The sequence below is a fragment of the Notamacropus eugenii genome, chromosome 3 (genome assembly GCF_028372415.1).
Source record: "Notamacropus eugenii isolate mMacEug1 chromosome 3, mMacEug1.pri_v2, whole genome shotgun sequence".
In the NCBI taxonomy this organism is placed as follows: Eukaryota; Metazoa; Chordata; class Mammalia; order Diprotodontia; family Macropodidae; genus Notamacropus; species Notamacropus eugenii.
Window position 1 is genome coordinate 246,035,991 of NC_092874.1, and position 60,495 is coordinate 246,096,485.

At 37.1% G+C, this 60,495-nt stretch overlaps 2 protein-coding genes across 7 annotated transcripts in view; both read left to right on the forward strand.

The window, feature by feature from the left end:
* Positions 1–8,357, forward strand: part of SLC35E3 (solute carrier family 35 member E3) — a 13,448-nt gene extending 5,091 nt beyond the window's left edge. The window contains exons 4-5 of the mRNA XM_072655328.1: positions 2,147–2,229; positions 6,068–8,357. Of these exons, the coding sequence (XP_072511429.1) occupies positions 2,147–2,229; positions 6,068–6,254 (270 nt within the window). The 3' untranslated portion in view covers positions 6,255–8,357. The remainder of the gene's footprint in view (positions 1–2,146; positions 2,230–6,067) is intronic.
* Positions 8,358–27,795: 19,438 nt separating this feature from the next.
* On the forward strand, positions 27,796–57,625 carry MDM2 (MDM2 proto-oncogene). 6 transcript variants are annotated; one of them, XM_072655331.1, is made up of 12 exons: positions 27,796–27,934; positions 28,308–28,441; positions 28,571–28,655; positions 30,612–30,686; positions 33,979–34,112; positions 35,222–35,271; positions 38,934–39,001; positions 39,122–39,215; positions 40,939–41,099; positions 51,429–51,572; positions 52,022–52,099; positions 56,469–57,625. In XM_072655331.1, the coding sequence occupies exons 3-12, from the start codon at positions 28,575–28,577 to the stop codon at positions 57,033–57,035; spliced, it is 1,452 nt and encodes a 483-aa protein (XP_072511432.1). In that variant the 5' UTR covers positions 27,796–27,934; positions 28,308–28,441; positions 28,571–28,574; the 3' UTR covers positions 57,036–57,625. The 6 variants fall into 6 exon arrangements, with proteins under 6 accessions (XP_072511432.1, XP_072511434.1, XP_072511430.1 ...); XM_072655333.1 differs by having other exon boundaries at positions 27,801–27,934; positions 28,394–28,441; XM_072655329.1 differs by lacking the exon at positions 27,796–27,934 and adding an exon at positions 28,037–28,142.
* Positions 57,626–60,495: the final 2,870 nt, after the last annotated feature.

Here is a 60,495-nt window from a genome sequence, read left to right on the forward strand (position 1 = left end):
CACAGATAAAAAGAAAGACCGTCCTTACCCTTGAGGAAGGGAAGCACAACCCATAAAAGGGATTGGAGGGAAAATCCAGGGTATGAAGGATGGCCAGTATAGGCCCTTCCTCAAAATGGAGGTTCCAGGAGGGAAAAGGGAGCCCCTGGGTAGAAGGAGAAGGCAGCTGAAGCTCTTCCTTTTTAATGTCAGAGGAGTTGTGGTGGTGTAGCTTTTTATTTTGTCCTAAGTCAAGTCTAATGAATCATGCTTGGGGGCCTGAGGCTTCAGCAAGGCAGGATACATTTTTGATTTTGATTCTTAGAACATGAGTAGCTTTCGTGGACTCCACTAGGTAGGATATCATACTCACCTTACATTTTCTCATTATTCCAATGTGACTGTGAAGATGATGATCAGATTAACTGAATGAAACTATATGAAGCAGAAGTGATCAGCGTATGGGGCTATGTCCCTTGGAACTTCATTTTTCAGTGATTCAAACCACAGCTAATATTATCATTCTGTTCCTGTCACCCCCTAGCTGAAGAGTCTGCCCTTCTGAGGTTACCCTCCATCTACTCTGTTTGCGTCTTGTGTGGACTGAGTTATTTCCATGTTTCTCTCATTAGGTTGTAAATGCCTTGAGGATAGGGACTATTTTTGAGTTCAAGTCCCATCTCAGACACTTAATAGCTGGCTCACTTTTCACACATCACTTCACCGCCCTAAACCTAACCCTATATATAAGGTTATATAATTAACATTTATAATATTAATAATAATGTATAACATGGGAAAAATTTAGGGTTAGGGTTAATTATTCATTATAATATTAATATATAATAGAATTAAGGCCAGTTTTCTGTAAAATAGGGTGATAGTAACACTATAATTAATAAAATTAAATAATTAATAGTTTTATTTTATACCCCTAGTACTTAAACACAATTTTTAGCACATAGGAAGTGTGTAATAAATGCTTCTTTACTGACTAATCTCAAAATCTGAAATAATTACACTAAACTTGTATGGCAGGAAATTGGACTGAATTTTTTCTTTTTGGTGGAGGAAGCCTGGTTAATTTATCTTTCAAGCTGTTTCTCCTGTTTCTAGGAGCTTCCACCTCTGCCCATTTTTCATTGTCTGCCGTACACCCTTTCTGCTTTCTCATCTTGTGCTTTTGCTCACACAGATATCTCTGCCTGGAATGCCCTTTCCCTTCTCTTTGCTGATCTAAATTTTATCCATTCTTCAAAAGCCAGATCCAAGCCCACCTCATTCAAAAAGCTTTCCCTGTCTGCCTAAGCCTGAAGTGAGCTCTCCCCACTCAGAACTCCTAGAGCATGTACTGTTTCTACTGTTCGCTTAGCTATTGTATGCTACTGTGTGACAACTCTTTTGTCATTTTCTGTAACAGTTATTGAAATCTCATTTTGCTTTTTAAGTTTTATGTCTTTCCAACTAGCTTGTAACTTTCTTGAGGGCAGGAAATAGGTTGTATTATTTTTGATGCCCATATCACCTTGTGTTGTTTAGTTGGTACTCAATATTTGTCGATTTAATTTAAAGAGAAAAATGAGATCTTGTGATAAGGATTTTCATTTAATTTAACACTTTGAACTTTGTAAGTAGAGTTGGATTTCCATATATAAGATTATTTTTCACAGAAATATTTCCACTCTATTGCTTCATGAAGGCAAGGAGGGGAATCATGGATTCTCAGATGCTAGACCAGTAGAGCTGAAGTCCTTCCAAGCTGGAAAGGCTTTGACCACAGGCTCAGTAAATAGACTATGAGTATGTTGTCGAAGGATTGCCTGGCTAAGTCAAGGGCAGGCAAGGGGGTGGGATTATGGAAATCATCGCTAGAAAGTTGGCCACAGCATCTTTTTAAAATGTTTCCTAAGTGTGTTGGGGATGTGATCTTGCTGTTGGAGGAAGAACCCATGAGAGAAATCACAGATGTTGGAGAGTATTGGAGTATATTATAATAGATATTGTTCATTCTTCCTTTTCATCTCTTAGTGATCACTCGACTGTCCCAACTGAACTCAATTTCCTTTTTGTCTTACAGTTATATTGAAAGTAATCAAAAAGATGTCAAACATGTTTGCACTAGCATTATGATTGTACCATATTAATGACGTTCTCTTTGTTTTCCTAGTTTATGGTGCTGTTATCTGGTATAATAGCCTTTATGGTAAACTTATCCATATACTGGATCATTGGAAATACTTCACCAGTTACGTATCCTTTTCAGTGACGATAGTAACAATCTTCAAAATTTGTATGGTGTGTTAGGATTTTTAAAGCATGTTTCACATTTATTATTTTATCTTCTCCTCATTAGAATCTTGTAAACTAGGGAGAGTAGAAGTATTACTCTCTCTACAAGTGGAGAAACAGAGGCATTGAGAGGTTAAGTGGTATAAGGTCACATAACAAGTTGTTGATGGGATTCCTGATTCATAGTAACAATAATAAATATTATTGTAATTATAATAAATCTAAAATACATAATAAAGTATAATTATTATTATCGTAATAGCCAGCATCTTTTATAGACCTTTAAGGCATTTGATTCTCACAACAGCCTTATGAGGTTGGGACTATTATGATCCCCATCTTACAGAGGCAGATAAAAATTAAGTGGCTAGCCTAGAGTCCCACAGCTAGTAAGGATGTGAGGTAGAATTTGAACTCTGGTCTTCCTGAGTTCTAGACTATCTCTTTATCTACTCCATGACATAGCTGCTTCATAGAGGTTTTATACAGGTCTGTGGATATTTTTATGTTTTCATTTGAAGAGTCAGTATACAGAAAAATGAGCCAATAAGTGTCGGTTATATTGTGAATGATAACAAAAAAGTGCTACTTGATAGATGTTTCATATTTTTCTAACTAGTTCAATCCTTCCCCCACCACCCTAGTCTACCATTTTTTTCAATATGAAGCACAATAATGAATTTAATTATAATTCTGAATTCTCCTTAATAAAAAAGTGAAGTGTGATTGATCCAAACAGGTAGCCACCCCTTCCTTAGCCTCTGACCATTTCTCTTTCTCTTTGGAATGAGTTTTTGTGCTTGTGTTTTTATATGAGTGTGACTGTTTTCTCTTTAAACCAAATGATTAAATCATGGGATGTTGGGGAAGTATCTGGGAAGCTACCCAGTTTCTCCATCTTGCTCTGTGTTCATCTCCTTACTGTACCTCACACCGTTCTAGAGGAGATGGCCTAATGGCTCACAGTGATTCACAGTGCAAACTTAAGCCAGGTTACTGACCATTCCCTACGTTGGGGAAGGAGTTTGGTCATTTGTTGTCAAAAGTTTTTTCTCATACTTTTTTTCTTTTTGCTTATCTTAGATACATTTATTTTGTTTATGCAGCAGCTTTGCAATTTTGTGTCATCAGTTATTTATTTTTCCTTTTTTGTGAGTTTTTTTATTTTACACTTAAATACAAAATAAGAAAAAGAAAACATTGCCATGTACATGGGAGAGCATAAGAGAGGATTCAGTATAAAACAATAAATTTCCATTTCAAGAAAATTTATATAATACATTGTTTTCAAAGCTTCCAGCTTTTCTTTGCTTCCTTGTTGGTTTTCTTTTGTTTTCTGCTATATACTTTCTACTTTATTTTTCTTCCCCCCCACCCTAAAGAAGGCTATTAAGCATAGATATATACATATACATAGCATCTATAAACACACACATACATACACATGTATACTCATCCACATATATTCCCATACAAATTAAATAAGAGTGAATCCTGAAGTGTTAAATTTTCAGTGCTCTCTGCATGTGCTATTGTCATTTGATCCTCACCATCCTGGGAAGTAGGTGCTATTATTATTTCCATTTAGCAGTTAAAGAAATAGACCTTGAGGTTTAGTGACTTGCCCAGGGTCACACAGCCACTAAATGTCTGAGGTAGAATTCAAATTCAAGTTTCCCTGACTCCAAGCCCAGTGCTCTTTCCATTCTATGGCCTCTTTAATTAAGAGTGTAACTAGTTAATGGGTTGTATAGCACCTGATCACTGGCTTATCTGTTGGTGAGCAACAAAGAGTCTGAATAAGTCCAGTACTGCCGCCTAATTGGTTAATCTAATATGGAAAAAGTAGGCAGAGCACCATAGCCCATCATTGGTGAGCTCTTGGTTACAGCCCATAAATGTGAATTATGATTTTTCTGGTCCTGACTGACTCTACAAAAGGGAGCAGTAAATATGTCTGCATGGGTCACATCCCCTTCAGGAGGATGGAAGCAAGTTCAACCCATCCAAGACAATTCATCTTTTCCCTCTTATCTGCCCCTCTTCTGTCAAGGACAGCACCATTTTTCCAGTTATCCAAGTTGGTCACCTAAGAGTCATCCTCAGCTCCTTGTTCATATCCAGTCAGTTGTCAATGGGTTCTTTTTCCAAAATAGAATGCCCTTCTCTACCCTCGCATGGCTATTGCCCTCTTCAAAGCCCTCATTGCCTCTTATGTGACCTGGTGCAGTGGTCTCCTACTTTATCTTGGTGCTTCCAGTCCCCCCCCTCCCACCTCTGTCCTCCACACAGCTGCCAGATTCCTGTTCCTGAAGCACAAGTCTAAACACAGCACTTCTTTGTTCGGGAAACTCCATTGTTTCCCTCTTGCCATAAGGATGAAGTACTCCGAATGCCGCTGTTTGACTTTTGAAGCCTTTGAAAGTCTGGCCTCAACCTGCTTTTCTACCAAGGCTTAGCACACATTACTCTCCTTCACGCATTCCATGTTCTGTCCCAGAGGTGGTTTCTTTGTTTTTGCCATTTTATCTTTCTTCAAATAACGGAATTTTATATTCTGACCTTTCTATCTCCTCACACATTTGGGGGGGGGGGGGGGGAAGAAAAAATCCTTATAACTAATTCCTGGATTAGCCATGTCCAGAAAAATGTCTCAGTCTGCATCCTGTGTCATCATCTCTTGGTCGAGGGTGGGTAGCATGTTTTATCATGGGTCCTCTGGAATCACAGTCGCTCATTGCATTGATCAGAATTCTTAATTCTTTCAGTCATTTGTCTTTATGATGTTATTGAATGAATCATTCTCCTGGTTCTACTCACTTCACTCTGCATAAATCTGTACAAGTCTTTCTAGGATTCCCTGAAACTCTAACGTTCATGATTTCTTACAACACCGTGGTATTCCATTATGTTCAGATACAGAGCAGCCGCACCCCCGTTGGTGGGCACCCCCTTAGTTTCTAGTTCCTTGGCACCACAAAAAGAGCTGCTATAAATATTCTTATATGTATGGGTCCTTTTCCTATTTCTTTGATAGACCAGAAATTCTTAAAATTTTTATGTCATGGGACTCCTTTGGCAGTATGGTTAACTCTATGGACCCTTTCTTAGAATGTTTTTTAAATAAAATATATAAGGTTACAAAGGAAACAAATGGTATTGAAATACATAATTTTTTTTTCCCATTCAAATTCACAGACCGCCTGAAATATGTCCAAGACCCTAGTTAGCAACCCCTGTTCTAGTCAATCTGCTTTATTTGCTGTTCTCCATTCAGGACATTCCATCTTGAATCTCTTTGCCTTTGCAGAAACTATCTGTTCCCTGTGTCTGGAATTCATTTCTCACTTCCACTTGTTAGAATCTCTAATTTCCTTTAAAGCTTAGATCAAATGCCAGCTATTATAAAAAGGCTGCCCCTTTTCTTTACTTGCTAGTACATACCCTCTCTTGTCCCCTATTCCCGTTGCCCCCCCCAATTGTCTCCAATTAGTATACTTCGTAGTTCTTTCTCTGGAGATGTGTTCTTTGCCCAGGGTAGAAAGATGCCTAGAAGGCACTGCTTTTGTCTTTATATATAATGCTTATATATGATGAATAAATGACTTCACCTTTAACCTAATACAGATTGGTGACAGTTTTGCCTAGGAGTCCCAATGGCTCTATAAACATTTGAAAGTGATGGGCTGTGTAAATTTCAGTAATTGGTATAATATCAATTGGAGTACTTTTTTTTTATATAAATGGATTCATTTAAGTGTGTCAGAAAGTTTCATGTTATCCTTAACCAAAACTACAGGTATAACATGTTTGGACACTTCAAATTCTGTATTACCTTATTTGGAGGATATGTTTTATTTAAGGACCCGCTGTCAATTAACCAGGGACTTGGCATTTTATGCACGTTATTTGGCATTCTAGCTTATACTCATTTTAAACTTAGTGAGCAGGAAGGCACCAGGAGCAAATTGGTACAGCGTCCTTAAGGGATTTTTCATAGAGAAAATATAATTGATTCAGGCAGTTGAAAAGTGTTGCCAAATGTGCACTGATTTTTTTTTATGATAAGCAAAAAATTAATTTCAAAATCCACCACAGTAAAATCTACTACCAGGGTATAAAAATAAAGCATATTTTTACATGTTAAAACTGATTTTGAATTTTTAAATGATTGTTTTCTCAAAACACTGAATTTTAGAAGTCATTTTTTTGACCATAAAAGAGAATGGCTTCATCCAAATAAGTACATCAAAATTGAAGTTATTATAGTAATGCTAAAGGAATTTTTGCCAGTATTTATCACAGATATGGCTTATTTTGGGTTTTCTGGGTTTTTTGTATTCATACACTAAGAAACATTGATGGCACAGGACTATTTTCCAGAATGTAAGTTTTCATTTAATATAGCATATATATTATCACTGGTGATTTCTCATCAAGTGGGATATATATTATCACTGGGCAAAATCTTAGAATTTGAAATTCTGCTGAATTTGGTTTAACTTCAGGATTGTTTCACTTGGAGAAATCAGATTGAGAGTGAAATCGATTAGGTGTCAAAGACAAACTTCAGTTCCAAATTAATTATTTTTATGGGGAAAAGTTAGTGCAGAGGGAGGTGAGTTTGTTAAGAAAGTGAAGCTTTCTTATGTTGAGTCTCGCTCTGGACCTTTTAAATTGTACACTTGGTCCAGTGAAATAAACGTACTTTTTAGACTCACAGAAAAGTGCCACCCAGGCTCTAAATGGAAATGGGCCAAGTGTGTAATGGGAAGAACTATAATGTTGATAATGACTATAATGCTGTCAGGCAGAGTTTATAGTGTTCTCCCATGGCAAGTGAAATACCAAGCATTTCAGAGCTGTAGCATTTGAAGCCACAGATAGGGATTGCTTGGGCTCCAAGACTGCCCCCATCTCCCTTTGGCATCAAAGATCATTGTGAACTATGCCCGGGCTAACAAAGGCGACAGAAAGAATCTGCAGTAGTGAGTTGAGACAGAAACTGTTCAAAACCTCAGGAATATCTAGGGAGAAATGAGGAGGGAAGATGGGAAAGAGTAATGTGACCCGAAGAATAATTTGCATTGTAATTATTTTCTGTTGACAATTTGTGATGGATTTTTTTTTTGAAACTTCAACACAGAATTGCGTATTCTAGAGGAAAAAATGGCCAGTAGAACAGTTGTTATATAATAAGGGAGAAAAATATTGTGCCTTGTACTTAGGAGGATAGCTAATTATCTATAGTGCTTGAAGTCAGAGCTTATATAGAGTGTTTTAAGCTATTAAAACTTAAAACAGCACTAAGACTTTTATATAAGGTAGATTAATGATAATAACTGTCTCATGATAAAGGCAAGTGGATATTGTTTTCTTCTGTAAGAATTATTTCCATATGCAGTTATTTGTTGTTTTTTTTTACTTTTTTTCCAATTACATGTAAAAACAATTAAAAAAAATTTTTTTTAAATTTTGAGTTCCAAATTCTCTCCCTCCCCTCCTCCTCTCTAAGATGCCAAGCAGTTTGATAAGAGGTTCTACATGTTAAGCAGCATTATTGTGATAGGCATTGTGGCTTTGTGGATGAAGGGCCTTGCCTTGGAAGCAGAAAATAGCTGATTGGATAACCTGCTGCTATCACATACCAGCTGGTGGACTCTGGGCAAGTCACAGCCTCATGGTGCCCAAGAACACTTGGATTCTGGAGCTACTTCAGAAGAAGAAAATTGCATACCTGGAGTTCTCTGCACTGATGAATTTTTTTTTTAATTATTTGTATATTTTGAGCAGCAGCAGCTTTGTAGAACCAAGGGCTAACTGAAGTTATAGTCTGTGCCATGTACTTAGGACCAATTTGAACTGTGTGACTTCTCTTCAAATCTATTTTGATAGCATTTCAGCTGCAAATCTGTTATGGTGTTTATTTTTGTATTTGTATTTTTAAAATTCTTTGACTCTCCCCAATTTATAAAACGATTTAATTGTATTAAGTATTATAAAGCAATTTATACAGATCTATGTTCTGCATAAGTTTGATTTTTAACATATACCATGTTAAAAATAAAGATAAGCTACTGGTGTTTTCAGAACAGTGATGATGAACTGTAAATTCTACACTACATGCACTGATTTGTGCTGTGCACAAACTCTCGTAAATAGAAGTGGGGGGCGTTTTAGGGTTAGGAAATATGACTGATGCCAAAGCAATGGCAGGAGGTGGTGGGGGGACATGCTATCCATAAATATACAAATAATGTTAGAAGCATACAATGTAATCTATAAGAACCAGAAGATGAGAATGTTTTCTACATAGAAGATAATCTAAATGGTACGAAGATGGCAAAATGCATTTGAAATCCAAGATGGAAGACAAGCCAGAAAGGCAGTATATTTGAAGACACAATGGACAGAGCTGTAAACTTAGAGACAAGAAAATCTGCTTTAAAATCCTGCTTCAAAAACCAGCTGAGCGTGACACTAAGCAAATCACTTAACTTTTCTGAACCTCAGTTCCCTCACCTGGAAAATAGGGATGATTGCATCTAGCTTACAGGGTTGTTGTGAGGATCAGGTGAGATTATGTAAAAGACTCTGCATACCTTAAAGATTTATACAAATGTGAACTATTTTTTGAATAAAACAAATTGGACTTTTGGTTACTTACAGTGACTAGAACTGTCTTTAGTCACAGGATAAGCAGTTTCTATTTGATAAGTAAAGCTTGAGGCATTTCCTTTAATTTGTAGAAATTAAATGATCCTCAAGACCACTCCAGCTTCTCACAGCTTCTGTAAGTCTAAAAGGAAATGCATGTGTGTATCTCATGATAGTGTGTCTAGGTTCCAAATATGTCTAGTCGACTTCTTGACTTCCTATTTAAGTAGTATTTCAGGGGAAGAGAATATATTCATCTGTCCGAAAAGTGTATTCCTGGTTGTCCTTAAAATTTTTGTTCAGAGTTGCCAAAGTTTGGTACCTTAATGTCAGCAAATGTGTCACTTTTTAAAAGGAAGCACAGTCTTCATGTCCATGTCATGGCTGGCAATCCATCCCTTCCCAAAGTTATGGTGGTTTTTATTGATGGCATTATGTTGAACAATGACAATGTTATTTTAACTGTTTGAATAAAAAGAGAACCCCCTTTTTAAGGAAAAAACTTTGTTTTTGTGATTTTCTTTTTAATTGTAGTCTGATTGCTGGAAATTAGTTGAAGCTGTGAGAGGGCCTGAGTTTTAAAATGGGTGTGGTAAAGAGCACCATTCCTCCTGGTTATAGGTGGTGTAGTGGGTAGAATGTTGGGCCTGGAATCAGGAAGATTCCCCTTTCTGAGTTCAACCCAGCCTCAGATACTTATTAGTTGTGTGACCCTGGGCAAGTGACTTAACCCTGTTTGCCTCAGTTGCCTCATCCGTAAAATGAGCTGGAGAAGGAAAAGGCAAACCACTCCAGTATCTTTGCCAAGAAAACCCCAGAAGGAGTCACAAAGAATTGGACACTACTTAAAAATGACTAAGCAACAATAGATATTAAAACTATATTATCAAAGAGCCTCTAACTTGAGGCACGACAAACCTGGAATCAGGGAGACCTGAGTTCAAACCCAGCCTCAGACATTTTCTAGCTGGGTAACCTTGGGCAAGTCACTTAACCTTGATTTGCCTCAAATTTCCTCATCTGTAAAATAGAGATAATGCTAGCGCCTAGCTCATAGGGCTGTCAAAAGGATCAAATGAGATAGCATCTGTAAATCGCTTAGCACGGTGCCTGGCACATATTGGGTTCTTAATCAATGTTTGTTTCCTTCTCTCTGCTACCCACACTATTTCCTAAACTTTCATTTGGCTGTGGGAAAGTGAGAGTTCAAAGGGAATCCTAGCAAGAATAAAAATATGCCATACGAGACTCTTTTGAGCTATTGTATCTGTATTTTGTGTTTTAGTTTTGTGTCATTTATAAAAAAGCAAAAAACTTGAGGTTTTTTGGTCCTTGATAGAGTACTTGATTTGGAATCGTAAAGACATCAGTTTGAATCTTTCCCATAAAGCTTGTTATTTGGGTAATCCTAGGCAAGTCACAATCTCAGCCTGATTTTCCTCATCCTCATCTCACTACCATACAGGGTTGTGAGAATCATATTAGACGATGTATGAAAAGTTCTTTACAGATCTTAAATCCCCATATAAATATGATATGCTCTTATTACTCCACCTCTATCTTTTACTTTCTCTTGCCCCAAACCAGATCCCCACCTCATTTCCTGTCCACCACTTCTAAGATGGGTTGTCCCGTGCTCCCTCCCTTTTTCTAGCCCCCCCATCCATGTTGTCTTGTTCACATTAGAATATAAACTTCTTGAGGTCAGGAACCCTCTCTTTTACTTGCATCTGTATCCCCAGGGAAGTGTTTAGAATCTAGTAAGCACGTAATAAATGCCACTATTAACCATTGTTAAAGATTTAAGTAAAGTTAACTGTAATTATTACCATAAAAATGTTCCTGCAGCTTTACTCCTGAAGCCAAAATAGTGATTCTAAAACATGACATTTACTAGGTGATGATCTATGCACCAAATGATTATAGGTTTTCATATTTTGATTTAATTAATAGGTAGTAATAGCTAATCTAGTGCTGTATATAGATGATCTCATTTGTGATCCTTATGACGGCCTGAGGTGAGGATGAGGAAGCAGAAATGGAGTGACCTTAGGGACATAAAAATCTTGCATAGGATCACACAGGCAGGACTTAAAGTTTAGGCCTTCTCATGTGCCAGTCCTGAGTTTCAGACCTCTGTCTGTCTACTTGTTAATAATCAAAGGCTCTAAAAACTCTTGACCTCTTCTCTGTAAGAAGGTCCATCTGTGTGAGGAGGGAGCCTGGTGTAGAGTCAAAATGGCGGTCTGGCCTAGCCCTGGTGCTTGTTGCCTGTGTGCCATTCTTCTACTTCTGTTTCTCTGGCATAAAATGAGGTGGTTGGACTTGTCCTCTGAGGTTCTTTCCAGATTGAGCTCAGTGATCCTAGTTGTAAAAGTAAATGAAGTTGTGTTTGCCCTTTGCACTTGAAAAACCAGGCCATGTGCTAACTAAACCGTACTATAAAATGTATTCTTATATTTCCTTTTGTTATAACTGGAGCTAACTGGTTTAGAGTGTGTTGGAGGTGAAAGGAGACTTGGGGAGCATTTAGTTTCTACCAAGAAAATATAAATGAAACCATAATGAATGAATTTGATTTTTTTATTGTTCTTCTCTGAAGTAGATATTGGTCAGTGTTGGTCATCTAAAGGGGAGACCATGAGAGGCCTTCTGCAGAAGATGAGCTTTAAGCTGAGTCTTTGAGAGAGTCAAGGAAACTGAGGCAGAGAGATGAGGGTGCAGGGCATTCCAGGCATGAGTAACAGCCTAGAAATGGAAGGTTGTGTTTGTGGATAGGTGTTACTTAGTCATTTTTCAGTTGTGTCCAGCTCTTTGTGACCCCATCTTGACAAAGATACTGGAGTAGTTTTCCATTTCCTTCTCCAGCTCAATTTACAGAGGTGGAAATTGAGGCAAACAGGGTTAAGTGACTTGTCCAGGGTCACAGGGTGAGTGTCTGAGGCCAGATTTGAACTCAGGAAAATGAGTCTTTGTCACTCCAAGCCCAGTACTCAATCCACTGTGCCACCTAACTGCCCATTGAGGGTAGACAGAGTGCCATCTTGTGGCCAAACTTCATCACACATCTTTAGCTGGTTAAGTAACTGGCTGACCACCAGGCACTGACCACTGTTGTCTTCTGTATTAGTAGAAAGCATAGAATTAATTCAGCCTGATAGTTTAGAACGCAAGAGACTCTCTGATGGCATGGTCTTCTTCAGGCAATGCCATCAGAGAAATGATGATGTGACTTTCACAGAATTTAGCAGATCAGTGTGTGTGTGTGTGTGTGTGTGTGTGTGTGTGCATGTGTGTGCGTGTGCGTGTGTGTATTGTGGTTTGGTTTGTTAGATGATTTCTCCCTCTCATTTTAATTCTTCAACACAGCATGACTATGTGAGAATGTATTTAATAGGAATGTATGTGTAGAACCTATACAAAATTGTATGCTGTCTCAGGGAGGGAGGGGGCAGGGAGGAAAAAATAATAATCTAAGTTGTATAGTAGTGATTGTAGAACACTGAAAATAAATAAAATTAATTAATTAAAAAATAAAGAAGCATTTCCTCATATTGAATAACAAAAAAAAAGATTTTGAGTTTTAAATTTTCTTCCCCTCCTCTCTTCCCAAGACAACATGCAACTGATATAGGCTTTACATATATATATTCATATTAAACATATTTTTCACATTAGTCATGTTGTAAAGAAGAATTGGAACTGATGGGAGGAACCATGTGAAGGAAGAAACAAAACAACGAAAAAAGAGAGCGAATAGTCTGCTTCCATCTGCAGTCAGACTCCATGGCTCTTTCTCTGGATGTGGACAGCATTTTCCATCATAAGCCTTTTGGACTTGTCTGAGATCCTTGCATTGCTGAGAAGAGCTAAGTCTATCACAGTTTGTCATCACACAGTGTTGCTGTTACAGTATACAATGTCCTCCTTGTTCTGCTCACCTCACTCAGCATCCATTTATATGTCTTTCCAGGTTTTTCTGAAATCCACCTGTTCATTATTTCTTGTAGCACAATAGTATTCCATTACATTCATGTACTACAATTTGTTCAGTTGTAGTTCCCCAGTTGATGGGCATCCCCTCACTTTCCAGTTCTTGGCCACCACAAAAAGAGCTGCTATCAATATTTTTGTACATGTGGGTCCTTTTCTCATTTATATGATCTCTTTGGGATACAGACCTAGAAGTGGTATTGCTGGATCAGCCCTTTGGGCATTGCTCCAAATTATTCTCCAGAATGGTTGGATCAGTTTATAACTCCATCAAAATTCATTAGTGTTCCAATTTTCCCACATTTATCTTTTTCCTGTTTTGTCATGTTAGCCAATTTGATAGGTGTGATATGATACCTCAGAATTGTTTTAATTTGCCTTTCTCTAATTAGTGATTTAGAGCATTTTTTCATGTGACTATAGATAGCTTTGATTTCTTCCTCTGAAAACTGCATGCAACCCTTTTCTCCTGTAGAGGTTGAATCTCCTCCAGTTTTCTTTATGAGTCCTCAGCTCTTAGTGATTAGCATTGATGAGGGCTTGAAAGGGGGTGTGAGACCCCTACAAAGACTGGGGAACCAGGGTCAGGTCATCTGGAGAAGAATTCACAGACTCAATCATTGTTGAAGTCAAGGTAAAGATTTATACACTTTTCAGCGGGCAAGAGTTCTTAGGGAACCTGCAACCTCAAAGGGGTACAGGGAAAGTTTATATGGGATATTCTATAGTATCACTTGTGCCAAATATGCCAACTAGGTGTTTTAGGGTGGGATTAGGGAATGGTCAGTTCTTAAAGGAACATGCACTTTTGGTATCTATTGTGCAGGTATTTTACCCAAAATTCATCGGGAAATAGCCCAAGGAGGGGCTACATGGAGGTGTGGTTTTAGTCCTAAAATGTCACTAAGTCAACCAACAGTCAGGGCTGACCAGAAAAAACTAGGTTTCTCTCATCAGTGTCTTGTTAGACAAGATTAATGTAAGGGAGTATAGGTAAGTCCAACTCTAGGATACGTATGATTGATCAGTGAGCGGTAAATGTCGTTATGACCCAGTACACAGCCAGTTCACTGCACAACCGGTTCAAACCAATGGGTTCTATAGGTACAGCTGGCCACTGTAGCAGGAAGGGAGATAACAGTTGTTGCTAGGGTAGGCTGTGTCCTTGGGCTGGGGAGAAACTGCCTGGGATAGTGTTGTGAGGCTAGAGAGAAATGTGATTTTTAAAGAGAAATAGGATTTTAGGATTGGGCCCAAGTACATGCAACCAAGCACCCCATCAGTGTAACTGCAATACTTAGGTAAGGTAGCATGTCTGAGTATGGCGAGTTCATCTGACATGGAGGCTCCTCTTTGGAGCATGTCTTGATTGCCTAGTCTGGAGCCCCTTGGGTCTCCTACCACTTGAGTGGGGCTAGCCTCCTTCGATTGGCTACTTGACTTTTAAAGCTGATCAAACTGAGCCAATCACTCTGCTGCTCTCCTTTCTGCTATGTGCAGCAGTGAAGATTCCCCTTCACCCACACTAAGGATGCCATGAACTGAACCTGTGAGAGGGAAAGGACTTTCCTTCCCCTGCTCCATCTTCCCCTGTCTCTGAGAAGTGGGTCTTGGAGTATTTGTGTCTGTTCTGTGTTGTTGCTTTCCTCAGCTGTAGGGGCTGGAGGTGAACTCCACTAATTGGCAGTTCAAACCATGGTGCCAAGATGACAGGCAGGATGGTACAGCTAGCCAGCCCAGCATGGCAGCCCTGAGAAGCCAGGGTGTCTGTGATTCAAGCCTGGGGAGGGTTTTGGACTTGGACCTGAGCTAAACTATGGTGCTAATTTCCTTCCCCTCTCCAGAGACTGAAGTGGTACAGGAGGGGAGTGGGATTATGTCTCCCACATGACTGGGATGAGGGACTAAGTTTTTATATTGATGACTAAAGCCAAGAGAGAGTGACCTGTGTTACACTTACTTGACCTTGAGCCTGACTGACAGGGACTGGCTAGAGCAGGGATTCACAGAACTTTGTGGACCTCAGGCTGGATTTAGCTTAACAAATCCAAATGATATCCCCTCATACATAGCTTGACGCTTATTGAGACCATACCGTGGCCACAGACATTATATTAAGTGCAGTGAAGAAGACCGAAAATAAATGATTCTTTATGGAACTTAGATGCTGGAGGCATGAGGTGGCGGAGATTGTCCCAACACATACACATATGAAAAGACTTCTGAATGATTACACAACATAAACAAAGGCAAATTAATACTATACAAGCTATGTATAGAAATGGGAGAGAAACTAAGAGGAAGAGAGGGACCCAACTAAATCTCTTCTAGGGAGGCAGGATGCTGTAGTAGAATGGGCTCTGGACTTGGAATCAGAAAAGACTTGGATTTGAATTCTACCTCTGAGATTTACTTGCAGTGTGACCATGGATAAGTCACTGAACTCCACTGAGGCTGAGTTTCTTCCTTTGTAAAATGAGGACAAAAATACTTATTATTCCTACTTGTTGTAAGAGCACATGAGTGAGTTCATATTGGATCCAGAGCAGGTAGGTACACCCTAAGAATCCTAGGAAGTCAAAAATGTATTCATGTAATTTGTATAAGTCACTATAGCCATATGTTGTTTATAATAGGATGATCCAACATATATACCAAAGGGTGTTTATCAGATGCCTGGTAGCCACAAGTGTTTGTTGCAAGTTGCTCCCTAAATATGTGTCTTTGCCTTGGAGTGATGGCATCAATATACTGGCATATTGCCACAATTAATCTTGGTCATTGATCACATATTGATTATGTCAGCTGATGTAGAACCTGATGTAAAAACAAGTCATTTTGAGCCCAGTTTGCTACCCCCTGAATGAGATGGGCAGGCCTGGCATTGTGTACTGAGAACTGAACCACTGCAAGGGACTCAGGAAAACCCCATAAAAAGAAACATGAGAGGAAGCTGTCCTGTGGGCTTCCACGGGTCTCCCAGTATCACTTCTCCTCGGGCCTGGAGGGGAGAGACCATTCCCTCACAGACTAGACCAGGTGATTTCCAGGCCATAGTCATTGCTCCCCACAGGCTGCACCTTACTGTCAAAATAAATGATCTTGTTTCTAACACTCAAAATTTCAATCTTCCATTGTCATCTCCATTCTGGGGTAAAGTTGCATTTTGGGTGGTGTAAATTGTGTTTGGTGAGTGACTCTTATGAAAGTATTAGGAAATAAGGTGATTTCCTTTGCGTATTATGGAGAGATGCATACATACACATATCCAAATAAGTAAATAAGTGATTAAATGAAATAATTAAATGTTAAATAACTTGTAAATGGGTATATTCGCTACTTAGAAGTAAAGTGAATAAACCATATGAAACCCAATGATGGGGTATGGTTGAACTTTCAACCTAGCCCCTGAACTTTCCCACATGGCCAAGTCTCTGGAGTTTAACTGGCCTCTCATTGTGGCCCCTCCTTCAGTTCTGTGGTGCCTCTGTTACCTTAACCTTTTGTCCACTTCCATCCAAATCTTCCCACACACCTTTTCCCTATAAAAAGGGTTAGTCTCATCTACCAAAGCAGATTCTTAAAATGTCACCCACTTTAACCAGTGTTTTAATAAAACTTGTCTCTGACTGAAGGAAGGCTTGAGTTGAATACTTTTAAGGTGGGACTCATGTCTTTTGCCCTTGGATTTCGGGGTTCCCAGCATTCCTAGACTGCAACAGTCTTGTGTTTCCTTGGGTCCAAGTCATTTTTTTAAAGTCAGGTCTCATTAAAAAAAAATATATATACATATATATATGTAAAATTAATTCTACACTTTATTTTCAAAATTGTCCTGTTTGTGCTTCTTCTGAACTTGCTTCTGTTCTCTTCTGTGAATTAAAAGAAGTTTTCAAGGCCATCTTCATGTTGGCATCATTATTGTTAACTCAGCACCTCTCCCCAACTAACCCAGAAAAGAAAGGGGAGAAAAATTCCTTGTAACAAATAAATAGAATCAAGCACAATAAATCCTCACAGTGGGTATGTCTCTATACCTTGTATCCATCACCTCTGTCAGGTGATGGGTGACATTGGGGAGATATCATTGGTCTTTGTTTTGATCAGAGTTGCTAAGTTTTCAAAGTTGTTTTTCTTTACAATGTTATACTTGTCTAAATTATTCTCCTGGTTCTGTTTGCTTCACTTTCTACTCTCTAAATCCTCTGAAGTCATCTTCTTTGTGTCTGATGGTGCAATCATATTACATTACGTTTGTATACCAAAATTTGTTTTGCCATTTTCTAATTGTTTAGATCTGATCTAAGACATCCCCTTATAGTCTAGTTTTTCATTTTCTTTTTTTCCTTACTTTCAATACTTCTTTAAGAACAATAAATGGTTTTGTTTATAGCTATCCTCTCCCCAGAATTACCCTTCCTCTTAAAGGTGCCCTCATCCTCAATTGTTTCCATGTTGAATTTAATGTATTTCCTACAATAAATTGTGGATACTCAGTTTTCCTCTGTCTTTTTGATACAAGTGAGTTTCATCTAATTCCCACTCCCCCACTCTTTCCTTTATATACTTTTTTTTTTTGCAACCTTTAGACAGCTCTTTAACAAATGAGTTTATAAACTAACAGAATCTGAATTACAAGAGAAGTCCTTTTTCTATGCTGGTGTTACCGAGTTTCATAACATAAGCATGCAATTAATTTTACATTAATAGCACTAGGAAATATATGTCTGTATTTTTATCTATACACATATGTACATACGCGTGCACACACATATACACAGCTTTCCCAGTTTAGTTTTACAACTGTTATTGTTATTGTCATCAGGGGGCAGCTAGGATAGAGCACCAGGGCCTGGACTCAGGAAGCTCTGAGTTCCAATCTGGTCTTGGACACTTACTAGCTGTGTGACCCTGGGCATTTGCCTCAGTTTCCTCATTCATAAGATGAGAAGGAAATGGCAAATCACTCCAATACCTTTGCCAAGAAGTTTCCAAATGGAATCATGAAGAGTTGGACTCAGCTGAAAAACGCCTGAACAACAAAGATGGTAGTAAAAACTAAAACCGAAGGGAGCGTGGAAAATCACAACAGCCAACATTGACATAGTATTTGGTATATGGGCAAGACCAGATGTTAAGTACTCTACAAACAAGAGCTTCTTACCACATGCTTGTGTACTCATCTCTCGCCCTTCCCCTTCTTCCTTTCTTTGCTAACCCATTCCTCTTTTTACCTTCCCTTCTCTTTCTCTGTGTTACGCCCTCAGAATGTTACCAATCCACACCCTAGATCTCTGTTTTTATTATTCAACTTTCTCAATACCCTTTGAAGTAATTAAGGTTTTGGGCAATACTCCTTTTTCTCCTGTTAGGATATTAGCATTATATCACGATGCTTGGCTTACTGGGTGCTTAATAAATGTTTGTTGATTGATTGGTTGCTTCTTTCCAATTACTCGCATAAATTTAACATCATTTTGCTCATAGGTGGAGCTACTGAGAAAACACAACTCTGAAAGCTGATTCTCTGAGAAATGCTTAAAATGAGAATTTAAATCAGTGAAATCCTTTCATAGCTGGATAATAAATCAGATTTGTTCTTGCAGATAAAAACCTTAAACTGCAGTTTATTAACAATGTTTAATATGGAAACGTATTATGGAAAGATTTGTTGTTGGATTTTTAGGTTACATTAAATTTGAAATTTTTCAATCTAATATTTTAGAAGGAACTGATATCTTCATTATCAATATAGCTATCGGTAACCAAGAAAAACTATAGGGAACTAATTAGGAATGCATGTTAAAATGTTGAAAATAAAAAATAAAACAATTTATTTAAACAAAAAATGTTAAGTTCTAGCATATTGCAACATTCTGGTTTCCCCTTTAATGTCAGCTTATATCTGCCTCCAGAGAAGGAAATGATGAAGTCTGAATATAGATTGAAGCATACTTTTAAAACTATTTATCTTGTTATTATCTGTGTTTTCTTTTGCAACATGGTTAACATGGAAATATATTTTGCATAACTGCACATGTGTAATCTATAGCAAAGTGCTTGCCTTCTCAAGGAGGGGGGCAGGGATGGAGGGATGGAACTTGGAAGTCAAAAATTATAAAAAAATGAATATTAAAAATTGTTTTTATGTATAATTGAAAAAAAATAAAGATATTCTTTAAAAAAAAGTCAGCTTATCTTCCTGCACTCAGGAAAGTCTACAACTTATAATTGTGTTAGTTCTTTCTTTTATAGTACTAATAATGATGGGAGAACCTGGAGCTACTAAAACATTTGAACCAAAACGTTGGACAACATATAATGGTTAGACAACCAAGACTCCTGAGGCAATTCGTGTCCCAACTCTTTCATTCCCTCCTCCTATTTCTAATTTACTCCCCCCTCCTACTTTTCTTTCTCTTTTTCTTCCATTTCTCTCTTTCCATTCCCTTTCTGTGATTCTTTAGGTCATCTTCAATGACTACAGCTAGATCCACTTTTATTGTTACTAAAAATTCTGAACTTAACAAATATTAAATAAAATGAGTATTTTCATATATAAAGCAAATAGGAAAAGATTGTATGTGAAGTTACAAGTTTCTACTATGTGCAACTTGCTTTTCCTTTCAAGGATATTTTAAACTCTGCATTGTTACTTTTAAAGCTGTTGTGCCTGAGTTTCCTTCCGACCTTCCTTCTATCCTCTTCTATGTATTAAAAAAAGGTGATTTAGTGATCTTTTCTTTTTTTCCTTTGGTGACCCTATTGCCCACTTCTCTATCCCTCTCAATTCTCTATATCACCTGCTTCACTAGAAAAAAAAAAAGAAACAAATCTCCACCTTGGCCAAGTCCAAAAATATATGACTTATTATGTAAACTGAGTCCATAACCTCTGTCTGGTGGTAGAGGCTTCATCATCATTCAGATGTCTTCTTAAAATAACAATAAATCAAGCCCTAATTTTTAGCACCAATTTCAGAGGTATAGATTTTCACAGGGAAAAATTAACAATCAGCACTAAAGGGCCAAGCATACCCCTGCAGTTATTATATAATTCATTTTCCTAATTCTGCTTATTTCATGCCCCATCAATTCATACAAATCTTCTCAGGTTTCTGTGAAATTGTCATTTCATCATTTTTTATAGGACAATCATATTCCATCATATTGCTATACCACAACTTGTTTAGCAATGAACTAATTGATGGCCACCCCTTAGTTTTTAGTTCTTTGGTATATAAATATTGTTGTATATATGGATCCTTTTCCTCTTCCTTTCATCTCTTTAAAATGTGGACCTAGTAGTGCTATTAATGGTTCTAAGAGTATACAGTTTAATGACTTTTTGAGTAGTTCCAAATTGCTTTCCAAATGAATAGCGCAAGAGTTCATTCAACAGTGCATCAGTATACCTGTCCTCCCATAGCCCCTCTAACAAGTGTCATTTTTTTTTATTTTTTGCTTTTTTTACCAATATGATTGACATGATATGGAATGTCAAAGTAATTTTAATTTGCATTTTTCCTACTTTTAGTTGTTTGGGTAATAGATTTCCTCCTTTTCAAACTACCTGTTTTTAGCCTTTGACCATTCAATTATTGGGGAATGGCTCTTGTTCTCATATTTGAATCAGTTTCTCATATGTCTAAAATATCAGACCTTTTTCAGAGAAACTTGGCATAAGGATCCCCTCTAATTATTTGTTTTCTCTTTTTTTCTTTTTAATATAAGTTTTTATTGATATTTTCTGTTTGTTACATCACCATAATAGCCCACGTATCCCTCCTCCTCTACCTTCCTAAGAGCCATTCCATGTAACAGATAGTATTTTTTAGAGACAAAAAAAGTCAAAACAATGTTTCCTTTCTAATTTTAACTACATATTTTTTATGCAAAAACTTTTAAAATTTTATGTAAGAAAACATTTCCATTTTTACTCAGATAATACTTTTCTATCTTTTGTTTGGTTATCAGTTTTTATCCTATCCATAGTTGTGTAAGGATGGGGATCCATTGATTACCCCTACTCCCACTTAAATGCAATTACCTTTGTTAGGAAAATTTCTTAGAACTAAGTTTGGAAATTACTTGTAAACTTCTTGAATCAATCAATCAAAGGCTTTTTAAAATTAGGTATAACTGGTTCTGTTGGGTGAGGTCACATTCGAAGGAATTTGTATAAACAAGAATCTGTCCCATAATTGAGGAGAAAGTTCAAGGAGCTGACTATGGAGAGGAAAGAACAGGGACATCAGTAGTTGAACTGGAAAGAATTGGCAGCACAGGGACAACTAGCAAAAGGAGAAAAAGAAAGTAGGATTAAGATGTGACAGAAGAGGGAGAGAATGAGGAGAGCCATGCCAATATGATGAAAACAACAATATTACTTAAACTCATTTTCTTATGTAGTATTATACCAGCCAAACTATCAGGGGATGCCTTTATGAAGCTAGAAAAAAATAATAACAAAATTCATTTGGAGGCACAAAAGGTCAAGAATTCCCCAGGAAATAATAAAAAAAAATGGGAAGGTAGTCTAGTAGCACTAGATCTCAAACTACATTACAAAACAATAGTCACTGAAACTATTTGGTACTTGTTAAAAAAAAAAAAATAGAGAGCTTGATTAACCTAGCAGGTTAAGTACACAACATACAGAAGAAAATGAACATAGAAGCATAATGTTCCATAATCTCAAAGACCCCAACTATTAAGATAAACATTCACTGTTCAAAGAAACCAAGAAAACTGGAAAGCAATATGGCAGAAATTTGGCATAGGTCAACATTTCACACCATATACAAGGTAAACTTCAAAGGGGCATATGACCCAAACATCGAAAGTCACATCCCAAACAGATCTGAGGAGCAAGGAAGGACATATCTAATTCTCTTTTAATCTCTCAGGCTAGGTTTAAGAAGCAGCATGATCCAAAAATCTGCTCTTGTTCTCATTCCACACTGTGTTCTCATAGTTAAAATTTCTAGATGTGAGATGGGACAAAAGACATAAATTGGAAGCTTTAAAGAAAAGAATAACAGTGACACCTCATTTATCCAGAGTCATCAGAGAAAAAGGTGTTCCACTTAAATGGAATAAACCTATGACATTCATGGAAAAGTGAAGTCATTCATATTTTTTACCAAAAATTTGAGACACTTGTCACAGATTTATAGAATTTTTACCTGATAAGTCCCTCAGAGATTACCTAGTCCACTTCCTCAGTCCCTAAAAACAAACAAACCCTCAACTAGAGATTTCAGCTTTCTGGTTGTTTGGATTAAGGAAATACAAAAACTGTCTATATTTTAATTTGGAAATTGTTGGTTAAAATATTTTTACTTAAGAGACTTCAAGGATGTAAAGGATTTTAATAGGTAAAAAAAAGAAGGAAGAGGAAGAGACTATAAGAGGTCAAGAAGTCTCTCTTCTACATTTGAGAAAACTGAGGCACTGAAAGGCGAAACGATTTGTCCAAGAACATGTAGATGACAGAGGTGGAAATTATATATATTGGAGAAAGTGAAGAATCTAGACTGACAAAAACAGAGGACAGATGTTAGCAAGAAATAGATGACTAATAAAACCTTCAAAATGTATTTTCTATACTTCTTTGGTCCTTTCTATATCAGTCTTTAAAAAACATCTATGCTGCTTGCCTTTGTTTAATTCTTGAAAATATTAAATAAAATGTTTTTTAAAGTTGTCTCTCTTCATACACTTTCTGGCTCAAAATCTTTATGAACTCATGGGTGTAACAATGCTGAGTTAATTCTGCAAGAATACTGGCTATTTAGCTAATTCATATTTAACCACACATGTTCTATTGACAATCACAATACTTCACTAATACAAATAACTGAAATAATACTATTTTCTTCCATTGCATTTTAACTGTATATGATTAAAACAAAATCTATACTTTCACTGACTTAATTTCAAAAATTTTTTCTATTTTTAATAAACTGAATATTATTTTTCTAATTAACAAGCGTTTATTTTCTTTCTCTTTCACTCATCTCACCAGCACTGAACAATAAAAAAAAGAAAAGAAAAGAAAAGAAAACCCTCCTAACAAATCTTCAAAGTCAAGCAAAACAAATTTCCACAATGGTCAAATCCAAAATGTCTTCATCATTTTTTATTTAATGTCCATTATCACCCTTCTGGCAAGAGGTGGTTAGTAACACACTTCATCTTTTTTTCTCTGGTCTTTTGTCATTGCATTGATCAGAGTTCTCACATGTCACAAAGCTTTTTTTCTCTGTAATGTTGTCAATTGTATAAATTGTTTTGGTTCTCCTCACTTCACTCTGCATCATAGTTTCCTCTGAAACTATCTATTCCATCGTTTTTTATGACACATAGTATTTCATGTATTTATATACTATGTTGGCCATTCCCCAGTAGGTGGGTACCTCCCCCATTTTTAAAGTCCAGTGTTTAGGTAAGATGAAAAAAGCTCATAGAAATGTTTTGTATTATATGGGTCCTTGTCCTTTTTATCAGTTTGGGGTATATGCCCAGTAGTAGTACTGTTGGGTCAGATGGCATGCACACTTCAGTGACTTTAGGACATGGTTCCAAATTGCTTTTCAAAGTGACTGGACCAATTTATAGTCCTACCAGCAATGCATTAATGTGCCTCTTTCCCTCCTAATCTCACCAGCATTTGTCATTTTTCCATCTTGTTATCTTTGTCAATTTCATGGGTGTGAAGTGGAACCCTAGAGAGTTTCTAACTTGCATTTCTCTAATTAGTGGTGATTTTATTTTTTTTGTATGGGAATAGTTATTAAATAGCAAATGAGATATAAGTAACTGAACGCACCCTTCCAGTACCCCTCCATTTTTACAAGTCCTTAGATAGAGCAAAATTCAAATTTGCCTGATTTGAAAGATACTCTGGTTTTCTTTGAGTAAACAAAATAGCTCAAATCAATACAACCCCTTTTTATAATTTGTCATTTTATGTTAATACAATTTCATGCTAATTTTAGCTTTATCCTCCATAGTTACTGAAAAATAATTCAGCTATCTATTCACGCAGGAAAAAGCAAGTGGGTGAAAAATGCCTATTGTACTATGATATTCAGCGAGGTGGACAACCCACAGAGCTGTAACAGCATAAACAGGAGGGTACAGGTTCTCAGATCTGCTTTTGTAAAAGGAAGGCAACTTTTGAGGGGCCAACAATCTATTTTAATCAAACACATATATCATTCACTTAGTTGAGGGGGGAAAGTCAGCACCCTGAACTTCAGGGAAATATAAACAGAAATTACAGCAGAAATTGCAAACAGAAAGAGCAACAGACAGTCCTTTCAAATGTCTGTCATAAGCAATACATACACCACAAATCAACAGAAAGATCCAGCTGTCTATATACATACATAGTTACCTGAGAGAGGAGCATCAACTTCTCAGTTTTAAAAGTGTGCATATGCATGGGGCTTCTTAGCAGCTACCCAGAGTCTTATCTGGCCAAACACTTCCAGTGAGTAAGCCCCAAAACAGAACCTCACCTCAGAGTATACATTTTTCAAAGCCAGAGGGCACAACCCTTGAGAACCAGTGCCTCATTAGAAATTAACAAAAGGTGTGGGCCTTCCAATAAATTTCTCCTAATCAAGCTTCTCTTAATGAGTAAGGAAGATCTTTAACTCTCATTGACATAATTAACACAACAAGAGTTTATCATCAGTATAAATATTTTGGACGGACTTTGCAAAGGAATAATGAGATCATCCCTAAGGTGAACTGGAGGAGGACGGCAGAATGAATTGCCTGCATGATTCTTTTAATGACTTCAAATTTCTTGAAAGAAAGGCTTATCTTTTTAGCACCAATATTCTTCCAGTGATTCTACATAGCTGCAAGTCATGGAATGCCACTCTCTAAGAAAAGAAGTTGAAGGTCGCAGATAGTGGGTGTGAGTTAGCAACATTATGCATTACACATGAAGAACTTATAGGATAAAGGATGTAAAGGATTACATCAGAAAATTGTATGACCCCACAAAAAGTCTTTGATGAGAGTTAGAGATGTCTAATGGAAAGTCCATATACTCAATTGGCATTCCTGCAATATCTAGAAATCTAAAGGAAAAGCTTAATGGACAAAAGTTGCAGAGTATGAAAGGACATGGATGGGTTGAGACCTGCACCATTGCAGGGAATACCCCCATGTGACAAATGAAAATATTCTTCAAAAAGTTTAAAAATTTCTGGTCAAACTGAAAAGGCTACAGAATTTAGGTGATCCATGTTGTTTGTGTACTATGATCTTAGTTCTTTCAACTGAAGTACTCTTACAAAATATCTTGATTATAATAGAGCTCTCACCAAATAAAAAGTGTGAAGACTATACAAATTTACTCTAATTGCATAATTGCTGGGATTTTTCTTTTAAAACTATTCATATCTTGTTATTTCAAAGGTTATAATGGAATTTAGGTTATCTTTGGAATTTTTATCTTTGATGACTATTGGAAAATGTATTGCAAAACATCTTGTCTCCCCCTCCCTCATTAACTTTGTTTCCTACCATTCTGTAAAGATTAGTCGTTATCACAAATTAAGCCAGATGGAAAGATGTCCTTGGACTGTGATCAGTGTCCATTCGATGTGTTTGAGGAGCTGAGTTAATGAGTATTATAAGAAAAAGTGAAGTTTGCTTTGCAGCAAAAGAATGTTTCTAGAGATTGTGCAATAAATAAGAGAAGCTCATCTCAGAACAGTACTGACATTTTAAAGCGCAACTTTAGAGCACTGTTGCCTAACATACATAGCACAGCTGTGGAATGCTGGGGAACAACAGGAGTTGATAGATCAGCTAGAAATGTGACTGTCTTTTTTAGCAAGAAGAAAATTGATAGAGTTCTAATACCCAAACTGGCAGTAAACTGCAAAAGTAAATTGTACCTTTCTCTCAGACAAACAGGATTATAGTTAATGAGATTGTCATTACAGATCAGGATTGGACGATATAAATGGATGAAATAACTCTGCTGGACAGTGACCAAAGCCCAGATGAGCTGACGGTGCTCCTGCCGCAGCTGGCTGTACCCTTCTTTCCAAATCACCCATACTTAACCGCTTTCTATTTCTTTGGTTGTATTCACTTCATATTCATTCTGTATGTACTTACTGTCTTCTCCATTAAAATGGAAGCTCTTTTTGAGTAGAGGTGGTTTTTTTTACTTGGTACTTGTATCCCCAAAGCCTCGCAAGGGTTCCTGGAACACAGGTACTTGACAAATGTCTGTCCATCAACTGCAATTGACTGAAAGAACTGTATGGGAAAGTTACTGTTGCAACTCCCTGACCAATGAAGGGTCAGGGTGGGAGAGATAATGGATGCCAATAGAAGGGACTCCTCCCTAACTCCCTAATGGATTTTGGAGGGCATTCTTCCAGAAGAAAAGAGAATATTATTCCTTTTTTCCCCTATGGCTACGATGCTAAAATTTCTGACTAAAGTCTACTCAATCAGCATTTATGGAGTGCCTGTTTTGTACCAACTTGTGAGGACACACAAAAAGAAGTAAGACATGAACCTTGCCTCACGGAGTGTGTATGTTAATAATTATGAAATAACGTAGAATACGCCCTAATAGAAGGACAAAGTCTTACCTGTGGTAGCTTAGAGAAGGGAGGGATTACTTTGGGCTCAGGGAATTAGGGAAGGCGTCAGGAAAGCTGCTTCCCACCCAGCCTTTTCCTGTGGTGCTGTTGTTAGGGTTGGTGTTTTCCATTTTCACTCCACCAGGCTCTTTTTGGGGGGGGGGGGGGGGGGGGAGAAGTCTCTCTCAGTGAGAGTGGCTGTTTGGTCGGGTCAGCCATCACACATTTATTAAGCACCTCTTGTATACCGGCGTCTAGGCTAAGCACCACAGATACAAAGAAAGGAAAATAAAAGCTCCTGTCCTCAAGAAGCTCACCCTCCCATGGGGGGACAACTACGCTCAAAGAGCTAGGTACAAGCACGATGGAGACGGGATAAATTGGGGATCCCAAGGGCGCTGGGTGCCCCCCAAGTCCTCCACCACAGTCCTCTGGGAACGAGCTCGCACAGGTTCTGAGAACCACGCCAGTAAATGCGGACTGACGCTGAGGCGGAAGGGTTAGGGCTAGGTATCGTGAGACTCGCCTAGGTATCGTGAGAGTCGCGATAGGAGGCCCGGCCAACATTAATTTTGCGATCTCCAGGAACTCGTTAAACTGTAGAAGCCTGATTTTTGTACCTTTTAAAATATTGTATTGGCACTTTTTTTGGTAAAAACCTGAGTTAATAAGCCCATTTTGAGGGCCACTCCTCACTTCATGACTAAATAAAGCTTCGGTCAGGAAACTGAACACTTTGGTGAACTTTTGAGTTTGCTCTCCGTTTTTTAAAAAATCGTTCTTACTGAGGGTCACTTTTTTTTAATTCTTCACAAGACGGAGCTGTTCGTTGCCCTGGCGCCCTACTGACAAGGTGAAGTAGCGTAAATAAAAATATATGAAGAGCGAAAAAAACGATCGCGTGAGATTGGATCGGCTTCTAACGGCAACCGCTGCGCAGGCGCGTAGAACGTTCGGCGGCGCGCGCAGAGGCCCGGATGGAACGCCGCTCTCGAGAAGGTAGCTTCGGTTTGAGGGAGGTGTGCGCACGCGCAGGTATCCCTGCGGCTTCCGGCGCGGGCCCACTCCGGCCCTAGTTAGGCATTGGGGAAAGGGAACGCGCGGCTTCCGGCGCGGGCCGTTGGAGGGGGAGGGGTGCGTGCTCGCCCCCGAGGCCCGGCTGCGCACCCGAAGACTCCGTGCGGTTTTCGGCGCGGGCCCGCTCTGGGCTTCCCTCGGGGGCCTTAGCGCGCCGAGGGCCTTCTCCCCTCCCCCCAAAGCCCGGCAAGGGTCCGCGAAGCGGGGTATGGAGTCAGAAACCGCCCTTCCAGGGCGGTAGGGCCCCGTTCCGCCGGGGGCGCGGGCCGTGGCCAGCACGGCCAGAAGCGCCCCTCAGCTCTGGAGCCGGAGGTGAGGCCGGAGCCGCGGGGGGCCTCGCCTGGCCTGGGGGTCGAGGGGCGCCCTCTCGGCGGACCCTCTTTTCTGGGGCTCCGCCACGTCTCACTCGGACCATGAGGGAGGGGGGCGAACGAAGGGGCGGGTCGGCGGCCACTGGCGGGAAAGGGAAAGGAAGAAGCGGACGGTGTTGAGGAGGGGGTCTTCGCATCCGGGGACAAAGGTAACCGGAAGTCGGGTCCGGCGGGTGGGCGGGCCCTCGTGGGGGTGGGGGGCAGAGCAGGCGAACAGGTGCCGGTTCTTCGGCAAGTCGTAACGCGAGGTCGGGGCCAGCCCGCGGGTTGACTCAGCTTTTCCTCTTCGGGTTGGTCATGTTCGGACACGTCAGGCGGCGGCCGTGCTGGGGAGCTAAGCCCCGACTTGTCCGCGGGCCGCGGGTATTTAAGCCGCCACCTGCCGGCCTCTGGGTTTCAGGAGCTGTTCTCCGGCGGACCTCGGCGAGCTCTTCCCGTGCTTACCCAGGTGAGGGGCGCGGGCTTTTCTGATCGGTTCTCTCGCTTCTTCTCACGCCTCGTCCACTTTGGGGCCTTGGGTGAAGTGGCGTAGGTTTTCTCACGCTTGTGTCGTTTGTGTTTCTTTTCCTGATTTTAGGCAAATGTGCAATACCAAAATGTCTTCCGATACAGACGGTGCCTTAAGCACCTCACAAATTCCAGCTTCGGAACAGGAGACCCTGGTTAGTATGTTTGTCACCAGCGTTCTGCCTCCCTGCGCCCCGTCATCCGTGGGGGTTTCAGCTAAAAGTAATGAAGCCCCGTTTTCATAGGGTTTTCCCCTTGTAAAGTGGACCCCGATCAGATTGTCCCCCTCAGGCCGAAAAGAGAAGTTCCAATTCGACCGTTTAGGCTTGTTCCTAACAGGAGCATTAACAAAGTGAGGTTCCCCCACCCTAAATCTAGCGAAGGAAATGAAAGTTAGGCTTTAAGTCTTATTCTTTCTCTTTCTATACTGTTCTTAGCTGTCTTGAGAAGTCTTGAAGTTTTCAGGTTAGGATGACTGGTCAAGATGTGGTTTATATTTTGTATAATCTTTAAAGGGAAATTAAGGACCTTTGGGAGCAATTTTTCTTTCTAAGTTTACATTTTAAATAAGAGAAGTCTTTGTCTCCTCCTTACCTGAGAAGTCGGTCCTTGAACCTAGGGTACAGTGCCTGTTGCACATAGTGCAAATGCTAACTGGCTGCCTGGCATAAAAAGAGTTGATAGAAAATTTCAGAGGTTTATGATTCTATCATTATTATTATGTGCTTTGTTTTTAAGTTCTGGTAAAAAAAAAAGGTATTATGGATATCTTTTTATGAAAGTTTGTACTTACTCTGTTTTTATATTTTATTTTAAAGTTGATTTTTTAGGAATGAACATTTGCCTTTTAGTTGAATATGGAATAGATATTTCCATAAGTACAGGTTTTTCGGGTTGGATCTCAAGCTGTTACCTCATCGTAGCTGCATAAATTGAGCAGTGTAATTGTTAGTATTTGAATGGAAAAACCCCAGAAGCTCTCTGTTTAGAAGAGTGTACCTTTGTTTAATCGTGAACCAAAGGGTTGGTAAAAATTAGAACAACTTTTTTTTTTTAAATTAGAACTACTTTCTGGTGAAGTATGAAGTATATTTCTTCAACAGACGTGGAGTACGTTCTGTTTGCAAGAGTCTTAGGTGCTGTAGGGGATACAAAATAGAAAAGAGAAGGTCTCAGCCCTCATAAGTCACAATCTAGTAGAAATTGATATGCTGAATGTTTGAGATAGGGGAGTCCTGAAAAAGTAATTTCAGGCCTTGAAGAACAATGTGAAAGTTATGTTTTGGGGGTTATTACATTAGGTTAAAATAAATCCACAAGGCTGTTTTTTTGGCTAAGTTTTTGACTTGGCAGTGGCAGGAGTTTAAGTCACACACTTATGTAATAGTTTATATAGACTGATATCTCTGTAGCTGGAAAGGGACCTTATAGGTCATCTAGTCTAACGTTTTCATTTTGCAGAGGAAGAAACTGAGTCACAGAAGTTGTGACATCCCCAAGGTCTAAGCTGATAGCAACTTGTAAAGCAGGCACTTGAGCTTAAGTCCTGTATCTCCCAGGTTTGGTCCTCTATAAAGTCAAGTGCCCAGGCCCTAAGGAAGCATTGTAGCGTAATGGAAAGAGCATTGATCTGGAGGAGAAGAGCTAGGTTCTAGTTCCAACTCTTACAGGCTCATAACTATGAGGACTGATTGCTTTACTTCTCTGGACCTCCTTTTCCTCATCTGTAAAATTAAGAGGATTGTTTTGTAAGATCTTAGGATTCTGGATACTGTGATTCTTTCATTCCTGCCTATTTTAGACTTCCATGACAGTCCATGATGTGGCTTGATCAAACTTAAATGTAGGTAATCTATAGTCTTGGGTAGATAGTAGATTAAGGACTGATAGGGACCTTAGAGGCCATCTAGTCCTACTCCCTCATTTTACAGATGAAGAAGCTGAGACCCAGGAAGAGGTTTTGAACCTAAGTCCTATGATTCCAAATCTAGCACTGCCACACCACACTTTATGATTTCATGTATTTGATTATTTTATGTGGTTACATACTAAGAAACTCTTGGTTGTAGAAAGATTTTCTAAGTGTTATAGATGATGTTTGTACTTTATAGGTTAGACCAAAACCATTGCTCTTGAAGTTGTTGAAGTTTGCTGGTGCACAGAAAGAAACATTCACAATGAAGGAGGTAAGGTATATTCAGAAATTATGAAAGAAGTACATTGTATTTTGAGATGAAGTATAATTAAATTTTTTTTGTTCAGCATAATATAACTTACAGTCATGGTGAAATAGTTACATTGTGGAGGAATTTGTTCAGCTGCTAGGGAGATGAGATAATAGAAGGAATTTGACTCTTTTTGTAGGTGTGTAACACTACCTTAATATACTGATTCTACTACTCAGTGGAAAATACTAGCATCAGGTTTCAAGTGGAAGAGACAGGGAGGTCACAGAGAAGATAATGTATGTACTTGGAGTACTATTGAGCTAGCTTACCTATAGGCACTTTGTATAATGTAAACTATATTTTAACTCATGATTTATCCTTTATAAATAAAATATAAAGCATTATATTTGAAGCATTTCAGCTCTGTTTACAGTGGTATTATATGCAAAGTTGTGGCCTTACTTCTTCCCAAATCCTCCTCTGCTCTAGAATTCTTTTCCTTTTCCTAAGTCAGCATTTTTATTCTCATCATGTTATTTAAAGTAATTTGGCACTAATGTGATAATTATACTATTCTCCTTCCCAGAGTAATTTAATTAAAAAAAAAAGATCTTTTTAGTCCAAAAGGATGTCTTTTGGGATGTTGATGGGTAGAAGAGAGGGAATGAGACTTTTTTGCTGAGGCCTTTCCTTTTACTCTATGCCTATTATAGGTTTCACTATTCTCTGACAAAGAGAAAGGATGATCATATCAGTTGGTTGAGCATGGGTTAGGGTGCTTCTTTTCCTTCAAGGCCAGTTTTGAAGTGAAGAGTTGCTTCTTAGCTTTTGTTCTCTAGGAAGAGGAAAGAAGAGGGTAGAAACTTAGAATATTTTTACCATTTTTACCTCCCCAACTAGGGGAATCATTAAGCAGTGTGTACTTCCAGCCTGTGTGCTTCTTTTTTAAGCTTCAAGTTAAATGGTATTGTTTGGGACCAGTAATGTGAGTTTTACCTTTTTTTTCCCATTTCATATTCTGCCTCCAAAGGAATTTTAGTTTTCAATTTATTGCACGTTTATTAAACATGCAAAGTTTTGAGGTTTCAGAGACAGTGAAAATAATCCTTGATGTTGAAGAAAGTGCTTTCTTTTGAGAGATTGGAAATACCCTATTTAATTAACTAATTGCAAAAGTAATTAGGAAAAGTGGAAAGGCTTTCAGAAAGAGGTGGCACTTAGGATGTACCTGGAAGGATTCTAAGGCTTCTGGGCTTTAGCTAAGTTTAGAGAACCAGAATTAGACCAGTTTAACTGGAAGAGAGATGGGGAAGTAGGAACTGGAAAGGGTTTTGATTCCAAGGTTTGAGGAGTTCATCTACCTGGAGCATTTAGCACAGGAATGATATGGCTAGACTTTTGCTGGAAGATTATTTTGGCAGTTACCTGGAGGATGGTTTGGAAAGGGGAGAAATTGGAATAAAGGAAACCATTTAGGAAGTTACTGGAATAGTCCAGGTAAGAGGTGATAAGGGTCTGAAATAAGGTGCTGACTATGTGTGTCTGAAAGAAGGGAATGACATAAGAGACTTTATGGAGGTAGAATTGACAAAACTTGACAACTGATTGGATGTGGAAAGTGATGAGAATCAAAGATATCTAAGATTGTGAATCTGGCTGACTGTAAGGAGGATGGAGCTCTCATTGGAAAGAGAAATTTGGATGAAGGACAGATTGAAGAGAAAAGATGAGTTCTCTTCTGTATGTTTGGACGTCATTCAGTTGGAAATGTTGTATGGAATGCAGGAGACTATTTCTGATGATGTTGATTTTGTAATCATCTGCACAGAGATAACTGAATCCATGGGAGATTATGAGATGACTGAAAGAGGTCAAAGGGAGAAGAGAAGAGCACTCAGGACAGAATTTCGGGGACTTTATCATGTTAGTGGGTGATGATCCTGCAAAGAAAATTGAGGAAGATTATTTAGACTGGCAGGAGAACCGTAAAAGAGCAGGAACAGAAGGACAGAGATGAGATTATATAAGAGGAGGGGGCATCAGCAGCTGTAAGTAAAAAACATGGAGGGAAGAAATGTAGCTGGGCTAGTGAGACTGTAGATCATAGGGTGTTTATTCACAGCTATAGCCTTGCAGGTGGAGAGGGAGAACTCATACTTAGGAATTTAAGTAATTGTGGGAATCCAGGAAAGCAGTGAATTCTTTAGACATGTCTGTCCTGTGGTAACTGGAGTGAGAAGATAGGGACGTTAGAAGTACGTGGTCAAGTTTTTAGTTTAGCCATCTTTGTCAGAACAAAATTTAATTCTCAGAACATTAATTTTTTGATGACTCATGAGAATATCAGTTTTTGTACTCTTAAGGCACCCTTGGATGTGGGTAGAGTTTAACTTGTCCTCTCTCTGGGATCTCCTGGGGCTGTTCTCTGTTGTTGTTAGTGAGCAGATGATTTGTCTTGTGGTAATGTGTTCGTAGGCTCTCGAGCTTTGTGATTGCAAAGGAACAGAAACTGACTACCACAGGAGAAAGATGCTAAGTCATTGTAGTTTAGAAACCTCTTGTAATTTAGTTTTGATGGCGGTATCACAGACATGAATCCAGAAGATCTATGAGCTTAACTACACATCATTCTGGAACAATTCTCTGAAAAACACGTTTTTATAGAAAGGTTAAAATCTCACCACTCTTAACCTTGTCAGACCTTACTTAGTGAATTGGATTCTTAGTAATATTTTAAGAAGGATGGTGATAAGCTTGAGAGTATGCAGGAGGAGGGCAGTCAGGAAGAAGAGTTTTGAGTCCATGACTGATGAGGTTTGGTGGAAAGAACTGGATGTGTTTATCCAGAAGAAGCCACCTGAGGGATGTGACAGTGAAGTTCAAGCACTGTCACGTGGAGGAGGCACAGTCCTTAGTTTCATTGGACCACACAGGGCAGAACCAGGGACAGGGGGGGAAGTTGCAAAGAGGCAAACTTAAGCTTTAAGAAAAAGTTTCTAACTGATCTCCCAGGGTGGAATGAGAGGTGGCAGACTCCCACTCCTAGGAGGTCTTCAGGCAGAGACTGAATGATTGCTTGTTGGGTATGTTACAATTGGGATTCCTTTTGTCTCTAACTTGGACTAGAGAGCTGCCCTATTGCTCCCACTTCTTAAATTCTGTGTTAGGTGACATCAAACCTATTCCTGAGAACTTCCTGGTAGATATGGTACAGAGGTTGATACTAATACTATATAGCCTGTTTGCTATATATATATTTCAGATTGTGGTATTGATTTCTCTCTATTCATAGATTTCATTTCTATTTCAGGTTTTATTCTACCTTGGCCAGTATATTATGTCAAAACAATTATATGATAAAAAGCAACAGCACATTGTCTATTGTTCAGATGACCTTCTTGGAGATCTGTTTGGGGTACCAAGCTTTTCTGTGAAAGAGCATAGGTAAGCTGTTTCTGTTGACTTCGTTTAAAAATCCCGTTATGACTTCAGGTTTGTTGCTTTTTTTAACCTGTAGGATCATCTTTGTTTAGTGAAAGATTTTCTATAATTATATATCATGCTAAATGTCATGAGATAGTCTTAGAAACTTGTATTCTTATGAAAAATCTTGAAATTTAATTCTTCAGCTCTGCATTTTTGTTTTCTCCAAATGCATTATCCCGTCTGTACCATAACAGGTTACTGATCACTAATTCTGTAAATAGCTTACGTCTCAACTGCTTTTGAAAATGCCTGTTTCCCGTTTTGACATGCTGCTGTGAAACTTTTGCTTTGACATCTAAATGTAACTTAGAGGCAGTGTTTTCTTGTAGAGTTGAAATTCATTATCTTGTTTGTACATGATTTCTGATATATTAATGTTAGGTAATGTTTGATGCTGTAGCTGCTGTTGTGTACAGTTCAATTTTTAAGTGATTTCTGACCAGAAGTTTCATATATAGAAGGAGATTGAACATTCAAGAAAATTACTGATTAGGAAAATGGAAGTAAATAGAAACATTTTAGCAGGCAACTAGCTGGTAATGCTAATTTTCCTTCTCTTTTGGGAACTAGAAAATATGTAATAATGACATGCATAGTAGTCACCAACTGTTCTTTCCATGTGCCTAGTTACTGAAGTGATCCTTGGTTCTTTTGTAGATGTTAAACTAATAAAAAAAGAACATCAAGTGATTAGCCTGATGGGAATGATAACATAGAAATGAATACAATTCCTTTGTAGGTTGGATTCTTCTCTGTGAGAAAGATTATGTTTTTTTTCCTTGTTTTGACAGATTGAGAAGAAATAGTACTAAGAAGGATATAGTTCTCTAAATCCTTAGGACTCATAAAATTGTCTTCTTTGTTGGCTTACGTTAGTACTAACTAAGAGAGGTCAGTTCTTTATTAAGAGAGCATTGAACTCTGTCACTTGCGTGCTATATTGGCCCTAATATGTGGATTCCGTTTGAAACTATTTAAATCTTGGATTATATTAATTTGAATTCAACCACTATGCAGATTTTTCATCACAGACATTTTTTTTTTTATCTCTCTCCCACCCCCACCAGGAGATTGTATGCAATGATTTCTAGAAACTTGATAGTAGTCAATCAACAAGGTAAGTTGATTTTGAAAGAATTCCAAAGTATTTTTTGAATTGTTTACAATCTAGCATTTCATAACTAGTTTTCATTAAATGCAGAATTAGTTATGTGGAGTAGTAGTTTTAATAATTTGGTGGAATAATTTCATGGAACAGTACAAAGAAACTTTTTTTATGTAGTATTTTATAGCTTCTAAATCAGTTATGTATAAATTTAAAATTAACTATGACCTTCTTTAAGTTGGAAATTATTGATTTATTTTGAAAGTTGAGTAATTTAGAAGTCCTTGGTTTGTAGAGGTAATCAATATAGCTAGAACTTAGAACACTGAAAAGTGGATTTTATGTCCTGGTTAATAGTATAATAATCAATGGTCCTGGATGAGACCATTGAATAAGTATGTATCTTTTTGGTATACTAACAGAGTACCACATAGATCATTGTGTCTGAGTAAATGATAACTTGCTTCTCTGTCCCCATTGTGTGGTTCTATTTCAGCATAGCCTTGTTAATTCAAGATTTTCCCGGGAAATCAGGTTGGTTTTAGTACTGACTAGAAATTAGGAATCACTAAACCTGAATTTCTGCCTTATAGCTGCTCCCCAGCCTCTACCTGAAATTCCTATCTAGAAGAAACCAAAGCTTCTTCCCAGGTCATCCCAAGACACAGCTGCAAGATAAGACATATTCTATGTTCAGTTAAAATGAACAAATATTAAGCACACTGTGTAAAAAAAAATGGGCATTGGGAGAGGCTCTGAGAATACAAAGATGATAATAATAATTGAGACCTTTATATAATGCTTGAGATTAAAAAGCACTTTAAATATTGTTGTCTCATTTAAACCTCACAGTAGCTCTGCATGTGCCTGGGTCTGTCTTTGGACATTAAGTCTGACAGGTTAATGATTGCCCATGACCACATTCTACTTAGTGGCAGAAACAGGATTTAAATTTAGGTCTTCCTGACTCCAGTTTCAGTGTACTTTCTGTTGTGCCATGCTGCCTATGCCTTTGAAACTTATAGGTTGCTCAGGGATTACTTGTGACTGAATCTGCCCACTTCATTAGGGCTGGCCTGGAACTAGAGTTTTCCTGGGTTCAATTTTTGCATACATATTTGCCTGTGTGTTGTCCTTGCTCCCAGATTCTTTGTAGCTATAATATAGAAGCTACAGTGAACTCTCTATATAGCTGTTGGTGGCTTTATAACTATCAATTTCATTTTTCATCTCAGAAGAAAAAGTAGGTTGGGAGTGCTACCCTCGAGTGCTGTCATATTTGGCAGAAAAAGTTATAGAAGTTAAATGAAACCTTGGGCATATGGCATCTCTAGATGAGGGAATTTCCTGTTCCGTGAAACAAACAGAATTTAGACATAACTCCTTAAGTCTTGTATAAGGAGTGGAAATTACCTTGAAATCAATCTTAATTTGTAGGGCAAGGATGTTTTTTGGCCAGTGAAATTTGTGTGAGTCTCTTGTGTGTAAAATAGGGAGTTCCTAGGTACACAGCCAATCAAAAAACTAGGAGACAGGAATCTCTACATATACTCGAAGATCTCTATGAGGTATTTCCCTGACAAATCATCATGTCTCTCAAGAAGCAGGTTCATCAGCTTTTTCATTTGGAGAAATGCTGTCAGGGTCACTCTGGTTATATGCCAGTCCCAGTTAGAGTAGTAAAGATACCTTTTGTCTAAGAGGATCTTGTGAAAATAGTTATTATGCTGTAAGAGACCACTGAAAAGTTTATCTCCAGCCTTCTCAGTGTCTGTCTTTAATCTACAGTGTACCCAGCCTCCTTATAGAATAGAGAGGAGATAATAGTAACAATTTTACCTGAAGGACAAAATTGTATATTAATTTTTCCATTTAAATGTTCTTTTGACATCTCAAACTCAATATGCTCGAAACTAAACTCATGTTCCTTTCTAAGTTCTGACTTTCTCCAAATTCTCCTATTTATGTTCAGGGTATGAACACAAGATTAAGAATATGAAATCTGATAATTGCCTTCAGATTTCTGTACAATATCTTAAATAAATGGGAATGAAATGCTGGCTGAAGATGGAGTGCAATCTAAAAGGCTAGTCACGCTGTATTCGCCTACTTTCATGCAAATCTAATAAAAAAGAATTCAAGTTTAAAAAAAAAATAGGGAGTTCCTTTCAGTTTCAGATTCTTAAAAGCAGACTAGTTTTTAGGTCTAGACCTAGATTGTTTATGCAGTTCCATAGGGCTTAGAAATAAAGGAAGTAAGAAGACTACTTTCTTCTACTAGGATACAAGCTATCACCAAAAGCTCACTGAAGCTGTGATCATAGGATTGTATACTTAGAACCAGAAGGGACCACAAAGGCATGGTAGATGCCTTTCATTTTACAGGAAACTCAGGCCCAAGGAAATGCAATAACTTACTTAGGGTCACAATAGCACAATCAGTATTTGTACCAAAGTCCTCTGACTTTAAACCTGGCACTCTTCTCACTGTACCATACTACTTTATCTGTTAACCTCATTCCTTCCTTATAACACAGTCTTTTTACTTAAATAGCTTTGAAAAACTTCAGTAAAATTGTCACTCAAAACAAACTTGATGGTTACATATGCTTGGGCCTAATCTTGTTTCTAAAATATCAGAAAATTTACTTTAAAATTTAAATTTGAGCTACTAAATTCATTTTGAATTTATATGAGTCTTAATCAGTGATTTCCTAAATTTTTACAGTTATATCTTCTCTTTTGTTTATTGTAAGTCAGAACCTGACTATTACCTCCAAGTTCTTTCTGTGAAGCAACCTGGACCTCCAGCAGCCCCTATCTCCTTTTACCAGAGCTTCTACTGCTTTCCATCTTCCCAAACTTTTCTTCTTTGCAGCCTGAGCTTTCTCCCCATACCCTCTGATTACTGTCATGGCTGAGAGGTCCAGTATTGCCTGTATGTAGATAAAGTAGTCATCCATCTGTCCTCACGTTTCAGTTATCTGAAAGAAAGTTACTCAGAATAGAGATTTATGGTACTGTCTCCTAATACAGGAATTCAAAAATAATTATTACACTGTATAATATAAATTTTAGAACTTTTCATCTATCAAATCAAAATACATTTAATATGTTAATGCATTAAAAAACTTAGTATTTGGAATGATTTTTCTCTTGTTTTTATTTCTCTAATAATTTTTAAAGCCTTTATAGGGAGCTATAGAGATTGTTGTCTTCAGATATTATTTTCTGAGTTCTTAAATATTCTTGTTTTCTCAAAGAAAAAAATGTAAATTTATGCTAACATAGTGGGCTGTTTCACTTCATGTTTGTGTTAATAATAGTAATGACTGATCCTTAAAATGTGTCTCTCATATTATCTCATTTAATCTTTCAACATTGTGAGGTAGGTACTTTACATACTATTATCCCCATTGAGTAGAAGAAACAAGTTTAGAGAGGTTAAATAACTTTTCCATGGTCATACAACCTCTGAAATTTAACTCAAAATCTTAATCGAATTTTTAATTTCTAAATTTTTAGGGGGAAAAAATGCTATTTTAAAGAAATATAATTGTGCCAGCTATTAGGAGCATATTTGACAAGAATTTCAACTTTGTAAGAGGTTCATGTTTTGCATTTCCCAATTAAATATCTTTTCTAAACACCTAATTTATACATTTTTTCCTAAGAATTTGCTAGTTCAAATACATCAACAAATGAAGCCAGCTGTCAGCTTGAAATCGGAAGTGGTCAAAAGGTGAGCTTTAATCTTTCATTTTCTACTACAGTAATTCATTTGCACCGGAAATTGTTTGACTTCTAGCTGACTGGTATTCTTAAACTTAGTATTTACTTTGCATCTGTGTTGAATACTTAGGAGTCTATTCAGGAATTGCAGGAAGAGAAACCATCACCAAATCTGAATACTAGACCAACTACCTCATCCAGAAGGAGAACACATAGTGAAGCAGGTACATAGTGATATTTAACTTAGTTTCAAAATTTTGTTTCATTTCTCCCTTGAAATTAACTTTTATATTGATGGTGGTTGCTTGAAGGATTTTTTTTCCTTTGTTAAGTGGATGGATCTCTGTTCTTTCTTTTCATTCTCTGTTGATATATGATATGGGCTCATTTATTTAAGGCTGGCTAATTATTTTCTTTAAATTTTTTCTCATTTTTTTTCTCATTAAAATGTTTTATTTTTACTGCAGTACTTCTTAAGTATAGTTTTTACCAGTGACAGGTAACTTTTCATTTGAGAAAATGAAAAATGAAGATATCTTTGAATAGAAAATGTAAAAGGAGAAAATTAGAAATGTGTTGAATCACAAATATGCTTATACAACACTTATGCTTTATTGATTTTGTACTTCTGTAAAAACATTTGAGTATATACCCTCAGTGTAGTACACTGGCATATAAATTGCTTACATGAAACACTTGCACTAATATATTACATACATTATAAAAATACAAAAATAGAAGTTAAAGTATGACAGGTAAAGGACAGTAGTTAAACTTTTTTTTATTAATGGTACATAAAATTGCAATACTTACAGTGAGAGCAGTTGAATATATGCTTTATTATCTTTGAAAATCATGATAATTCAAGGTAAAACATTAATGATAATGGATTGAGATCCATATTTCAAAGATTATGAATAATTTCAAAGGATTTTGATTGATTTTCTGTCTTATTTAATTACAGTTCATTGTACTGTCATTTTTATCTTGTAATTTGGCTGATGAAGGAGTAAGAGAAATGGCATCCCTGCCATATTCATGTTCATTTGTGCTCACGCATTATTAATGTTATCCTCAATCCATAGTTTCTTTGCCGAAATCTTTTTAAATCACTTGTCTATTTTGCAAAGGTTAGTGTAGATAAACCTAGATAATACTGTAAATCCACTCAGCCAGGAAAACAAACTGCAATTTGTTGTAATAATGGGGAAAGCAAATCAGTGAATGAGGGCACTAATCTCAACCCTTTTGTGTGGTATATCTCTCACTGTTCCCTTAGAATACCTCACATATCGTGATATGTGACCCATCTGAGTGAGGATATTGGTACTAAGTTGTTTATTAAATGTTAATACAGCTTAATTTTGCTTTTTTAAGGTATAAATAAACGTTAGTAATTTTAACATTTTTACATCTCAATGGTTTGTCTTGTGCGCACAAGTCATTGCAGTCATTGGCAACTATCTTGGCCTTTTTTAAATCATGGAGGTAATCTTTTGTTTAAAAGTAGCTCTCACTTATATTGATACATCGTGCTGAAGAAATAGGATTCTGAAGAAGTTGAAATGATTAAAGCCACCTTAGCAATAATTTTTTTTATTTTTTGAGATGCCAGTGATAAAAGTTCATATTCTAGAATACAATATTTATCAACATACAGAGGAGTTTACAGAAGAAAATCTCTTTAATGAATTTTATAAATAATTACTTGTGGAGATACAAGTCTGCAAAAATGATATGTTTGATGACCTTTTATAAGACTCATTTGGAGGTGTTTTGATAGATGTTTCTTTTCAGACATGTTTGTATGTTACTGTTACCTTTTAGTCCATATGCCTATAATTTTAAATTTTTGGTGAAAAAATTTTCAATGTAAATGTACACAGAACACTTTCTAGATTATTATAATTGTATAAATTAACAGTTTTTTCTTTTTTTCATAAAAAGAAGAAAATTCGGAAGAGTTGCCTGGTGAAAGACACAGAAAACGACATAAGTCAGATAGTATTTCCCTTACATTTGATGAAAGCTGTGCCCTGTGTGTCATAAGTGAGATATGCTGTGAACGAAGCAGTAGCAGTGACTCAACAGAAATCCCTTCAAGTCCGGTAATCATTGTTTGTTAAAATAGATTAGCTATCTTGTCAGCAGAAATGTAGGTAAAGGGGGTTTGAAAGAAACTCTTTTTCCAAGGACAGGAGTATGGGCTTCTGAATTTGTGATAAGATTTTCCCTTTAAGGGGAGCGACTGTGTAATAACATCCACTTAGATGTAGTCTTGGGGTTGGAGAGTTAGAGATTTGATGATAAAATTAATATTAAATGTGATGAAAGATACTTAAGAGAATCAAGCTTATATGGTTTTAGAAACTTGTAGCAATTCTACTTTAGTGATTGTAAAAGTTAAAAAAGCCAGGGCAGAACCCCCCAAATTTCATTAACTTAGATATTTGTAGCTCTTCATATGAGTCTGAGCACCATAACTGGTATATTTCCTAGTTTTTTCAGTTACTAGAATTTGCATATTTTCTTGGAAAGCTTAATCATAATTTAAGGCAATGCCTATATGTTTCAGCCACCAGCAAGTATGTCATTGTCCATTATTTTCAACACCTACCACATAGGTGACGTGGTAGGTTTGGAAGTAAAAAAGGGCAGATTTAACTGGAAGGAAGGAAATACGGATGTGACATTATGTATGGTAGGACAGTATCAATCTTGGTTTTTATTTAAATCTATCACATTTCATTAAGTACCTACTGTGTGTTTAGCATGGTGGGAGATAGAAATCATGACTTTGGTTTCCACTTTATCCAATTTATCCATCTAGCTGGAGGCCAGTGTCTTTTATCTTTGAAATTAGCTGTATTATTTTAACTGTTTTCCTGGCTATCTCACTATGTAACTATAATCAATATCCTTGACACAGTCTTTTATACTATTTATCAGAGGACCATAGTCTGAGAGTTAAAAAATAATTTAGAGATCCTCTAATCTAACTCCTTTCCAAATCATGAATCCTGTTTCCAGTATGCCTAATCATTGATCATTTAGCCTAAGTGAAGATTTCCTCTGATAGAAAATCCATTAGTTTTTACGTTGGCCCATTTCACTTTTAAATATTCTCATTTTTAGGAGATTTTTTTTCCCTTAATTTGTACTGAAACTACCTCTCTGTAATTTTTTATCAATTTGTCTTAGAGGGTCAAGCAAAACAATTATGATCTTGCATTCACATAACAATGCTTCATGTGTTTGAAGATTATCATATCCCCTATAAAATGTTATCTTTTCTAGGCTAAAACATTCCTATTTCCTTTAATGAAAAATACAATGATTTAGAGTACTCCTCCTGTTACAGTTCTACTCCTGGTTGAATATTAACTTTTCACCATTTCTTCAAAAAATGTCTACCCAGAGCTAGATATAGTACTTCCAGTATAGTCTGACATGTCTGTCATAGTATAGTGTAATTATCATCTCCTTGTGCCAGGACACTTGGGTCTTTTTTTTCTTTTTTGTAGTCTTAACCTGTGATCTTATTGATGTAAAGTCGCAGGTGAGGAGGCTTCCTCTATTAATACAGATTAGCAACTATTTTATAACTTAAAATCATATGGAATTGCTTGGGACACTGAGTTCTGAGACCAACTCTGTCTACTACTGATTCTTAAGCTGGTATTCATGGATAAATGTCCATGAGCTTAGATGGGGGAAGAATTACATATTTATTTTCACTAATTTCTAAATGAAATTTAGCATTTTCCTTAATTACTTAAAAACATTCTTTTGAGAAGGGGTCCATGGGTTTCACTAGACTGCCAGGGTTTGGGGGGCATGATACAAAAAGGTTAAGAAGTTCCATGCTACCTCTCATTGGATACTTTTCCTTTCATTGATAGTAGGAAGTTTTTATGACTTATTTTTCTGTTCTTCAACTGGTCTATTGGAACTCAGAGCCTTGATCAATCTGTTGGAATTGGAACCCTCATTGCTCCATTAAAACTCAGGCTACCTTCATTGAACAATTAGAACCTGGGCTCAAAATTTACCCATTCCGACTTGGATCCCCAAATTCTGCCCTCGCTTCAAGGGGCAGGCCTTGTGAGAAAAAAGAAAGGGTTGTAGATTATTGGTATATGCTGAGCCTGTCAAAGGTCCTTTTTACTCCTAGATTTAGGGGTTGGAGAGAATAAAGAGAGGAGGAGTAGGGCAGCCTTCCTGGGTCAGAACTGAGAGAAGGGGGGGGCTGATTTCTAGGGCAAATAGGGATTTAATCTAGGTATTGTGAAAACATTATTGGGGGAAAAGAGACATGGGGGCTGTTTGGAGAAGGGGGATGGCAACTGAGGGAAGAATCCATTTTCACTAGTAAAGGGATAAACCAAATAAACCTTGACTTGAAATACAGCTGAATTGTTTTGAATAATGACTTTTATGGATTTTTTATGTTTTTACATTGCCACCATTTCAGTTTATAGCTCCTCTTCCCTCCCAACATATATACAATGAGCCCTTCCTTGTAACAAAGAAAAATGGGTAAATAAAACTAGTCAGCAACTTTTTGACAGTAGTCTACATCATTCCAAACCCACAGTTCCTTATCTTCTCAGAGAAAGAAGAGAAATATATTTATTTTCTCCTTGAGAAGGGGAGGAGCCCATATTGATCATTAAATTTTTGGTGTTTGGCTTTATTTTAGTGTAGTTTCAATTTACATTGTTTATCATTTTTATATATATTGCTTTTTGGGCAGCTAGGTGGCACAGTGTGTAGGGTGCCAGGCCTGGAGTTAGGAAGATTCGTCTTCCTGAGTTCAAATCTGACCCCAGACACTTACAAGCTGTGTGACCCTGGGCAAGTCACTTTAACCCTACTTGCCTCAGTTTCCTCAACTGTAAAATGAGCTAGAGAAGAAAATGGCAAACCACTTCAGTATCTTTGCCAAGAAAACCCCAAATGGAGTCATGAAGAAGAATAGGACACAACTGGACCACAGCAATTTATTATTCTCCTGTTTCTACTTATTTCATACTCTGCATTACTTCATTATCTGGTGTTTTTTCTCTAAATTTCTCATATTTATTGTTTTTTATGCTACAATAATATATGTTCATGCACCACAGTTTGTTCAACTGTTTCCTCTGCTAAATGGGTCCAGTTTTTGAAACCACAAAAAGTGTTGCTATGATTGTTTTTGTGTATATGAGAGCTGTTTGTCTCCCTCTCCACCCCCCAGGACTATACTCTTAAGCATTGGGATCTCTGAATCAGAGATTATGAACAATTTAGGAGAATTTTTCTCCTACATTTTATTCTACATTGTTTTCCAGAATGGTTGGACCAGTTTGCAGGTCCGTCAGCAGTGCTGTCTTCCTCATAGATCCTCCAGCATTGACTATTTTCATCTTTTGTTATGATGATTTGCTGAGTATGAGATGAAACTGCAGAATTGTTTTATTTGCATTTCTGTTATTAATAGTGATTTGGAACATGTTTTTGTATGCTTGTTCACAGTTTGTAATTCTTTTGAAAACTCGATATTGACTGCTTAACTATTGGGTAACAGCTCTTTAGATAATTTGTGATTATGATGATAATAGCAGCTAGCATTTATATGGTGTTTTAAGTTTTGCAAAGCATCTTACAGACATCTCGTTTTTATGAACTATTTAATACAATGAATTTTCCCATTGATAACTTCCCTTCTTATGCATGATCATTGTTTTATGATTCAGAACCATTTGGTATCTGTGATTGATTGGTGTTAAAACAGGCTTTTGCATCATCAGGTAATTTAGAACTAATGAATACATGATGTTGATTTCCAAATGTAACCCATCCCAGTCTCATCCCTACCCAATTCATGCCCAAGCTCATTCTCCATCTGGTACGCCTATCCTACAAACATTGGCAAACTTATTTGATTGGCCATCGGGCATTATCTAGGCAATATTTTAATCCACTATTTTTTTCCAATTGTGGATTTTTAGACCAGCCTCACATTGCTGTGAGTTTATTTGAAGTTTTGTGTAGTGTTACAGGGGATGATGCAAAAAGTACAGTCATCTGATTAGAAGCATTTGGATAGGCTTGTAATTGATAAGGAATCCTTCATTCAGACTTTATGTAAAGTATATTTTTCATGATGTCTTGTTTGCTGTGAGTCTTATGTGATTTTGATATGTGCCTCCCAGATGTACATCTGAGGAGACTTCAAGTCTCCATTGTTTTGGTTTTTTTTTTTGAGTCATATTCTTTTAAATCACTGAATAATAGCCAGGCATGATGATGCACATCTATAATCCTTGCTACTGGGGTAGGCTGATGGATCCCCTTGATTTCGGGAGTTCTGAGCTGCAGTGTGGCTGAAGCTAATGGTGTGTGCTAAGTCCAGCACCAATGTGGTCAGCCTTTGGGAGTGGAAGACCACCAGGCTGCCTAAGGAGGAGCAAACTGGCGCAGGTCGTAGACGGAGCAGAGTGAAGCTTCCATAACAGTCAGTTTTGGATCAGGCTTGTTTAGTGGCTGCTGTATGTTCTCCATCTTGGACTGGTTGAGGAGACCCATTCTCCAAAGAAGAAAATCAGTGAATAATAAATAGTGGTGTATTGTGTTCTCCGTATCTTTGAGTCAATAGAGTTGACTGTAAAGTTGTGGTCTTTTGTAGAAAATTGTCTAAGAAAATAACGCTTAAATGGTTTTTGTTGAGGTTACTATTGATGTGAGCATGGACTGTTGTGACCATTTGAATAAATGGGGTGCTAGTTGCTGCTGTTTTCTCAATTCCCTCCTTTCCTTTCCCCTACCCATTTTTGCTTTTTGTTTTTTGGGAGCAGGGTAAGAGCAAAATCCGTAACTTTTTCAGCCTTTAGGAATCTTCACCTCTTGATTATCTGCTAATTGATCCTTGAGTGCTTCAGGAATTGTTTCCTGTAGCATGGATTTTTTCTGTGTCTAATTGGCCATTTCTAATGGCTCCCAACTTGTGGTTTAAGTACAATTGTCACTTCTTCACAAAGCCTGAATTGAATATGATGATTTCATATCTTTTTCATGGGAATGATATACTACCATAAAAAATCCTCACAATTCTGCTATGTTACTTCTATTTGATTCCATCTGGTTTTATCTGCAAATTCATTCAGGATGAACTGGCTTAATCTGGATCTCACAACATCTTTGTTGGATTGTTTTCTTAACAACTTTTCATTGTTTTGAGGTAATACTGCTTGTAGTTTTCCAACATTTTTCTGTAGTTTTACAATTGAGTTTGTATTCAACTTGTATTGTCCTTGGCTGCCATTTGAGGTAGTATATACCTGCCAATGAGGTAGTATTTGCTGGTTGAAGTACTTTATGGGCTTTTTTTTCCCCACTTTTTTGTTGTGATGATTGTTGTACAAGAGTTGAAATTTTAAGAAATGTGATTAATGAACTTCTGTGAAGATGGAGGAGTAAAAGATCTATGGAGAACCTTCTCAATATCCCAAATGAGCCAAAAATTGTGTCAATAAATGCCTGAAAGAGTGAAAAACACTATCATTTTACAAGAGAAAAATTTTGGGGAAAAAAAATTCAAGGCTTAATAAACATGAGAAAAGGTTCTAATACAATCAAAATGAATATAAGAGTAGAGACATAAACACCAGACAAATAGAATGTATAAAATACAAAACAGAAGCATTAATCTTTTTAGGACGCGATGGATATTGGAACAGTGGATGTAGTAAAGGAATTTAAGGAAGAAATGAATTTAAGAAAAATGCCATGGAGGAGCTGAAATAAAATGAAAAGAAACTGAATGAGAACTTTCTTGAGATTTCTGAAACAACAGCTTAGAAGTATCTGAAGAAAAGGTAAAATTTTTAAAATAGAATTATTTCCCTGGAGGACAAAATTGAAGAAACCAAGAAAGGGAAACATGCTCAAAAAATTTCACAACTGGACAAAGATTTAGAACAGTTGGATAAATTGTATCTGGAAGACAGAACAAGGCAAAAGAATATCAGAATTCTCAGTTTCTGGAAGCTGAAGAAAACAAGATGACATTCTGGGAAACTATATAGGGAAATCTGAGAATATATTCAAAATGAGGGACAGATTATAAGTTAACGGAACAGTTAATCCTAAAGTAATCTTGCCTAGATACATCATTGTTAGACTTCACGACTGCCCTAATAAAGAGATGATTTTGCAAGTCACTGAGAAGAGCATCTCATACCAGAAAACATCAGTTTGAATTATATAACATTTCTACCAAAACAAGAAAAAGGACAGAATCTGAATATTTTAGTTCTAAAAAATTAAAGCTATAAAATTTCATCCCAAATCCAGTTTAGTTTTCCATTTGTGCTAAGTTTCTAATAGAATCTTTTTGAAGACAAAAAAGATGGTCATTTTGAGTCTACGGGGATTTCAAGGATTTGTGGAGGAGAGAGCCAGTCTTAAGGCAGCTTTCCAACAAGAAGGCAGATCATCGTCAAGGTATGAAAACCAAAGTGAGTTTTACAATTTAACTCAATGTAATCACTCTAGGGAGATCGTTTTAGGGGTGAGGGAGAAGGGAGGAGGGAAGAAGACAAATTGATTATAAGCATCAAAGGTGAAGAAAATGGAGAACAAACAACAAAGAATAGGAAGAGAGGAGAAAGGGTAAGCACTCTTAATACTGATCTCAAAGGGGAGGAAGAGGGAACTGGAATTTTTAGAAAACTAATAGAACTTAAAGAGAGCCTGTTTGTTGAGTGTGATTGTTGTGTGTTAAGGTTGGAATAGGATTAAAATGAAATAAGGGCAATTTTATCCCTTTTACCTAAATGCTAATAAAATATAATTAAGGACAGACCAGAATTGAGATGAGAGATTGGGCTAGAAATGGTGATATCCAATTTCTTAAGTCTACTTTATATGTTCTGGATTTGTAGGAGCTACTGTAATTGTATGCAGTGTCTATACCTTTATCCTTTTTGGATGCTTACTTCAACCTCTGCTCTATCTGGTCAACTGATTCCACAGACAGCTGATTTGATGTGATTTGTTTCCTGTCTGTTGAAAAATGGCAAATTTAAATTTTTAATGTTTCTTGCCCTGTTTAGTGCCTTTCCAGCTCTTCGAAACGACTGTACTTAAGATTTGTATGAGAATTTTTAGGAGTCTACTTTCACTTTGGCTTTTAATTTTTTGATCATAAGCCATATTTGCCAGTGTAGTTTTCACTTTCTACCCGTGTTCACTTGTGTATTGCAGTTGTTGAATTTCAAAGTATATATTGATTTATCTTGAAGAACGTTGTCAAGTTCTTTAGTAGAATTTCTCTACTACTCTCTGTAGTAGATATTGTGACATAAGCTAGTTATCTTCATGGTGGTATATTTGCTTATGTTTATTTTGAGAATCTTTTGAAATAATTTGAGTATACAATGAAACCAAACACAGCTAGCTTTTTTATTCATAAGCTGCTCATCCATGTAGTTGTGACCTCTTTTATGTATTCTATTCATATTTAATAGTTAGAATGTCAAAGTGGATGTTTTCAGTTTCTCCCACTGATGTCAATTTGTTGGGCATTAGACATAAAGCATAATTTTTTTCTTGCCAGATTGAGAGTCTGCCCTTTATGTCCTATGCCAAAAGAAGTCACATAGGCAGCATACTTCATTAGGAATAGGAAATGCCTACCAGCTTTCAAATAGATAGTGAATTGAATGCATGTCGTTTTGAATCTTTCCCTTTTAAAATGCTTTATAAATTCTAAAAGCTGAGTTGCAACAGAATATTTGGGAAATAATACTCAGCTCAGTTATAAAACTGCAGAGATTAAAAAGGTATACACAGAGTTCTTCAATGAACCATTGTTATCTTTTTAAAATCTCTGAATAAAAAGATATAAGGATGTTCTTTCCTTCTGGTTCTTTGTTACTAACTAAAAGCACTGTTGTAAATATTTTTGTATATATGAGACATTTGGAAACTGTTGATTCCTTTTAGTATGATTGACATATGTAGCACCCACCTTGTAGCTGAGATACAGCATTTCAGATAGCATAGAAAATAATATATGGTTTTAAATTGACATCTAAGAATCACCTTACGATTCTGGCAATAATTTAAGTACAGTAATCCAGTTTCTAGCTTAACACATTTATGGATTATTTAAATGTTTTTCTTCCATTCCTTGGTAAGGTAGGTATCTAATTAGGCTGATCTATTAAGGTGGATATTAGCTGGGGAGAATCAGCAAACTCATCCTACCTTGAGTTTGGTTACTACTTTTTTCCTTTAACACGCAATCAGCTGTAAGTCCAATATGCAGGCCAGTCTCCTGAGAAGCACTTCTTTAAGATTTCTTGATTCCTGCTTTTTCTTAAAGAACTTAGGAAATAATAGCAAATGTTTTGCTGCCCATCTTCACTTTTACTCTCCAGTAAAATAATCAGATTAGAGCATAGCAGCATTCTTTCCTTGTTATGCATTTAAACCTTCATTTCTACTTGCAAAATTTGTAGTGTAGAAAAGGGGCTAGGATTAAATTGCCTAAAATATTTTATTCTCTTAACTAAGGGCTAAAATTCTCTCAGTATGCAAGAAGTTTAAAAAGATTATTTCCTCAAACTCTCTTTATATGGCTACACACTCAAAATTTGTAACCTGGCTGGAATCATTTTTGTCAGGGAAAAATTAGAAGTGAATTCTAACTCATCTGTATAACAGACAAATCATAGTGATTCAAAAGGGCAGGGGAGGGGAGAAGAGGAAAGAAGGAAAGGCTTTATTTGAGGGAGGGTTGGTAAATTCATTGGTTGGAATTCTTCCCCAAGCTAGGGAAATGTGACATCAGTCATGCTGGCTACTGAACTGGCTGTCCTCACCTGCTGCACTTAGGACTGGAGCTGTACAAACTTGGTACTATTTTCATAAGTGCCAGTGCTATATTATTGAATTGTATAGCTACTGGTGCCATAATCAGACTGTGTTACAAATGAAGAATGTGGACTTTTAATAGCATATGGCCATGTAATTATAATCAAGCTTCTAGAGTCTCTCCGGCCACATCTGGATGATTGATTAAAGAAGTGGTATGCTGAAAACAATTACCCATTCCACCTCTGCCTTCTCTGGGATATGGCAGCATCCACTAGGGACTGGCAGATCATCTCATTAAAGTATTTTCTTTAAGTGTGATCCTTGCATTTTCTGTGCAAAGATTCAAAATCTGTAGAAGTTGTGGTGGTTAATGAATGTCATATAGTTTCCATTGATTTCTTCAATAAGATGTTACTTGCATTTTTCATAGTTGATAGAATTGAGAAGCAAGAAGGGACCTTAGAAATATTTTAGTAGACCTCATAATCCAAATGAGGAGACTGAAACCTAAGCAGTTAAGTGATTGGCCTACAGTCACTCGGTTGTTAATGACTGACCTAAGATTCAAACTCAGTTTTTCTGACTTCCAATTCTTTATACTCAGCTATGTGACTAGATCTCATTCCACAGTAAGGGTCTTTGTCACACCTGCCTTGGTTAACAAATTTAATAGCTCTTTGGCTCAGAGTCCAAAAACTCATCTTTAAGCTGTACCTTGTATAAGACACATAATACTGATGAACATTAGTTTCTCCTGATTTCTGAAATGTTCAGAGATAGCTGGGAAAGGCAATTGTCTCAAAATTGAGAATCTTTAGCAGGATTTTTTATAAATAGTCTCAAATTTAGACTATTTTACATAGCCAGTTATTTGTATTTTCTGGGCAAGCCCTCTGGTAAGTGCTAGAATTATGTAAATTGGACCATTCTTTTACCTCTCCAAATTCAACGTGTAATCCTATTTATTAAACTGTATAAAGTTTATGTTTTTAAGTCAACAGATTAAAGACCCAAGTGTGCATGTCATGTGCTAGTTCTGTGAGGGAGGCAAGAAAGTATAGAGGACAGTCTTTGTCCTCAAATACATAATCTTTTGGGAAAATTAGATATTACATCTGTAATTCAGTAATTCAAAGGAGACAAATAATTTTCAGATGTGTGATTGGGAAGGTTTTCCAGGAATATGGAACTTGAGCTGACCCTCAAGGACTGTGGAGGAGTGGGATGCGGTTGGGGAGGAGAAGAAGGAAACATTTCAAATAGGAGGAAAGGTTAAAGCAAAGGCTTGGAGGTAGGGGCAGTCTGCCTAGAGAGGATGGTTCATTTTGAGGTTATCAAGTGTAAGAAGAGCTTTAAATATTAGCGTTTTTGAAGGCCTGGAATGTCAGGATAAGGAGTCTGGGTTTTGTCCAATTTTGTGTAAGGAAATGACAAAGTTTTTTTGGAAGAATTAGTTTGATGTGCTGATTGGATTTTAAGGTGGGGGTGGGATTGGACAAGTAAGGGAGAGCAGTTAGGAAATTATGGATCGTTTTTTTTGCTTGAGTTAAAATTCCTTTTCTTTTGTTTAGGATATTGATACTGGTGTATTAAGTGAAAATTCAGATGATTCAGTTTCAGACCAATTCAGTGTTGAGTTTGAAGTTGAGTCTATTGATTCAGAAGATTATAGCCACAATGAAGAAGGACAAGAACTCACAGATGAAGATGATGAGGTGGGTTTTTTTTTTTTTTTAACATACCTGCTTAAGAAATAAGTGAAGTGTTTTCCTTGTTTTTAGTGCATTCTGTACAGCAAATTGAAATCTTAATCCCAATTTTTGAATGTATTGGTTCATTTAAAATTCCAGAAATTTCTTTATCTTTATCTTCATCACCCTTCATGCATGAAAGAAAAGTCTGTTTACCTTGTAATTCAGAGAGGTAGCTAACACAAGCAGTATCATTCTCATTTTGTAGATAGAAGTTTAGAAAGGTGAAGTTACTTGCCTTTGGCAAGTTGCGGAGCCTGTCTGGACTCTGCTCAGCTCCAGTGCTATGCTTCTGTTTGCTTGTGGGTCAGCTCTTCATTTTCGAAACTCAACTTATAGTAAATCTAGGGAACTTTTTTAGATAAAATGAAGTAATAGATTTGTATTAATGGAGTTGTTGGGCCTTGTTTTAGATATACCAGGTAACCGTATATCAGGCAGAGGATAGTGACACTGACTCGTTTGATGAAGATCCTGAAATATCCTTAGCTGTAAGTATAAAATTCTGATTTCCTGTGATACAAAAACAAATGACAGTGAGATGTGAATTTAGAGTTAGGGTTAGAAAAGTATATCCACTTTGTAAGAAGTAAAAAAATTTGTGAAATTTACTTTATTTTTAACATTACAATATACATTAATGACTTAAGGCAGTCATCTATTGCTACATATTTGTTGTTTATTGGAATGTGATTAATATTTTTTGTTAAATGCTCACATTTATGCCACACACTTAGGATTTCCTGTTCATTAATTAACTGATGTTGAGAAAGATTTTGTTAAACTATTGTTTTAGCTTCTTATTTGGTTAATATTGCTAGTTATTCTTTCCTTCTAAGAATAGATTAGTAGTAAAGTGTATTTTCATATGCTAAATAAGAGAAAAGATTATAAAATCAGGTATACACCATAGGGATATCTGTGTTTACCTGACTTTAAATACTCTCTTTGTATGTAGAATAAGAAAAAAGGTTAAAAAAGGTGGCCTGGTTGCTACATTCTGAGGACAAAGGATGGCAGGGGGATGACACAGCACTCAGTATCATTGTGCCAAACAACTTCTAAGGAAGATTGTCCCCCCATGGTGAACTTAGGGAAGGATGTGGCGCAAGGCCTGGATGAGTTGTGATGTGCATTTCTGTTAGAGGGAATGTCCAAATCATTGAGATCAAAGGTATTTGAGAATTGTAAAAACACAATAATACTGTGTGACTTGAAAAGAAAAATTTAAATTTCATTGTAATGTTGGAAGACAAAAACTAGAAAATTAAAATGACTTCATAATATTGATATAGTTGAGGTCAAGTTGAATAAGCTGTTTCATATAACATACTGTATATAAAAATTTTGAAGTACAGTCACATAGTAGACCTAGCAATAGTTTTATCTCATCCTAACAGAAACAATAACATATACTGTTATGATTTTAAAAGAACTTAGTGAAAACTATTTTCTAACATTCTTTTATGACTTCCATTTTAATATTATAAGATAGCATTGTAGACACTGGGCATGCTTGGTTTTGTGAGATGATGTGCTTTAAAGTCTATTGGTGTCAGACTAAATATAGGGGCCACCGATTTCTACATCAAGATCCCTGTGGGCTACTTATTGACTTATGTTACCTCTGTTTTATTGTATTTATTTATTTTGTAACATTTCCCAGGCACATTTTATTCTGGTTTCAGGGAGTGCTTGGAAGTGTTGTGGTGCATCAGTGAACTCTGTGTTTGATGCTTCTGCTATGGTCTTTAAACCTGACTGGTCAAGAATTTTGCTTTCACCTATCAGTTATAACTGCATTTGACATTGTTTGCATCATTCTGCTCTTATCTCCAGCTTCTCTTCAGACTGAGCCTTATTGGTTTGTTAGTGACTCAGGGTTCAGGTTTTTTTTTTTCTTTTAATTTACATTGTTGTAGTTGTATGTATGGTTCTACTTATCTGTTTGTATCATTTTATGCAGTTGTTCCTAAGTTATTCTCATAGTTACTATTTCTTATTGTGTAACACTATACTATTACATTCATGTACTACAATTTAGTCATTGTCCGTTTGATGGACACTCTGCTTTACCATCATAAAAAGTGCTGAATATGAATCTATATACTGATCACCCTACTTTTCTACCTGTACCTCATACTGTTTCCCTTCATGGACTCAATGCTCCAACTAAACTGGATTATTTGGTATCTCTTGAATGTGTCTTGTACCTCATTGCCTTTGTTCAAGCCATTTTCTCTACCTAGCATGTCTGTCTAGCTAAGTGACTCAGTGAATAGAGGGTTTACTAGAGTCAGGAGGAACTGAGTTCAAATCCATTCTCAAACACTTATTAGGTTTGTGACCCTGGGTAAATCACCTAATCTTTGCTTGCCTCAATCTTCCCCTACTATAAAATAGGGATAACAAATAGCACCTACCTTGCAGAGTTGTTGTGAAGATCAAATGAGATAATATTTGTAAAGTGCTTAGCACAGCCCCTGGCGTATTGTAGGTGCTATATAAATGCTTATTCTCTTCCCTTCCCTTCCTCCTCACTTTTGACTTTCTACCTATCCTTTCCAATTCAGTTTAGAATGCTCATCATTCATAAAGTTTTTTCTAATTTCCCCTCAATGACTTTCTCCCCTCAAATTTTACATAGCACTTGGTTATGAAATCTTTCCTTAATACACAAGTGTTTTATGTACTTTTTTGCATTCTATTAGTATGTATGTCTTATGCCTCTACTAGAATAGCTCTGTGAGGGCTATGTTTTCTCTAAACTTCATACCTTCCTCAGGATCTTGCACAATGCTGTGTTCACTGTTAATACTTCACTTATTAAATATTGTCTGTTGTGGAGGCCTTGGAATGGTGGGCTAAGGAGTCTGGACTTTTGTGTTGTAGGTAGTGAAAACCATTGGATGCTTTTGAATAGGGAAATGACATGAGAAACACTGGCTCTAATGTGCAGGATGGATTGGTGGAAAGCTCATTTAAATCATTTCATTACTCTAGATAATAAAGATCCTGAATGGCAATAAGAATGGGAAGAATTTTTGGATGTCGTATTTCAGAGGAAGTATGAGGAGACTATAATGACTGAATTTGGGGGTAGAAGGAAATGGGGGGAGTCAGAGGTGGTTCCACTCCTTTGAGAGTTTGGTATTATTAGCAGAAACAAAAGAGTCAGGAGGGAAGGTTGATTTTTGTTTCTCTCTTGCTTCCCTCTTTGACCCCATCTCAACAAACACCAAACCTGCAGACAAAGCCTTTTACTGAAACTTGTTTTCTGTATTGTTTCTCATAAGATGTAGTGAGGGACCTTCACTAAAATCCTAGCTTAATGTCTTGTTATATAATTCAGGTAATCCTGAATTTTCAAGTTATTCCAGTGAGACTCAGACTTTTTAGCAAATTTAGTAAATTCCTACCAAGGTGAGAAGTCTAGGCCAAGTGAAGCACTATTAGTCTGTTCTCTCAAGATCAACCCAGGATCTCTCAAGATCAGAGAAGTTTATCACCAGAAGTGATAAGTTGGAAACCTTGTGCTAAGGTGTAGCGTATGTACGTCAATACAGTGAGAATATGCTCACATGAGTGAAATCATAGATCTTCGAAGCATAAGAAACAAGTAAAAGTTAGGCTTAGTGTTAAGAAGAGAGATTGCTGAATTACTATGGCTTCTTTCTCTAGTTTAGGTCTCTAGAGCTAAGCAGTTGACAAACTGAAAGATAACGGACTGTTTAGTAACCTCTGTACCCATTCCAAAATATTTTCTCTTCCAAACGTATGCTTACTAAATATTTTCATTTCACTTTGTCCCTGAAATGACTACCAGGGATTCATTTGAATTTGCAAGCCTTTTGAAAAAAAATGGAGCTATCACTCCTGGGAGGTTTGCTGAGGCTCAGAATTAATTTCTTTTAATTTAGGTTTTCTTCCTAACACAGCTTGATATTTGAAATAAGAATTTTGTTTAGAGTGAAAGAATTATAGGTAATTTGGGGACATGAAGAACATTGACGGGCACATATGAGTTGAGGATAATATAAGGAAATGCTAAGGGGGAATCACATTAGGATACATAGAGGGAGAAATGAGAGAAAGTACAATGGTAATGAAGAAGATGTCAAAGACAGATTTCATCTAGGGTTAACCTTCTCCACAGGCAAGAGAACTAGAGGGGGATCCATTAGATGATTTTCATTCAAAGTTCCAGCCATCCTCTCAGCCTTTTCCACCTCTCCATTGTTCAGTGTTTTCAATATCTAGTATTATTAATTAGGCTGTATTATAAAGTAGACTTTTCTGAGTTTGGCCTGGGAACCTAACTTCTGTTTCTAGCAATATTTCTATGAAGACATTCATTTTCACTTTCAAAAAAACCTGATTTGTAAAATAACAAAAATCATTTGTAAGGTGGGAACTGGCTACAAATGTAAGTTGGCTAGTTTCCTATAAATTGCATTAATCTCTATTTTACAAAAAGGGGGGGAGGGGCAATAGTTAAAACAGATTCTTCTGGATACTACCCAATCAAAATACACATGGTAGCAGATGGTTCCTGACAGATACGGATAAGGATGGATTCCTATTAAAAAAAGGTCTACAACTAAGAGAAATAAAATGCTTCATGTCAGAATCTCCAAAAGGTGAAAAGACCACTTACCCACAATTTCAGGTTTCAGGAGAAGTTGCTAAGAGTTAAAGGTGGGGTAGAATTTGAAATGTTTTACAAAATAAGCTACCAAATCTTTTTACTGCAAAACCTGATTTTTAACAAACAAACTGAATAAATTGGCATGACTAGCATTGTTATTTCTGGTTATTTAAGAACTATTGAAACTAGTTCTACTTCTTTTTTCACTGCAGGACTATTGGAAGTGTACTTCCTGTGATAAAATGAACCCTCCACTTCCACCACATTGCCATAGATGCTGGGCTTTGCGAGAGAATTGGCTTTCTGAGGGGAAAGGTGACGTGTCAGATAAAGGCAAACTAGAACGCCCCACACAAGGGGAGGAAGAGGGCTTTGATGTTCCAGATTGTAAGAAAAATAAAATGAATGACTCTCAAGATTCATGTGTTGAGGAAAGTGATGAAAAAATAGTACAGACGTCAGACTCCCAAGAAAGTGAGGATTATTCTCAGCCATCGACATCTAAAAGTATCATCTGTAGTAGTCAGGAAGATGCTGGAGAATTTGAGAGAGAGGAAGCGCAAGACAAAGAAGCAAGTGTGGAATCCATTCTTCCCCCTAGTACAGTAGAGCCCTGTGTCATCTGTCAGAGCCGACCTAAAAATGGATGCATTGTTCATGGAAGGACAGGACATCTTATGGCATGTTTTACATGTGCTAAGAAGCTGAAAAAGAGAAATAAGCCTTGTCCAGTGTGTAGGCAGCCAATTCAGATGATTGTGTTAACTTATTTTCTCTAAATGTGATGTACTAAAAATGGAACCATGTATGAACCTTCTGTATGAAACTCTTAAAGAATGTTCACACGACTTGTGAACTTTATTTAAAATTTTATTTTTGTACATTTTTTTTCTGGGATGACTTTTAATCCATATTAGTTATATCTCATTCAATTTACTTTTTGGAAGAATTTTTTTATTCTCTTCCTTTGGGAAAAAACATTTTAATTACTATATTTTGCATTTTTATTAGTTTTCATTTGTATTATTTATAGAGGCAGCCAGGTATAGTGGATAGAGTGCAGGTCAGATACTACATGGGACACTTACAGCTCGTTTGACCCCGGATAAATCATTTAACCTCTTTGTGCCTTAGTTGGTTCCCAAAACTTATGTGCCAAGTCAGATAATTTGAGAGTAAGTCATAAACACTCATACTGGGTTATATTGAAACTATAGATCCTTTACTGTTTGCATCTGTTAAGAATCACTAGTTATTTTGAAGATTGACTTTCTTTTTGTTAAGTAATTTCCTTATCTAGTTTGGGAGTGTGAAATTTTTTGAAAAATTTGTGTAAATGGTAAATTTAATAAATATTATTTAAGTTTAATACTGTTGGTGAAATGTGGTGATGATTCATGAAAATGATTGTTTTTGAGTTGCAAATAAGTTCAGGTTTCTGATTCTTTGAAGTTTTATCTGTCCTTACTTCCAAGAATCTTAGGAAAAATCTCCTAGGAAAAACCTGATAGTTTTCATTTGTTATTTAGAGATCTTTTTATATTGCATATACAAATACAAAAGAAAGGGTGGCTTTATCTTTTTTAGAGCCCATCATAGTTCTTTTATAAATTTTTAAAATTTATTTTTAGTTTACAACATTCAGTTCCACAAGCTTTTGAGTTTTAAATTTTCCCCTCTTCCCCAAGATGGCATGCAATCTGACATAAGTTATATATACATTCATATTAAACATTTTCACATTAGTCATGTTGTAAAGAAGAATTAGAATGAATGGAATGAGCCACAAGGAAGAAGAAACAAAACAGAGAACAAATACTATGCATTCAGACACTAATTCCATCTCTGGATGTGGATAGCATTTACCATCATGAGCCTTTTGGAGTTGTCTTAGAACCTTGCATTGCTGAGACTAGCCAAGTCTATCAAAGTTAGTCAAAATACAATATGACTGTAACTGTACATAGCATATTCTCCTGGTTCAGCTCCCTTCTCTTAGCATCAGTTCATTTAAGTCCAGGTTTTCCTGAAGTTCCCGTACTCATTATTTTATAGCACAATAGTATTCCATTACTTTCATATACCACAACTTGTTCAGCTGTTCCCCAATTGATGACAATCCCCTCAATTTCCAATTCTTTGCCACCACAAAAAGTTGCTGTAAATGTTTTTGTACATGTGGGTCCTTTTTCCATTTGTATGATCCCTTTGGGATACAGCCCTAAAAATGGTATGGTTGGGGCCATCATAATTCTTTCTATACTCCTTTGCCACCAGGACCATACCAGGCAGGTCTTTTTAAGGGCCTCAAGTACAATGTAGCAATGACCCTTTGGATGAATGATAGCTTACCCCAGACCTTTTTTTACACTTAAAATTAGGATTAGAATTGGGAAAATCTGTTTCTACCAAGTTGAACATAATTCAGATGTAACTCATTATGTTATCTTAATCTGGATATATGGCCCCAGGTAGGTGTCTTGGTTTTAACAACCAGGTCCAGTTTTAAAAAAAAATTCAGGAATTACACAAATGAAAGCATATTCTTAAAGAATCTTTTGGTTTTTTTAGGCTGTCAAAATATTTACTAGATGTAGTTAAACCATTGCTACATGCTTGAATTTAATGTTTTAAAAGTTGGGGACATCAGTCACAATTACATAAAACTGATATTAACATGAATTTCTGCTCTTCCATGCTAATGAAGGTGATCCATTTTTAAGATTTTGCATAGGGGCACCTCCAAAGCAAATAGATTATGATTTGGTTTTTTTGGAAGCAGATTTACCTTCATAACTATTGTTGCTTAGTTTGTGAATTCTTCGAACTGCAGATTATTTGCTGACTGGAAAGCTAATTTAAGTTTGAAAATTTATTGCACCAATTTACGTGACTAACGTGTTTGTGCAAGTTAAGATAAGGAAATAAACTGGAGTCCATTTCTGTTTGTATTGAAGACTGGTAGTGAACCAGATAGCTGTACATCTGGATCATTTCCCTAGAATGTCTGCTCCAACTCTTGCTCAGACTGGGCCTACTCAACTCCCGTGGCTGCCCAGCCTGGTGTGTGTGACAATGCTGTTGAGTACAACTTGGACTGGAATCAAAGTATTGCAGCTTGTACCACTCAGTGGTGCTACCCCATGCTGGGCTCACTGTTGGTGATCACTTGCTGTGGTGCTAAAAGTGGCAGTTGTGTGTGTATGTGTTCGTCCTTTGTTACTGAAGAAGACCATGTCATCAGAGAAATGACTTGCACTTGACTTTGTTTTGAGTGAGGGAGGGCTGTGCACATCACCAGCTTCACTGTTCCTCCAGAGCCATCTGAATCTAGTGACTAGATATTCATCAGGATGATTGGAGATGACCCAGGATGATGCAATTGGGGTTAAGTGACTTGCCCAAGGTCACAGAGCTAGTGAGTGTCAAGTGTCTGAGGTGAGATTTGAACTCGGATCCTCCTGACTCCTGCGTTGGTACTCTATCCATTGCACCACCTAGCTGCTCCAGGATGGGATCAAGAGAGTAAATAAAGGAGTTGTTCAAAGCAAGAAGTATCAACTCATGTTTTGAAACCAGAAGAAAGTCAGTTACAGGTCAACAAGCATTTATTAGAAATGCCTAGAACAATTCTAAGTGCTGGGGATACACAGAAAGGCAAAAACAACAGTCTTTGCCCTCAAGGAGCCAGCAGTTTAATGGGAGAAAACATGCAAATAAGAAATGTACATAGAAAGCAGAAAGAAGAAAATCATGGTGTTGTGCCCTCATCTAGGAAAATTAGAACCACTTGCAGAAGGTAACATCTGAATTGAGTCCTGTGCCAGACAGGCAGCTACTCTAAGTGATGTTGGGCAGCAGTCGGCCTGCTGGGATCAGGGTGGCGAAGCAGGCAAGGACTGGATAGGAGTAGGAACTGTATTTAAAGGATCTTGGCCAGGGTAGCATTCAATTCAGTATTCATTTGCTAAATATTTTGATTTGCACAGCACTTTTTTAGACAGTGAGAAGATACGTTGAAAAATAAAAGTTTCTCTCTTCAACGGACTTTACAGTCTAGTCTAGTGGATGAGACAGGTACACTATAAGTTTTAGTGCAAATTAGCATGAGAGATTGGAGGTGATAAGGGTACCTGAAGTGCATTGAGGATTCTAAGAGGTATAAAATTGTGAGAGCATGGGTGGGTGGGTATTGGGGTGGGGATGTAGTCTGATGTAGAACCAAGCATTGAATGTATT

Excerpts from the sequence above, each read along its gene's own strand:
- MDM2 (XM_072655331.1), top strand. The coding sequence starts at position 28,575 with ATGTGCAATACCAAAATGTCTTCCGATACAGACGGTGCCTTAAGCACC. Across the intron at positions 34,113-35,221 it reads TTTTCTGTGAAAGAGCATAG|GAGATTGTATGCAATGATTT; the intron begins GTAAGCTGTTTC and ends CACCCCCACCAG. Across the intron at positions 41,100-51,428 it reads CAGAAATCCCTTCAAGTCCG|GATATTGATACTGGTGTATT; the intron begins GTAATCATTGTT and ends TCTTTTGTTTAG.